The sequence below is a fragment of the Pholis gunnellus genome (genome assembly GCF_910591455.1).
Source record: "Pholis gunnellus genome assembly, chromosome: 1".
Classification (NCBI taxonomy): Eukaryota; Metazoa; Chordata; class Actinopteri; order Perciformes; family Pholidae; genus Pholis; species Pholis gunnellus.
The window spans coordinates 26,040,672-26,112,760 of record NC_136528.1 but is presented as its reverse complement, the minus strand read 5'-3'; the positions used below and the strand labels follow the sequence as shown (position 1 = coordinate 26,112,760).

The 72,089-nt window shown below is 41.2% G+C and overlaps 2 protein-coding genes across 2 annotated transcripts; both read left to right on the top strand.

Annotated features, from left to right (window-relative positions):
* Positions 1-17,805: 17,805 nt before the first annotated feature.
* obi1 (ORC ubiquitin ligase 1) lies at positions 17,806-24,298 on the top strand. Its single transcript, XM_079158269.1, has 6 exons — positions 17,806-17,931; positions 18,154-18,289; positions 19,690-19,781; positions 20,081-20,302; positions 21,191-21,279; positions 22,396-24,298. The coding sequence occupies exons 1-6, from the start codon at positions 17,860-17,862 to the stop codon at positions 23,777-23,779; spliced, it is 1,995 nt and encodes a 664-aa protein (XP_079014395.1). The 5' UTR covers positions 17,806-17,859; the 3' UTR covers positions 23,780-24,298.
* A 1,414-nt stretch (positions 24,299-25,712) lies between these two features.
* Positions 25,713-27,215, top strand: pou4f1 (POU class 4 homeobox 1; the record flags this gene model as incomplete). The annotated part of the gene is made up of 2 exons (XM_079158299.1): positions 25,713-25,835; positions 26,241-27,215. 2 exons carry the CDS (start codon positions 25,713-25,715, stop codon positions 27,213-27,215), a joined length of 1,098 nt encoding a protein of 365 aa, XP_079014425.1.
* Positions 27,216-72,089: the final 44,874 nt, after the last annotated feature.

The following is a 72,089-nucleotide window of genomic DNA, read 5'->3' as shown; positions in this document are numbered from 1 at the left end:
ACACACACACACACACACACACACACACACATACACACACAGAGAGAGAGAGAGAAAGCCTGGAATGTCGTGAGCATGAATTATACATCTCTCGAGGATTTGCTCTTTTGGCTTTCTGCCTCTTACACTCTTTTTTATTTTTCAATTTTATATTTCCTCTTGTAAATATCAACATCATCATATAATTGTTCAACTAATACAAGACAATCAGTGTTTCTACCAACAAAAACAGTCGGCAGAAAAGGTTTTAAATGATCTGCATCAAAGACATATGAGCAGGAGTAACAGCGGATGTTTGACGAATGCAGGTTTATGCTGTCATGGATACCTCTATGCCCCAAACGACAGTATCTTCTTTTCAGTGTCTGCATGTTTAAACGAAAGCAAAGCCTGTTTTTTTGTAATTCAGGTAAAAATAAAAAGAATGAATACTGTTGAAAATGTCTTATTTTAGAGCATTACTCTGTGGTGTGGCATAAAATAACATATATATATATATATATATATATATATATATATATATATATATATCTGTAAAAGATGGTAAAATGCTCTAAGTCCCTCATGATGAATAAATGATTTCACCATCACTGTGGGGAACCTAATTTCTACTGACATTCAACGAACATGTTTTCAGAAGATGAGGAGGTATGGGTCAGCAAATTAAACTGTGGCACTACAGATTCTGTGTGTGTGTGTGTGTGCGTGCGTGTGTGTGTGTGTGTGTGTGTGTGTGTGTGTGTGTGTGTGTGTGTGTGTGTGTGTGTGTGTGTGTGTGTGTGTGTGTGTGTGTGTGTGTCTGTGTGTGTGAGCGCGACTGCATCAGATAAAACAAACCCTTCATACAACAGCCCAGGGACACTCCAAACATAATTGCGCAGGTGGCATTTTAGAAATACTCACACAACAGGGGTCAATTTCTCTTCAGGTCACTGAGAATGACATCATCAAACTACTATTAACTCTGCAAACAATCCCTAGCACTGCTGCGTCTGTATTGACAGCGGATTCCTTCAAAACAAACGGCAGGCTTCGGGCTTTGCCCTCAATCTAAAACCATAACCTCGGAGTGAATTACAGAGAAATGTCCGTCTAGGCAGGAAGGAGCGACACCGAGGAGAGGAGAACTTAAAATGACACGGCAAACAAATCTGAGCAACCACTTCCCCCTCACCTCCAGCCCTCAATGTTCTGTTCTTTCTAGTAGGCTTTTGCTCTTGAACTATATCTGTCTGCAAGTATGTCCCTCTCTCTCTCTCTCTCTTACACACACAAACATCATTTCCAGCATAATGCACATAACTACAATAGTGGGACAAACTGCGCAGACAAGCCATAAAGTGCTTTGTGTCTTTTTTTCTCATTAATACAAACTGTATCTCATCTGATTAACCTGTTAACTGGACGTTTCGACACAGAGAACGAGTTTGGCACCATGCCTTGTGAATATGACCTATTCGGCGTGGCCTTGTTTTCAGATGTGAGCTCCACAGAGGCGCAGTGAGCCCACGAGGGCAAGGTGTGTATTGACATACAAACATGAGGAAAGCGTCCAGATGCAGTCCCCTGTTTTTCTGTAATAATAGCTAGCAGCCCTGCCGTTAAATAATTAATGCGGCCTATCCAATACAAAGTGGACGGCATGCAGACTGCACTCCCCTCTCCATCTCATTCTCTGTCTCCCCCGATGGACACAATGCGCATGACTGGGCTCACTTTTGTTTGTAATAATCGGCCTTTACAACATGTTGATAGCGATGTAGTAATAATGATCATAATAATACAACCCTCCAAAGCGGAGGTAACAAAGTGCTACACAAGACGATAAAGATTTGATGAAAACAGGCTCTAACAAGGCTAATATTACTTCTACCCCCAACAGAGGCGAGATGCTCACATCCACTCAGACTATTGTGCTTCTTTTTGCAAATCAACTTAGCAGAACTACTTTAGGAGCAGTGTAAATTCATAAAATGATTCTTTATTTAATGTGGTAAAAGTCCCGTTGAGATTAAAATATGAATTTCAAGAGAGACCATGGCCAAGAAAGCAGAATTAAAAAATTGTTACAACAATAAATACCAACAATATAAATGGGCTAAGACAACTGTCACATGCTACAAGAGTATAGACAATATCCACAAGGTTGAGTGATTCAATCTAAGAGAAAACATCACAATAATCTGCCATCTCTTCTCAATTTTGCATCTAAAACCATTTCTTCCGATAAATACCCATTTTTTGGTTCAAAACTATTGTTGAATAGATATCATTGACAGGCCCACTTAGTACAGAAGAATATATTCAGTGACATAACCTTTGTCGAGGCTAAAGTGTTAATGAAAAAGGTAAAAATTGATCTTGAGTGAACCAAATCATATCGATTCCTTGCCTCGTCTTGCCCTCTCATTGAGCATATGTTGTTTTTCCTCCGCTGTTGTTACAAGAAACAATCTTTTTTTGGCATTACGGTGCAATAAAAGCACAGAAGCACATCGAAGGTTATGGCAGGAGCAGTCACATGATCAATGCCCTCTCGACCCTCCTCTCCTTGCCCCTTCCACCACTGTAAATCCTTTCTCCCCTCACCACCTTTCCTCCCAATCAATTAACTTCCCCAAGTAAACAGATCCGTCCCCACGCTCGCTGCTCCCTGCTGTAACCGGATATTCCTCCTCCTCCTCCTCCTGCTGCTTCTCCTCTTTGTCCCAGCCAAGTCAGAGAGAGAAACCAGATACCTGACCGAACACTACCGCCAACTCTCTTCCAGTGCCTATTGAGGTAAGAAGGCTAAATAAAGACCAATGACATCATCTGCATATTCTTCATCATCATCCTCATCACAGACATCATGACCTCTGAAGGGATCACGGATCAAACATACGACTCCGTGTAAAAATGACTCTGCTGTCTCCTCACAACATGACATATTGTAGCACTATTATGAAAACAATATTTCTAATTTGGTTTTTAGATTGATGACCATTCATTTGTCACTACATTCACTGGATTTTTAAATGTTTTAACAAACTGTTCTCGACGCGAATGAGCATTTAGATGAACTTAGTTAAACATGGAAATCCCCAAAACTAGAGTTAAAGTGTTAATCTAGAGCCACTTTCTATGTTTTTGACCATTTCCACTAATCAAAACTGCTGCTAAGCAATTTAACTGAAACAGGTGATCATTTGTGTATTGTGAGTAGATTTGCATATCTTTTTCATAATAATACACACAAAATATACACTTTAGGCTTAAGTCAATTTACTCAAGCACTGTACTTCAGCACAATTTCGAAGGAAGTGGATTTCTACTTCACTAAATTTATCAGCTGTAGTTACTGGTTATTTTGCGGTATTGTTACACTGTGGTATTGCCCCTTTTTCTTCAGTAAAGGATCTGAATACTCCTTCCACCACACAGTTCACACTGTAGCAGGTATTTATGAAAGTACAGACATATCCATCACCACAGCAGACCGGACTTCTTCTATTTTATTTAGACCTCCATCTGGAGAGCCAGTCTGCCCAGCCAGGCTGCACAAACAATGCTGCAAATGTGTCCTGTTTGTTTATTAATGAAACATGTCCTTACTCTACTCAAAAATAACAAGTGTTGAGACCTGAGCAGATGCCAGCTATATTTGCACAAGATTTATGACATTTATTGTTTTTTCCCCCCCTACATTAAAATGTTCAGAGTGAAGAGGCTCAGCTAAAATTTTACAGAAAATGCACTGCAGTGTTTTGCAAATGAAAAAAAAAAAAAAAAAACTCCAAATGAACCCACCTTCCCATTATCTTGCCCGCTCAATAAACTAGGTGACTACAACAGAAAATTCCCATGAGTCCTTGAACATAAAATTGTTCATTCTTGCAACACCCCAGCCACCGAGAGGGGAGATGCAGGCAGGACCAATCTATATCTCCTGTGACCCTCAGCAACATGTCGTTATGCTTGCTAATCAGATTTAGAGATAACAAGTGAAAGGATGGCCTCTCTGGGCCGTTTGCGTTCACAAATGGATCTGCTTAATATGGGAGATTAATAGACTACTATCTAATCTTCCTCGTGATTGAAGCTATGATCTGGTTACAGTGAAACATGATGGATGTTGAGGCGGTGGAACAGGAGAGTCATGTTAACCCTTTTAGATAGAATGCAAGGTTGCTTTGCAAGGTATTGACTGTTAAAAGACAATGCAGAGCAGCAATCACAATAATGAAGGTGTCTGCAGGGCGATTGGATTATTTGCAGCGGTATGCAAAACGGCTTCTTTCAGCTCCCAGCTGTGTCAAATTAGAATCCAAACTAATTCTCAGAGGTTGTAAAAAAATGATGCTCGTCTTGAGGATTTTTTGTGTTGTATTTCACATTGTTGTATTCGAAAAGTAATCTTTTTATAAATATATTTTTTTGCAGAGGCAGACAAGATCTAGTCATCAGAAAAAGAAATGATGTATTCTCATTATTTTTGTCTTCATGAGGCTTTTAAATATTTACAGTACTTTAGCTTAATCATATCTGCAACAGTTATCACAAAATGCACATTGGTTCAGAACAACACAAAATAAAAAAAGTCTTCTAGATTAGATCCATCTGCAGGTTGTTCTTTTGCACCAAAGCTCCTATAAAATGCAATTTACTGCTACCTGCAAAAAACGGATCTTGTCCACATCAACACAGACATTTGTTGCAGTGTCAGTGGTGAGATGAGACTTTATAATTACATTTAATTGATCTAAAGACCAATATTTTCTCTTGTTATAATGGAATTCTCCACTTCAACAGTCTCAGTTGTTTGATGTTGAACAGGTTTAAAACATAAAAAAAACACCTTGATAAAGACATAAGATAACAATTATGCTTGATATAAGACTCAAGGCCAGTACTTAACAGTGTCTGAACAAACTGTGACTGAAGATGTCCTTGAGAGACAGACGTCATCGAATGTGTCATAACTAGGGATCCCTCCTCTGTTGCTCTCCCACAGGTCTCTTCCTATTTTCTCCCCGTTAAAGGTTTTTTTTGGGGGAGCTTTTCCTGTTCCGATGTGAGGGTTCCGGAACAAGAGGATGTCGCATGTGTGCCGATTGTAAAGCCCTCTGAGGCAAATTTGTAATTTGTGATTTTGGACTATACAAAAATAAATTGAATTGAATTGAATTGAATCCATGAGTGCCTGGACTGATCAATATAAGGACAGAGTGAATATATTTATATGACCTGTTAAAACCAGAACAATTCGAGTTGTTGACTGGAAATCATAGTACATCCAGGTTTTCAAAACATAGATGGTGGAGGTTTGCAAAAAAAAATATCCTAGCCCAAGGCCTGCTCACTAGAAATGCTTCTGTGCTTTCAGCCACATTTCATGACCCGGTTAAACTACTCTGATAAAGTCAATTCTGATAGACCTCAAGCTCAACCACATGGATCACTAAAAAAGGAAAGAAAGGGGCTACCAGTGCCTCTCAATCACATTATTTCTGCAGTATATGCTGCTGTTTAGAAAATAAATAAATAAATATCTGGGTGGGTGTAGCACCGTCATTGTAAGACCCTGTGAATATCACAGAGGAAAGCTGTTGTCCCCAATAGGGGCTTGTTAGTCGCTACAGAACCATAATGACTGATGCCTCACAGGCAAACTAATTATCAGGTACTTAACAGTCCGGACCTACAATACATCTGCCATAGGCTGAGGAGGCATGCGAGGCACATGGCCCCCTCCTTCATCTCCTCTTCCCTTTTCTCTTTTTTTTTTACCTCCAAGTCTCTTGTTCTCTCTCTTTCTCTTTCTCTCTCTCTCTCTCTCTCTCTCTCTCTGCATCTCCTTTTATTTTCTCTCTCCCTGTATTCTTTCTGCTCCTCAGTTTCTCTCCCCCTTCTCTCTGTTCTCTCAGGGAACCAGCTGGGGAAACTGGCCTTGGGATACAAGCTAGAAGCATATAACCATATGCTAGATATTTTCATGGAAGGTGTGCACGTCTGCCTGTGTATGCGTGCAAAGAGCAAGCAGGGGGATGGGTCTGACTTCTTGTAGAAATGTACTACAGTGTAATAGCTAAGTAGGACATTTATCTGGCAGTGGTTTGTCTTCCCCTGTTGTGCTTGTGTGTGAGTTGCTGAGTTTCCACTCTATCCCACAGCTAAATGCCTTCAACATAGAGAATTTCTGTTGCTTTCAAACACACACACACACACACACACACACACACACACACACACACACACACACATCGCAAACTGTACAGGCAGACTGCTGAGAGGGAGCTGCTAAAGACACTGACACAGCGTGCTCATTAGACGGTTTCTTTTTGGATTGAGGCCAAATATCTTCAGGTCATAAACTCGCTGATGTAACAGGCGATGTAACTCACTGATCTAGGGAAGTGTTCAAAGGTGACACATTTCGTTTTAGGACTGCCTTGTATTATCATTTACTCTTAGCATGTCGCATTTTGTCCCTGAATGAGAACAAACACAGCATACAGTAAAGGCATAGGCTGCTAATCTCCAACTCCCCTGTACTGTGCCGCTGCAAGGACATGATCCCTCACTGGCTTCCCACCAGCAAAAATTGGCAATTGTGTTGATTCCATTACACAAAAGTTTGCAGCTCTGTCTATGCTGTGGTGTACATTTCTACGTTACTTCAGTGAAGCTGCAATGTTTTACAGGAACAGTTTGACATTTGCGAATGAACTGTAGAATTGTCAGTTTGTGCAAAAATAAATGCTGCAGCTCCTCAAGACCACCAGAAGTTTCCCGTGTCTTGTTTGCCGGCTGCTGAGTGGAGGGACGGAGGAGGACGCATAGAGGCATTGCTGGACAGACGCTTGCGTGCAATGTCTCCTGGTACATGTAGGCACTGCCGCCATTGGCTCTGTGAAAAAGAAAAATCTGCTTTTCTGAGTCATTATAGCACACACTGAGGAATTTATTGCTTCAATTGACTGGATTTACCATCAACACTGATCGGACATCCACATAAAAGGTGCTGAATATTCCCTTTAATTATGAAGCTACAGCCAGCAGACATTTAGCTTAGCACAGCTCCCAGCATATAGTCCGGCACTATCCACCCACCCGTAAACCAACAGCCTGACGTTTTTACAATTCAATTTTTTATGTCGTAAACAAACAAGATACAACATGTCAATTTGTGAGTTTTAGAGGCGGTGGTGGGTGGACTCGTTACCTTTGTACAGATCCAGGCTAGCCGTTTCCTCATTTCGGTCTTTTGCTAAGATAAACTAACCATCTCCTGGCATTAGCTTCAAATGAATCTGAAAGATATGAGGCATTGATCTGGAAAGAAACTGAATATGTGTATTTTTCAAAATGTCAAACTATTCCTTTAGATAATGAACCTCAAGCCTGTACTCAAACAAGCTTTTAAGCATCTGCAATAAGACTACATATATAATAGTTCAACATACAGATAATTATAGTTTCTTCATCATCTATATTTACTGATAACTCTCAAAAACTGGAGTCCTTTTAGTGGCATTTTGGGGCAGATCTTTCTCGCTCCCCTCGCTCCTTTGCATGCACGCGTGTTCACCCCCTCAGGCTAAGAGTAAAGGGGCAGGCTCCATCTCTCATTAACCTACTGGTTGGATAAATCAAAGTGCAGGGCAGAGAGGAGAACCTCAGCCTCGGCCATTCAGATAAGAAGAACACCCAGCTCATGGCCTACAGCTCAGTGATATATAGATCTGCAGAGGCTAATAGCAAAGTATTGACAGGGAAATGGTGTGCTTATCCTGCTCCTGCATGCCGGAGAGAGGTCCCCAAAGCAGATGGGATACACTTTAGGGAGAGGGGAAGAAGAGGAGGAGGGTGAGAGGATGGGGTAGAACTGCACTGGGACAAATTAGAGTCTTTATTGCTTTATTTCAGCTAATTTGTCTTGGAGCTTGAGTCTTCAAACACACAACAATAGGTTTCAGCTTACTCTGCGTGTAAACGGCTGTGTTTATGTCTAGACTAGTGCTTACGTTTGACTTGTTCTGACTTTTCAAACAGTCAGCAGTGAATGTCAATCTCACATTAGTTTTAAAAGTAAAAATCTTTGGTGCATTTATATATAGTTTTCATTAATATGTTGTTCGTAATTAATTAATTGCTCATTGTTGTTCGGTTGTAAGGTTATTTAAGAGTGAACATTCATTAAAAAAATGTTAAAGAAAGCAATATTGAGTGGATTTAAGGAGGAAAATCTTTCTGGGAAAGGGGTCCAGAGCGTTTTAACATTGCTCCTAATTTTCCATTAATTTTCCATGTCAATCCATGGAGGTATATTCTTCATGCCTGCACACAGAGCTACAAAAATACGAAACATACAGGCTAGATCCAGCAATACTTTTCCCTGACAAGAAGCAATAGATCAAGATGTAGGCCGCACTCCCATTGGTGGAGTCTTTAATGCTGGAGTCAGTAGGTTATCGCTGTGGGACCTGCACCTTGTTCTAAGTGCCAGCTTTATCACGCACAACCAATTCTTCCTCTGATGTGGCTGTGGATGCAGTAGATGGGCCCTAATGGCAACACTTCATCAACCTCAGAGAAGATGTACAGAGAAACTGCAGCCTCTGATGTCAGATAAAGATGTTGATGCTGTTCGGTTAGTGGACCACCAGGAATAATTTGGTTAAAGCCTGCAGCGCACCATTGTTGTAGTAGTTAAGAGCTTGCAACTGTCAGCTGACATTCTTAGAGACTCATTCAACAATACTGAGCCTGTCTGACGTGCACATATGATATTTAGTGTATGAGCTCAGAGTGCTGGTGTATTTCACACCGTGTCCTCAATTGAATCCTACAGCAGTGTTATGGAGGAGGCAAGCCAATGATCCTGGTTTGGTGTGTCATCTGGAGAGATCACAATACCGGTGTACGGCCACCAGGGGACAGTCAGGCTGACCATGATTGATTGAATGAATGAAGGAATGAGTTAGATGCTGACTGAGCCCCATTTCACAAAAGCAGTCAAATACCTTACACCAACAGTCAATCAGAGTCTAATAACACACATGAGAAGGAGAACGCCTGCCTGTTCATCAGAATGCTACATCATAGTTTGTTCTAGTGGTGTAGGAAAACACAGCTATGAAATCTTGTCCTCACTCTGAATCAGCAATTCTGTGGTGGTTATGTTCATTTGAGGATCCGAAACAATGCATGAAAAACTTATGTTATTGGCAACTCTGGAATATAATGAGCATGCATCTGCATCAATGAGCACCGAGGGCAAAGACAATGCACCATCCTCCTCTGCCAAATGCCTCTGTTCCTCTAAAGGAGACTACCTTTACATCTGGACACCAAGCACTGTACCGGGGCCTGTCTATGACCATGATTACCCACTTGACATCTTTATAGCAGCATGGCAGACATCCTCTTCGGCAGAGCTAGAGAGAGGAATGGAGAATGCCAAAGTGGCCCCCCAGTGCTGGTGTGGGACATCAGAGTTTTGTGTTGAAATAATTAGCCTGTTTAGCTGCCATCTGGGCTCTGGTTGCTGGCGTGTGGCACGAGCCAGGTGCTTCATGGGTGATACCATAGAGAGACATACAGCAGATGCTCATGGGTAGAGCTGCCCTGCCTTGGCACAGATCTGGAATCAGCTAAACCCTATACAAATCTGAAGTAAAACCACAAGAGGGAATGTAGGCAGGACTGGTTTGAGGACGGCTTCTTGAAGCAATTACAATAATTAGTCAAGACCAGTACAGTGAAGTCTGCCTGAAGCAAAAACTAACTGAACTTTACGATTCTGCTACGAACAACTCAGCAACTTCAAACTCAGCAAAAATCTATCAAATTGCATTCTGCTCAGAATTGAATCTGCGATAACCCCACTCCATCCGACATAAAACACAAGCCAAATAAACCAAATAATCAACACTCTTATCTTTGAAAAGCAGGTGCTATTTAATTACTGCCCTGCCCCTACGCAGCTCAAAATCTGAGGTGGTTTAAACATTTTTTAAGCAGTTCAGTAGGCCAGTAATTTGATAAGGCCCCTGGATTTACTCGATGAGGTAGAAAGTTCCTGACCAAGCAGCATGCATGTGGTTGTTGTTCCCAGAGGGCTGGGAAACCGTATCTGCCCTGAAGGAGCATCCTCTTTGGTAAGCACTTCTTATCCAGGCCATCACTGCAGGCCGATAGCGGCAGGGTAATATCCAGTAACTGCAGCTTTATGTGCGATCCAATACTTGGATCAATCCCTAGGACAGGAGGATTGCCATTAACCCCTGAGATCTCTCTCTTTCTCTCTCTCTCTCTCTCTCTCTCTCTCTCTCTCTCTCTCTCTCTCTCTCTCTCTCTTGTTTTCTCTCTTGTTTTCTCTCTTCTAGTGAATCTCTCCCGCTTTTGATATTGCAGCAGAAATCATGAAAATAATTTTCAAGAAGGAAAGATTGCTGTATATATTGCTCTGTAAGGGGGCAGAGGGCAGAGCACCACACCGCTTTATATTTCTCAAATTTTCAAATAATGGTAATAAGTCAGAATTTGAATCCCACCATAAATTGTTAATTATTTAGACGTTTACTTCAGAGTGTCTTAAAAATAACATGAAGCTTGGCGAGGTGAACATAAAACTGTATACGTTCGTGTGAATATACTACAGTATGTCCATGTGCAGGTGCATATACGTTTGTTTTGGGATGTGAAACAATGCATAGGTTTATATTTTATGTATCTACAGTATGATTAAGAGTGTGTGTGTTTGTGTGTGTGTGTGTGTGTGTGTGTGTGTGTGTGTGTGTGTGTGTGTGCAGGCTGGCTTGTGTTTGAGTGTGTGTACGTGTGGAGAAAGCTAGAAAGACTGCTATAATGATAGATAGTGGGAATAGGAAGGAGACAGTGGGTTTGAGACTTTGTTTGAAACTCCCAATACTTTAGGGAGTATTGCCCCATATATTGTCCCATGTGACTGAGCAGAAGAAAGGTAGACTGAAGCAAAGACATGTAGCTCTTGCAGAGCATTTCTCAGGCTCTCACTGAATATAAATGGATAAATAGTCACTGAAATTAATTTAATGTGCACTGCTGCTCTCATATAGAAATGGTGTTACATGCAACAAAATGGGCGTTATACATATTGTTCAGAGGGAACAGTTTCAGCAGACATTCTTAAAATAGGAATATGATAACTGCAAATGAATGTTATATAATATATATAATTTAAAATGTATGTATTATATATTTATGCCAAAATACAATAAAAAATTGGGTGAATGGCTGTGAATTTTTTCTTCTCATCCCATCACATAATTGCTCAAACTAATCTTAAAGAAAGAAGAGACTCAAACTTGCGTGAAACAGGTGAGATAAATCCACTCAATATCTGCCATAAATTCCACAACATAAATAGTCAGTTAATAAATGATTTAACTAGAGAACCAGTTTGTCAAAACATTTAATTTAATCTCATGTTCTTCAGTTTGTATAACTACAACCTAAATTGATTTTTTTTTTCAATTGATACAAATTTTACAAAGAGATAACTATGACTAAAAATAACATTTTTATGTAGTGAATTAAACGTGGAGAAAATCTTTCTTGCAGGTAACAGAGGAAAAACATTTTCATTTTTCAAGACAAATGACAAATTTCGAATCAGAAGTCTGAGAAGTTTCACTTACCTTGAGTTTTTCATTTTCAGGAGGGTCAAGACCCTAGAACTTGGACGCAGGTGTAGAACAGGAAAGTTGAGCACATCCTTCTCTTTTCCACGCAAACGTCAGAGGCCACGCGGCAGCTAGCAGTGCATGGCTACCTCACAGTAACAAGCACGGGTGCAAGGGAGCCATCGGGGCAAGCTGGCAGCCGGTCAGCCCAGCAGCAGAGACGAGGGGACAGGCACACAGGGAGAAAGACTGAGCCGGAGTGGGCTCTGCTTGGAGGCTTTTTCGCTTCTCCTTCCCTGAATGAAAGCAATCCCTAAGAGTGAATGGGTAATGAGAGACCGGCTCCTGAGATTTTAGCTTTCTTAATCATGTTCATAATTAATTCAAGAACATTGATAATTTCATTACATTCTTTTTGTCTTATCAATAAATGATGTGCCTGCACTTTTGGTCTTGTGTATACGGGAGAGAGGGAGGAGGAGAGGGAGGAGAGAGGGACAAGAGAAGTAATACTGCACTAAAAGCACAGGAGATGGAAAATGATACAAACAGGGAAGTGGTAATTATAATCTTTGACCAAGCCACTGGCAGCACAATATGAAGTCAAGTGGCTACAGTGGGGGGGGGTGGGGGTGGGGGTGGCTGACAAATGTCTTTGTTGAACATAATTTCACCAGCCCTCTTTTAGTAATGGTCCCCCCCCCCCCCAAAAAAAAAAAGCAGGATGCCACTATTAAGCATCAGTGTGTTTTCACAGACATGATGTTAAACACACTGCTGCTGTTATACGTGTACGCTCACCTTTAATCCTCACCTTTAAACAGAGGGTGTGGAGGATGCCTGTCTTGTAATGCCCTTCGGATCCAATAAGGGCTCGGGTTGCAGGGACATTAGTGCACTGAAGCACTTTCTAAAAGACCACTCTCCTCCGTCCCCTCCCTCCTCTTCACGGGCCCTCTGTCAGGTGAAGAAAAGAAAAAGACGACAACCATGTCTTGTGGCGTATATAGTTTCCAGTTATTTGGCAGCAGGAATAATGAGATAATATGCATTTTTAATAGTTCATCTTCGGAATATTCAATAACCCTTCACCTCTGTGCATGCGGTTATAGATTCTGTGCTTCATCAATCGAACTTTCTGTTCACAACTAGAGCTGAAAATAGAATGACAACAAGAACACGGGGAGGAAAAAAAGGATGTAATGGATATCTCTGTTTCCTAAAAATACTATGAGGATGATGGTGTCTGAGGAAGGCTCTGAATCACTGCCTTCTTTTTTGCCCCAAAACAAGACAAGTAGATGGAGGGCTTTGAGCAGCCTAATCTGACAGTGAGTGATTGCCCGCCCTGTCAAAGGCCTAATCTGCTACCAGAATAGCGGAGCAGGCCGTTTATATATCAGACTTTCTTGATATATAATCATTAATCTATTGCAAAACAGGTGTTTAAAGTAGCATTGAGACATGTGTTGTGGGAGTTTCTCACTGAACATCACAGCTTTTTTATCAATTACCATAAAGCCTTCACAGATATATCTCCCAGATTTCATTTGTGTCTAAAAATAATTGGTGAGAGAATGTTTGCATGAAATCAGGGTAATTTGACCATATGAGAAGTGTGGCTGCAATATTGCAAGGCTATTTGATTTTGGCCACTTTACAATGGATTTCCAGCTTGTGACACACTATAATATAGATTGGTAAAGCTATACGAGGCATTAGAGATTCAAGTACTTTATGTCCTATTTATTCCTTATGTGCCACATGCCCCATGTCTTGAGATATGACCAGCTCAACACAAGAAACCTTTAATAAAATAAAAAAGTAAAGAGGGGAAAATAGAGATTTACAGCTGGCCATTTTGACAGTAGACTTGATATAAGGTGTTCATAACAAGTTTTGCATTTTATTTCTGGTCCCCTCACACACATTTTAATCATATTTTATGTGATCTATGTATGCAGCACTCATCCTCTCTCTGTCACCCAAGCTCTCCAATATGTCCCTCTTAAACAGATTGCTACAATACTTGTAATGATGGTCCTTCCCAGCTGTGCTGCAGGAGAGGGGACGGGAGCAGCAGGCTATAGTATTACCATAATACCCGCTCCCTCCTTCCACCGTCCCAAGGGCCCATGTGGGGCTGCATGGGGATGTGGGGTAACTCTGCTGTGGAGGGGACTCAACTGGCTGCCGGTCCTGCAGGCTGTGTGTGTGTGTGTGTGTGTGTGTGTGTGTGTGTGTGTGTGTGTGTGTGTGTGACAGGGCTGAACCTGCCTGTGGGCAATGTAATAAAAGCGCCACACACTGCTGGTAGGGATGGTGGCACTGCTGCTGTAGCTGCAGAGGAGGGGATAAATATAAACCAGGCCCGCATCAAGGAGACGGCCCTCCAGTCACAGCCTGACTTACATCCTAATAATTAGGCCCCTCTCCAATAAAACAAGGATTTGTAGCCATGCATCTATTTTACTTGTGGTTGCTGCTGCAGTGGGAGGGATGCACGCTCTGCTGCAGTCTCTGGATGAAGCTGGGGCTTTGAGAGGATTTAATTTCAGCAGTGTAAGAAAGTGATCAGAAACATTTGCCCAATGTACTACTTGACTCTCAAACTTCAGGAGAGTTCTTGTTTTTTCTTATCAGCATGACTTTACATTTACATATTTTATTATTTATTTTCATGTATTACATAATCGCTCCATTAAAGTTTATGATAAAATCAAAATTAGTCATGAGTACTTTCCAGTTCATGCACTTGTTTGAAGCATAAACTGTACATTCTGTCATTCTCACACAAACACACACACACACACACACACACACACACACACACACACACACACACACACACACACACACACACACACACACACACACACACACACACACACACACTGTATCGTCTCTGATAGTGGCTAATCAATAGATGAGGTCTGCAGGTTGTAGTTGCATGTTATCTTAAACCTCCTAATGTGCGCTGACTAATCTTTTTACTCATATACTCTCTCCCCAACATTACCTCTTTCTTTGTGTTCTGTTCTCTTTTGTTACATTTCAAATACACCATTGGATATTCATTATCTATTCATTATCATGGAAAATATCTGATTATGTCTAAATATTGTGTCTTTCAAATATCACTTTCTCTAAATTAGACTGCTGTCGCCTTTATGAGTAATATACTACAATTCCAATAATATGGAAACTTGTTAGGCATGATAATACAAAGTGTTACATTTTCTTGTCTCATATTTAAATATACTGTACATGTTGACACCGTATTTTTCTTTCATTGCCTTAAACGAAATGCTTCAAACTGATTTCCCACATTTTGTCCCACCTCTGGCTACCTGACGTCTCATTCCTATAAATCACGTTGATGTGTGTTTGAGAATTTCTAAAAAGCACACTGGGGAAGACAGAAAAGTAGAGATAGAGAGATGGTGACGGAGAGAGAGAGTGTGAGTGAGTGAGTGGGTGAGAGAGAGAGAGAGAGATGGGTGGGGTGGAAGTCTAGGCAGGGGGTATCAGGCTAATTAAAGCAAGCATTTGTCAGAGATTAAGCCTTAAACAGAAAAGGTCATCTGAGCACCAGAGCGCACTGTTTCGCTGCTGTGCTCTTAGGGCAGTCTAAACCTTTCCAAGCTAAATGGTAAAGATGCTATTTGACAGAGGTGGGGGGAGGGGATCCAGATCCCGACCGGTGGTAAGACTGACACTCGGGTCATTGGTTCTTCACTGTCCATTACACATGTTGGTCAAATCTGGCAATCGGTGTCATTTAGGGATGAAAAATAAGTGCTTGGACAAGATCAATAGATGCAGCCGTCTGTACCAGCTGTGATTAATTGACTGTCACCAATTAATGACTGGCCTGTTGCAAAGCAATGCAATCTTAGAGGGACAACGGGACATGTCGAACATGTTTTTTCTCCCTTCCATTTCAGTCTGTTATTGGTAATTCTACAGTGAGTTTCCCAGTAACAAATTCATAAGCAACTTCAATGTACAATTTGTAGGTTTACTATGGCACACTAGAAAGTGCATCTTGCATGGTGGGTGCTCTTTGAAGTTTTTTTGTGATATTGAGACGAATATGAGCTTGAATGAGAGCTCGTGCTGCAAACACATTCCCGCAGTTTTTTTTAGTTCAATCAGAATCGGTGACTAAAAATATTTGATTATTTCCTTGTTTGTATAGTTGTTTCAGAGGTCTGTATAATACATTCTCAGTATACAATGATAATAAAAAGTAACATCAAATAATGTTATTCAAATTGCTACAACACTTAAAAAAACAGCTCAAAATATTTAACTAATCCTTTTAATCATGTATATTGACTCCTAACGTTCTCATAAACAATGGTGCTATGAAAAATGAGTGAGAACAAGTGGTGGCCTGTGATGCATTTAATACTCTGTTGAAAACAACCAAACAAGTACCAGGGATGTTTTTAAACGGGGATCAGTGTACAAGCATTTTTTCTGCAAGTCAATACTAATCACATTAGATCCTGAGAAGATGTCCTGGTTTGAGATACAATAAAGCACATGTTAGTTTAGATATGAGTAATGGCTCTGGAGGGCTAAACTGTGGTGGAGATGTAATTTGAAATATTTGTAGTGGAAATTATGCTAATAATAGATCGCTCTGTATCATTATTTATAGCCCAAATTAGATAGTTTACCTGAGATGAAGGCTTGCTAAATATTAAATTGCAATCTTCATTATGGGTATGTTTTAAATGAATGATACTCATCCAAGTAAGGAATTGTCATTTTGCAGTAATGTCAATATTTTGAAGAAGACGTTTTGCCATTTGCTATTTACAACATGGTCCTTAGGTTTTTGCTGTGATTCATCATTTTAAGAAGAAGCTAGAAACTACTTGTCAGTTGTTATTTGGAGCACATTGACCTATAGCAAACTAGTTATTTGATAAGTGAGACCAACTCAGTAAAACCATGTTTTGCCAGAACGTCACTGTGTAAATAATACACATACACATAATTCAAGTTTACTCGAAGAAGAGCTATATTTGTTTACAAGCTAATGTGAACCAAAATAGAAAGTATCTGTATGCTGCTGTATATCTGCAAGTATAATATTTATTTATTTTTCAATACAGTAAACCTTTAGAAACCTTTTTAGGAATATCTTTCCTATCCCAGTTTAATTTTAACATTTCTTTTCCAGTATAATCTGTAGCATGCAAATCACACCTCGATTCCAGCATCCCCTTGGATGATTGACTGCTTTATAGATATTTATGGGGAATATAGCTGTCTTGCCATCAAACCCATGAGTTGACTTTTGCTCTGGATGCATGTAATATGATGTACAGCTTTCAGTTCACACCTCTATCATAGAGGTAGATGCAAAATTCAATTCAACGGCTGAACTCAGAGCTGGTCAAAATAATCTATAAAATCTTATAATGAATCCAAAGTGGCACAAACAAGAAAATGTCCTCTCGACCACCCAGCAGACTAACATTGTTTTCTTAATAGTGTCTTTACTTCTCAGACCAACACAAATGCACAGCACATAAAATTAAAATAACTAGGCCTAATGGTTTCCCTTCATATTGGCAGCTCCACTTTTCAATACTTATATATATGTATATAGTAGGCTTCAAATGACTTCTTATAACTATTATAGCTATTAATTCATATATTTTTAGCTTATTGTGTTGGTTATATGGCCTATAAATATACAGTATGGTTCAGTTTAACCACTCGTGTCTCTTTTACACACTAAAGACAAAGGTATTTTTCTAGGAATTGGTTTAGACCAAAACCATACTAGAAGGAAGAGTGAACATTGGACTTAAGTTACATCAGGTGGTCACACAAACAACTCTAAATGAATGATAATGTTGCTCCATGTCAATGTTTAAATAGGCGATATTTTGCTTAACATGAGCCATAACAGCTTTACAAGGTCAATATTTAGCATAACGTTTTTTTTTTGCCAACACAATTACTGATAGTATTTATTTTTCCTCGACCTTTGTTTCACAGGTGGCACAAGCCTACTGTTGATGTTAACTACGGTTTAAATTGTGGGCGAATGAAATGTAACAGCCTTTTAGGCCTGTTTGGCTTTCCGTAGTTTTGAGACTCGGCGCGCGTTGCAGCGGGGACTGGTGGGAAATTTCTGTGTTGAAGTTTGTTGTGTGCGCGCGCGCTGTGTATTTCCTCAAAAAGCATGGCTCTAAACTTCCAGACGTCCACCCTTTCTCTGACTTTACCGATTTCGTGCCAGATATGTCTCGGAAAGGTAACTGCCGTTCCGTTTTTCAATCGTTAAACACAGATGTGTATACACGGTGTAAACTGCTGCCTTAGTAACCTGAACGTTGTTACCAGTTTAACGTTGATAGCCGTGTATGCAGCTGACATTAGCTAAGTTACCGTAACTTACTCAAACTGTGTTTCCTGGCGTGAATGTACCTTATAGCCGCAGCTAAGTAGTCGTCTGTTCGTGCTTCTCTCCGTGCAGGTCAGGCAGCCGGTCATCTGTGCCAACTACCACGTGTTCTGTTCATCCTGCATGGAAATGTGGTTGAAAAAAGCTAACCAGTGCCCCACCTGCAGAGTCACCATCACAGCAGAGAACCCCTGCAGGGAAATCATCGGTGAGTAGCTCCATACAAACAAGGAAAACAGACACAAGGCAGGAGAGGAGAGGAGAGGAGAGGAGAGGAGAGGAGAGGCAATGCGAGGCTTCATGTGCCTCCAGCATCTACGTTGAGCCATCGTGGTATCATGTTAAATGGGGCATGTTGGTAGAGTTGTGGACTGTCATTTCAGTTTAGTAAACTTTAGATTCATTTATGTTAGGCCAGTAAAACTGGTTTACGTGTTCCACCAAACCAAACAGTCTATAGACCAGACACTGTTTCTGTGAGGAGTGCCAGCCAGGTTGAACCAAGGTTTCAATTGCCACATTGTTGTTTGGAAATGCTTTTGACGTTGAGAGAGAACTTTTGGCAAATATTTCTATTTGTTACAATCCAAGTTTTGGGAGGTGAAGAAATATGTCGTTAAAAATGGCAGAGACCAAAAGAGGTTAGCTATATATTCATAATATTAGGGTGTGTGTTTACTTACACACTTTTTGCTCCTGCATGCAGTGTCTTATGATCATTTAGATTTTTGAAATTCGTGAGAACACAAATCCATGGTCTCATTTCTTCCTTCTTTTGCTGGTCGATATCATTTGGAATCACATTGCAAAGACATGCAAGTCTACACTGATATGCAAACATACTCAGCGATGGCCAATAGGCTTCAGCTTTGGACCATGTGAGTCATTCACTAGGATATTTCTTGCAAAAGTTATTTGACAGTTTTGAAAACAATAAATGGTTTCAGAGCTTTAATTGCTGCTGTTCTGACTTCTGTGCAGCCTGAACCTGTAATGTATCGGTTAATGTAATCATATATAAATACTTCAATCTAAAAGCCAATGTAAAACACCTGTTTGATCCCAACTTTTCAGATTAGCTGGGCCTAGTGACTGCACCCAGCACCTCAAAAGTCCTGCTCTCTTTGCACACTTTACAATCTGAACAAACCCGAGTGAAATATTGGTATCTTGCTGACAAACCAGTTGCAACATGTAACTCCTTCAAGGCACTTTTTTCACTTTGGACTCAGGCTAGCGGTTATGTGCTAAAGCAGAAGAAAGTATTTCTGTGCTGAACAGAGATTAAGTTGATATTAATACTCTCAACATACTCTGGGTTTGACAGACAACTAGCATATTTCCCACTGTGAAATAATGTGAATTAATACGTGAAGGCTACTAGGACGGGGCATAAATATTTAATAATTACTACCACAATTCTTTGCATGTGTGTTTGGGATAATTTCCCCCTTAGTTCACAAAGCAGCACCTCCAGCCTTTTCATAGTTATGGTTTTGGGTAGCAGCTCTTGTTGCACCTTCATCAAAGCTGCGTGACATTACTTTAATATCTGTTTTGTTGTCAAGTCTGTTGATCTGCCGCTGTACTCATGTTATTCTGTTATAGGAGGCACAAATGAGAGCGATCAACACGATAGTCTTTCCATGAGGAAATGTCTAAGAAAAACCAGAGGAGAGCTGCTTTTGCGGGAGTATGAGGTATGGGTTTGTCTTGCCATGTGTTTTCACAGCAATAACAAGCAGGTTGATGCTCTCAAATAGACCCATCACAGGGTTTATCGACACAAAAATGTGGCGTAGGCTGTTCAATTGCAGCCACCAACCACTGATGCAGTTTTTCTAATCTATTATTGTCTCAACAGAATATGTCCGATTCTATGAAAGCAATTCATTATTATTTCAGATTACAGTGTCCAGCTTTCAAGTTTCCAGAAATGGACCCAAACGTGTTTATTGTTAAACCCTGTTTTAGGTTTCACACTGTTTCTCTCCAACAGGAGGAAATTGAAGGGTTCATCAGAGAAAACGAGGAGCTGAAAATAAAAAATCAAAGTCTGGAGTCCCAGCTGAAGACTGCTTTGGATCCCTGCAGCATTAATACAGTGCAAACAGAAGACAAAAAAGTTGACCCCCATGTCCTGGACGAATGGACAAACAAGCTGCGAGCTGCCACCGATGTTTGTGATAAAGTAAAGCAGGACATGGATAAGCTGAAGGAGGTATGTAACCTGTCATAATCAATACATACTATATACTAATAATATAACGTGGTTGATCATATTATATGATGGAATAAGGCAAACATTGTTGACGCTGCTCATTTTTTTACCCACCTACTTGATACCTTCACTGATAAAGATGAGCTTATTTGATTGAAGGATACAAGGACAATGTGTTGTCATTATGCAACACAGGGTTGCACAGTAACATGCCGTTGTAGCCCATTCGCTACACATGAAAAACATGACAAACAAGACTATTGTATTCTTGTGTATTTTTTGAATTTGCATCAGGAGGAATGTAAACAAAACAATACTCTGTGCAATAGGGCCGACATCTTAACAAAAAAAAATCGACATCTGAGAAACGTTGTTCATCGTCTTTGACTATGTTTGAGTACAAAGCATCATTGATGTAAGCAGAGTCCGCCTCCTCTCTTCCCACCGGAGTCCTACAGTCCACCCGTCAAGTGCAGCTTGATTTGGGGTGCAACAAAGGAGCCAGGTCTCTGTAAAGATGTGGACACAACGGTCACCGACCTGCCGTTGCTGGGTTAGCTTGAATTTTCCTGCGACAGGACATCAGCCAGGAGCCAACTGGGTGGTGGAATGGCCTTAGGTCCTGGGTTAGCTTAGCCTCCATCGCGGCTCTCCTCTCGGCTGGCCATGGTTGATGAGTGTATTCTGTCTTATGTTATAAGTGCTCCAGTAATAAACACGAGAAGAAAACAAATTAAGTAAAATTTATGGGAACTACCGGCTGCAGCATATACAAGCATATTGATGCTTCTGTCATTACCATAAAAACTATGCATGACTAATTTTTGTTGCTACCTTTTGTGGAATCTTTTGTAACATACTGCAAATGTGCATCTTTACCATCCTCAGGCAAATAAGGCATTACGATCTCAAAATGTCGACCTTGTAACGGAGAATATGAGGTTGAAAGCAGAGGTGACAAGCAGATCTCCTCAGAAGTAAGTATCTTTCATTCTTAAGACAAATGTTTTTATTTCAATTACATGTTTTACTTCCATTCAGTTAGAAAGGGACACATACATTTAAATCACTGTCATGGGTAACAGTACAGACACATTGAACTGTTACAGATAGTTTTCACATTTTAGGCATTGGGAGCAATGAGGTTATTCAGTTTCAATTGACCCTTTGCTGATCCCGCCCCCGCAGTGCTCCTCCGTCAAGCTGCCATGAGTTACTATGGAGCCCACACTGTCACTAACTCCACTCCCTGCATAAATATAATCTAATTTTTAGAAAAATGAAAAAGAGATTTCAAAAAGAAGCGGACAGAAAGGTCTAAAATATGCATTTAGAGGATATATTTAGGATGTCAAACTGATTCAGCAGTGTAAATGGGTTATAAAGATGGAAGCCAAAGCCTACAGATCAGTGTAAAACTGAACCACCACCTGGTGATAGAGACAGAAGACAAAGCAGCATGTGTATACCGTGAGTAGCTAGCTTAGCATAGGAGTGCTAACTCTAGTTAATTATGGGCGAGCATACTCTTCTAATGTTAGCCCTACAATGTAACGTTTACGAAACGTATGTCTCCTTCCAACATCTCTGCGTAACGAGTATCACTATTACACGTTTAACCATGACTAGCTCCAGATCCACAAAGCCAGCCTGAAAATCCCAAAACATCTGAAACGATTGTTTGAGAGACTATGGTGGAGAGACAGAAAGTTGTCAGAGCGGGCAGATTCTACACTATGATTGCCCGCTCTGCGTTTGGGGGCGGGACTTGGCAAAGGGTCAATTCACTGTTTCAAGTTGGAGGCAGTGACTTGCTGCCAAAATTAGTAATTCCTGTATGATTTTCTTTTTTTTTTTTCTTCTTCTTTCTCTGTCAAATCAAATATGCTCACAGACCACTTTTTTTAAATAGATATTCCAAAAGACAAAACATTTTTATTTACATCTTAGGTTTGACTTTCTTTTTCAAATGTGCTATCTTGCATACGGTGCATATGCTCTGTCAAGAGCATGACGAATAAATAAAAGTTGCTAGGCTTTTCTGTCATGATGATCCTAGAACAATTTAAAGACCCAAATTGATCTGTCCCCAGGTTCGGTCGTTACACAGTGGCGGCACTGGAAGCTAAAATCCAGCTGCATGAGCGTGATGTGGACCACTTGAAGAGGGCTCTGGAGCGCAGCGACCAGTACATCGAAGACCTGGAGTCTCAGGTCAGAAAGCCTGAGAAGAGAGGTCTTGAAGTGCAGGAAGCATGCAGAAACGGCATGGCTGAGTCCGAAGCACTCACACAGCAACACAAAATCAGCATGATGATGAGAAGCTTGAGTGACAATGAGAGGGAGTCAATCTGCAGCAATCCAGTGGTGGAAGGTCGAGCCTTTTTTCGAAATCACAGTTTGATGTTCATACCATCTGCAGATCACAAAGAGTCTGATAAGACTCTGACTGGAGACCAGAAAAACGAGGACTTGGTAAGCACCTCGTCCGACCTTTTGCCCACCACTCCGTCCTCTGCCTTCCGATCGCTGACTCTGAGAAGCCCTGGCGTCCGTGAAAAGAGGGTTGCATTTAAACCAGCGTCCTATCTGAGGAAGCTTGAGTTTGAAGAAATTCCTAGCCCTGAGAAGAGCAGCAGCAGCAGCAGCAGCAGCGGCAGCAGCACCACCACCATGGAGAACCAATTCAGCAGCCTCGACGAGTTCCCCAAAGGCTTGCCTGCAAATACTGACGTGGAACCCTCAAAGTCTGTCTTCTGGGTTGATTGGCAGAGTTCAAAATCTAATGACGAGTCATGTCCAGGTCCAAGTGAAGACAGCCCAGTTAAAGGAGCCGCATCCGCAACTCTTGAAGGTGATGAGTCCGGTGGTTTTCCGATGTCCAGCGAGGCCTCCATGGATGCAGCGTACCTGGACAAAATCTCAGAGTTGGACTCTATGATGTTGGATGGAGAGAGTTCCAGTAGCCGGGGATCGCAGCTGTCCCTGGCTTCCTCCCCTCACGCAAACACTCTTGTCCCAGAACCACAAACGTGCCCCGATGTCTCGTCAAGTCGTGGTGGCGAACCCGCAGTACCATGTGACCAGAAGAAGCACTCGCCGCTAAACAACACGGGGGACACCTTGAGTGACAAAGAGGCTCCAAAAGGCTCGGCGGAGGAAAGTGCGCCGGTGTCGGGCAGGGAGAGCGGAAGCCATGTACCAGACTGTGGTCCCCCTCAGACTGACGAACTGTCTTTTGATTTGCTGTTTGATTCACTGGAGGAGAATAAGGCCGGTCCCTCTGGCTCTCTCAGTCCAGCGAGCCAAGACCACGATCACGTTGACTCCTCCACCACCTTGTCCCCCAGCTGCACCGGTAAACCTGTGAACACAACAAGAGACAGACAGGCACTGAACATCAGCCAGCCGACAAAGAGAAAGTCTCACAGTCCCTTTAACACAAACAGCCCCACGAAACTTTCAAAGCTCATGTGAAGGTTTTAAAATAAGAACCTGTGTGTTGTCACTGTGCCATCCACTCTGGTGTGTTTTGGTCGGGCTTCACAACCCCACGCGGCTCAAAACATTAACTCCACGTTTCTCCAGAATAAATTTGTGAGTGTGACGCTCCCGTGTAAGTTATTGTCATTTTGTCTGTTGTTATATTGTATGAATTAAGACAAAATATGACAGGTTTGTCATAGGTTTTTTTCCTGTAGTATACTTATAGGTCTCAGTGGCAGTTACATGATCTTAAGGCCAGCCTTCTGAAATTCTGTAATCTGACAAACACTGCTGTGCTGTTCTGTGTTCTACTGTATAGTGCACCAGTTTTGGTGCTGAGACATTTTTCAAACGGTCAGTCTACTTGTATGTGTTTGTCCTTTTCAAGTTATTCAGTAAACACAGTCCACGTGGTAATCTTTTTTATGATGGCAAGCAATACTGAAGACAGATGAACACAATGATCATGAAAAACTGACATTTTGAAATAAAAATTCCAGTGTAAGAGTTTGTGAGGAAATAAAGTAGTAATGCAAGGAGAAACAATGTATGACACTTATTTTTCTTTTGTGTTTTTCTGCATTGCCTTTATTTTTGCAGTTCCTCGATCACATGATTCAGCTCACCTATTAACTCCCTCATGGGGACGTTCATGGGCTTCAATAGGCTGTGTCGGTCTGGTATTTTGTGGTGAATTTTTCATATTGTCATTTCTAGTGGAATTCGGGACTAACATTTAGTACATTTTTCGTTTTTCTGTTTTCGTGCTACTTATCCTGATTTGCATCACATTAAAATGGTAATTATTAATTCCCTGCGTTTAAACGACGAAAACGCATAGCCTGTTAATGCGGATAAAAGCATGTTGTAGCTTGTAACGGCGGACATTAGAGACCTCACACGCAAAGTAATTCCATTATAGCGCTAAGCGCCTTATTTATCATGCAAATTTAACGATATCATGTATATTTCACATACCTCTAATCGCCGCATGAAATTTTAATTGGCTAGCCGTTGTGGTTTGAATAAATGAAGTGTTAATTCATTGGGATTAATTAATTTAGGTAAAGACTGTGTACAAGGTTACGCTGGTGTATTAAATCAATTTGTTTAGTGCTCATCTGGTGATGATGGGCTTTAATGATAAGACGGCGGTCTCATTACTTCCCAGGGTTAAGATGAGAGACCGACGGGACGAAGTATGTAACCTACACTTTTAAACATGTGCCATTGCTGTAAACAACTCATAAAGTCTATAAAAGAAACGTATAGATGTATTTTAGACTTATAATGTTGCTTGTCTTGCATTGTTGTAGACATGAAAAGCTTATCACAGATTATATGATTTATAGCGATTTCAAACCAATAATTCTATATCATAACAACGTCCTGAAATCGGATAAACACCAGTCTAAAGCGTGTGGCGGCTAAAAATAAAAAGTGTTAAATCAATTGTTTCCAAGTAAAGAACGGGGCCTAAAGGCATTGGGACCGGCGCAGCTCGGTGGCTGGATGGAGTGGAGTGAGCCCTCACAAACGCGGGCGTCTAGTCTCCAGATGTTACAGCCTGGCCTGTGAGCTTTTTTTTTTTTTTTTTATCCGTCAGCCTGCTCACTGTTCTGGCAGCGTTTATGTCTCGCGAGAGCAGCCGAGCACGGGCTTGACGAGATCTGAGGCGCTCAGGTGTAAGAGCCTCTCTCATCCCCAGCAGTGGGAAACAGTAGACAGATAAGTGCGTCTGAGAGACTGCAGGCATCTCTGTGATCTCCGGGCTCAAGGCTGCACTCGGCTCACTACACCGCATCATTGCTGGATAGGCAAAGGACCGCTGTGTATCTATGACTATTTTCCTGCTCTTGTAGCAGTTTCTCCCCCCCCCCCCCCCATTTCTTCCCGTGCACTTTAATTGGAGAAGCTCGCCAAGATGATGTCCATGAACAGCAAACAGCCGCACTTCGCCATGCATCCCTCTTTACCCGAGCACAAGTACACCAATTTGCATTCCAGCTCGGAAGCTATAAGGAGAGCCTGTCTACAAACACCACAGGTAAATTAGACCCGCAAAAACTTCGACTTTGTATTCTTTTTGCTGCATGTATCGCTGAACGCTGTCGGTGCGTAATAACAAGGGGTGCTCCAAGGCACGTTCAGCCAAGACGCGCACCTACTGTTTTTTTTCTTCTTCCATGTGTTCCACGGCAATCACTCGAAGAGTCTTCTTTTTAAAAGCATGTTCACGCGACGCCTGTCTTTACTGTTTTTGTATTAATTGTGACGACTTGTCGCTTCGTAAGGAACACTCCGGCTGCCTGTCGCCAAAAGTCCCGACTGACAGATACATTATTTATGTTTTTCTTTTCCTTTCTCCGTGTCTTTTTCTCCCTTTCATGCCCATTTCGCACCCCTTCACCCCCCCCCTAATTATCTCCCTTGTTATTTTCGCCCCTTACAGCTCCAAAATAACATATTTGCGAGCCTGGATGAGACCCTGCTGGCCCGCGCGGAGGCTTTGGCGGCCGTGGACATCGCCGTGTCCCAGGGCAAGACGCACCCGTTCAAGCCCGACGCTACCTACCACACGATGAGCACGGTGCCATGCTCGTCGGGGTCCACTGTGCCACTGGCCCACCACCACCACCACCATCACCACCACCACCACCCGAACGAGCACCAGGACATCATGGACCACCTCACCTCGCCGTCCCTCGCCCTGATGTCCGGCGCGCACGACGGGTCCGGCGGAGGAGGCGGCGGAGGTGGCGGAGGAGGGCTCCTCTCCACCTCCTCTGGCCATCCGCACTCGCACATGCACGGGTTGAGTCACCTCTCCCACCAGGCTATGAGCATGAACTCGCCTCTCACCCACCACGGGCTCTTACCGGGCCATCACGGAGGGGGTCAAGGCGGCCCGGGACTCACTAACGCCGGACTCCCCTCCATCAATGACTCGGACACAGACCCAAGGGAGCTGGAAGCTTTCGCAGAGCGCTTCAAGCAGCGGAGGATCAAGCTGGGGGTGACCCAGGCGGACGTGGGAGGCGCTCTGGCTAATCTCAAAATCCCCGGCGTGGGATCGCTGAGCCAAAGTACAATTTGTCGATTCGAGTCGTTAACTCTCTCCCACAACAACATGATTGCGCTCAAACCTATCCTCCAGGCCTGGCTGGAGGAGGCCGAGGGGGCCCAGAGGGAGAAAATGGGCAAACCGGACATTTTCAATGGAGGGGAAAAGAAACGTAAGAGGACCTCGATAGCGGCCCCAGAAAAGAGGTCTTTGGAGGCATACTTCGCCGTACAGCCTCGGCCGTCCTCCGAGAAAATAGCAGCCATAGCTGAAAAGTTGGACCTGAAAAAAAATGTGGTGCGAGTGTGGTTTTGCAACCAAAGACAGAAGCAGAAGCGGTTGAAATTTTCCGCTGCTCACTGATGGGCAAAGAAAATTAAAAGAAAAAAACGAAAATAAAGTTGTGTGACTGAATATGGGGACCAAGGGACACTAAGACACCGTTTTCAGTCTTTTGTCTCCAGCGATTTTACACGTTGGTGCACAATGGGCGTTAAATACCCATTTTACGAGGCTTCATATATCTTGTTTATTTTCACGTTATCGGTGAATGTGAAGTATGCAAATAACAGATTACACAAGTTTCGCTCCGTTGTCACGAGGGGGAAAGTTTCGCGACGTCGACATTGCCTTTTGACACACGTGGAAAGAGGTAATTTGCTTGATAATATAGCGAGTTATTTTCTCCTAATAGGCCTATAATTTGAAGTATAGCCATTTACGAATTACCTCATTGATTGTTGAATTGTGTTTTTTGGTTTGATTTTTTTTTTTGTCGTTGTTGTTATAGAATAATTCATGAATCTGTTCATTTATTCATGTATTCATTTCTTCTCATTTAGAGGCTGCTATGAACTCAAATTTAGTTGCAAACTTTTATGGCGAACGAAAAAAAGAATAATGTTTAGGCCTGCATGACAACCCTAATTCACGGGCAGTAAGTTGGCCTCAATGGGCTGTCACATGTAGAGATATATTTATTTTGAATTTGCACAAAGAAAAAGACCCTTTAGGTTTATAGATCGGTTGTGTCGAAATGGTTTTGTATTTACAGAGACTTTGTCACTTATCAGAGGTGAACTCCTGTGTTTTGGAAATAAATTAAATAGGGTCTATCGACACCATTGGCATCACAGGGAGAAGTTTCAAACAGATTCAGAGAGCACGAACGCCCTGTCCGCTTCATCAAGGAGAAGTCAGGATGAAAGAAAAAAGAAGAAGAAGTTTTCCTTCATGTGTTTCAGTTTGCAGCGCAAACACTCTACACTATGCATTGGGAAAAGAATCACTGCGTACAGTAGAGCTGTCTACTGGTAGACCTTATTTTGTGGATGGTGTAAGTCACTGTTAAAATGCCTGTTTTCACGTTGAGATCACCACGTTGTTTGTCGTGTTAATTGTTACGGAAACGTTGTGTAAGTAATATTTTACTTTGTGCACAAGTATGTTTACAAAACTGCGGCGACATGTGCATCATGGAAAATGTCCCACTGTCTCCTTCCCCCTCTCACAACTTCTCCACTCTCCTCTGTTGTCCTCTTACTTTCATTGGTACTATTCATCCTGTAAGCCAAATTCAACAGGGAGGTGTGTTCCAGCAATCTTCTAATAAATTGAAGAAAGAAAAACGACGCGTTTTTGTTTGTGATTGGGTCCACAATGAACACAATTATGAAGGTTTTAATGTACATATTGGTATTATTGTGGCCACACACAAATTCAGACTTTTACGTGTCGGTTTTGTTATGATTTTAAATCACTGAATTAAAAAAAAATTAATCTTGCATTTTTACAATCGAGATGAAGCGTCCAATAATTCAAATAATGCCTGGGTGTCTTTAAACATTGTCTCATAGATGGTTTAGGGGATTTGCCTCATTTTGGAGGTAAATGAAAATGAAGCATTGTCACATTTTAAAACTGAAATAGATTTGTTCTTCTTGTACCTTTAATACATTTTTTGTGCCAGATTTCAAATGAACATAGATAATGTATAGTATGTACATCAATAATAATAATGATAATAATACCAACCTAATAATAATCATATTAATAATAAAAAATAAAGTCTTTGAGCTAATTTAAGGAATGTTACATTTTAAAATGGCACAACAGAGCAAGTTACTTGTTCTTAATCCAAGGTTAAAATGGGACATTGTTACGTGGTTGTTTTAGTTGCCCATCTAGTTGAATGTTTGCACCTATGGTCTTCATTACAGCAGAATAGGCTGTTAAATGAAACATTGATTCGTTTGTCCGGAATTCTTAACTAAGACAAAGTTACCGCCTTTTGCTGTGTTGAAACAGGCCTGACAATCAACATTTAATGAAGTTTCACAGCAGAGTCAGAATAACTTAACAGCAGCACTAAAGCGGCTCGTCTTGACAGAGAGAGAGAGGGGGAGAGAGAGAGAGAGACAGAGAGAGAGAGAGAGGGAGAGAGAGAGAGATGGGGCAAAGAAGAAGAATAAAGTGTAGATTTATTAATCTAAATGGAACACTGTATGACCTCTACCCCCTTACAAATATTTACATTAATTATATTCACTCTATACTTCCAGTATGGGCTTCACTTTGCGCTGGATTTATAAAAACGAATTTCTAAATGCAGGTAATGCAATATTAATCGCGATTTGCTGATATAAAATGCAATATTTCAGACAGCTATCGGGGGTTTTGGGGGAGGCAGGCGGACGAAGGAAGCCGCTGTTTAAAAGCAGAGAAAGCTGCTCCTTATTGCCTTTCTTTAGCTTTTGGCTACATGGACAGACGAGTGAGCGGTTCATTAACGTGAGTAAAACTATTTTAGTCGGGTTTCCTTTGTTAATCCTTGTTCAGCAAATATTTAAATGAATAGCATATTTACCTCCTAATATCAGTTTGTCAAAGTATATTTTCGTATTCTTTAAAAGGTTGTAAGAAATAAGGTCAACCGTTCATACTTGTAACGATTATTCGAAGTAAAGTGTGAAAAAACAGAACATTTTGCACAGATATTTAATCTAATTGTATTCTTTTTTTATCGCAGAACAGACTGATCATGGAGAAAATATTTTGGAAGAGAAACGTCTTACTTAAAATCGCTGGTTTCTTGATTTATGTTATTAACATCACATTCTAAATCTATTCGGATGTTTTGGGCTAATTCACACAGCTAAGGGAGCACCTGATCAGAATAGTGTACGTTCATGTATGTGCGCGCGTGTGTAGCCTTGATATCTATCTTTTTTGTTTGGTATCTCGTGAGTTCAAAGTTTCCCTATATCGAACACAACACCGCTGGCACTGAACACACTCCGCGCGCGGCACTGCACGCGCCACATGGCAATAATTTCAGCACCACGAACAGCTCCGTTGGCTGGCTTGAAGAGTAATGCATTATTGAAAGCCTATATCAAACAGCTCTGGGGTGCTGTCTCTCTGCACAAGGGCTCTGGATGAAGTCGGACTCTCTGCCTGCACAATAGCCTCTAATATGTTAATGGCCGTAGGGGATGCTTGAGGTACCGTCCCCAGCTGCCTCGCCTACCATATGTCAGCCCGTTGCGACAGAGTCCTCTATTAATCAGCGGGACATTTCATCGGTGACTTTACCGATATTATAACCCTTAAAAAGCTCATATCAATAGTGGGCTGCAGCATCGCCTGATCGTATAGGTATTATTATTGCCCGGGCCTGAAAGGGCCTTCCCCCCACATTCATGTGTGGATCATAGGTGACCCCCTCACCCCCTCCCCGCCTCCTCTCGCTCCATCCCATGATGCTTTGGGTGCTCCATCTGAGCCTTTTGAAAACAACCGTACATTCCAAATTGATCACAGAAACACGTTTTCTCTAAAAAAAATATATATTTTAATGGGTCTTATTAGTATTATGATCAGTATAATTATAAGTATTATTATTATTATTATTACGAGGCTATTATATAACAATGTTCGCGATCCTATCTCGACCGCATTAATCACCTCCTCTCTTTCCTCCCTCGTATCCTTGCATAAAGGCCGCGATGGATTCATCATGGAGCCTACCAGAGGATCTCATAACTTAATTCCTCCAGGCTACTAGTCGGGGGAGTAATTAATCTATACCGTGGATGTAAATAAAGGGAAATTGGATTCCTGACAGACGAGATGAGAGAGTCTCTGACACCACGTCGCCAAATAATGATTTCACCGCACGTTATGGTTACGCAGGCGCTTAGATTTACGAGCGCGCGACTTTTTACTATAGCTCTGAGCGGAAGGGAGTGGGCCTACCCTAATCGCAGCTGTTAGGCTCGCAGGTCAAGATGGATTAGATCATTATAATTACAAGACTACAAGCTAAAGGAAAACATAAATGGGAGAACGTGTATTGCGATTGTTCTTGTCCTTGTTTTTGACATTGTTCTATACTTCTGCTGTATCTCAGAACAAAAAAAAGAAAAGAAAAAAGAGCTCCCATCGAGAGGCTCCGTTGATCTAACAATGCGCAGGAAGGGTGGCCTTTGGACGGAAATGTCAAACCGTGGATGTGGATGGGTAGATCCCCCAGATCTGCACTCATTTCCCACTTATATTTGCTCGGTAATCCGCAGTGGCAGCCCTCCATCGCCCGGGACCCGGTTTGTGAGGCGATGGTGTTGACACAGGGGTATATTTCAATCACAGAGGGTTCAGAGTCACACGAACAACTTATTTGTCTAATAAATCCGTCATTTAGTAAGAAAAATATTTGATCTTGAGGGGCTGACCTCTTGTCATGTAGCTACCGATGGATAAAAAAATGGGTATGTACGCTTCACGGATATGCAGGTAGCCTGCAAAATCCCAATTTAGATTCATATTTGTATGGAGCACACACAACAAACAGATTGAAGCCTGCCGGCACACATCCTCTTATTGTAGTATTTGTTAACCAAAAGCTTGAGCCGGAAGACACCAAAAAGTTTTCTGTAGTCTAGAGGAGAAATGAAGGATGAAATGATTCAGATAATGAAAATGTGACTTTTAAAGAATTTTTATTTCGATTTTTGGAGATAGTGAAGGCATCCAGGCAAACATACTCAGGTGCAAGGCAAAAAATACTAGGTCTGCACACCCTTTTATGCTCCAAATAAATAGATTATTTCTCTGTTTCTCTTTACAAGGCAACGTTTCGATCTACAAGATCTTGCTCAAGCAAGTATGAGAAAAGTGTGCAGACCTTTGTGACCAGATTCTCCTCTGTATCATTCTTTTACTTGAATGCTGTGATTTTAGTTTTAAAATGAAGATAATTAAAGAGACTAGCCCATCATGAATCATCAAATATCTTCCTTTGATTGAATATATGGATGGATGGAAGAATTGGAAATCTAATGGCCAAGCAGCTTGGACAGTGTCACATACTTTGAAATTAGAAACAAACAAAACGAGATAGCCTATGATAGCAGCTGTAATGAGAGTACAATATCATTCACATTTTGAACAGCTGAAGCCTGTAGAATGCCAAAGTGACATTTTTGGTTACAGAATTTGATCAGGCCTGCATGGTCAATCAAGTAGTAACTGTTGTGTGCCACCTAAAGTTGTGAAATCAAAACCCTCCATGAAGCGGTTCATTTGCAATATACTTCAACTCTCAAAGTTCACCATCTGTTGCAGTTTCTCTTTAACTTCTTTTGGCGTGGCACGGAACTTTAAAATCTCTTTTTGTCAGGTTACATGCAATCTTTTTTTTTACTGCTCCATGTTTCCCATTGAGTCCACTCTAAATTCTACTGAGACTTTATGAACTGAAAGCCATCACACTGCCACTCTGCAGTTGTATTTTGACCACCCGTGCATGACTTAAACACTTAGGTGATCTTTATGAGGCCTCAGTCAGCACCCGGGTGCCAACTAATGGATTATTTAACCAATTAAGCATTGCTTCAACCAGTGAGAACGTCTAAGGAGAGAACAGACCTGCTGTTGAGTTTGACTGGAGCATACAGCCCTGACATTACTTACAGGATGTGCTGTGATTGCCAGCTGCTTGAGTTGATGCCTCAACATTTTTGTAATTTACTGTATAGGTAATTTGCAACATCTGCATTTGTCCACTGCTAAACAAATCAAACAAGCATCAGAGATACATTTAACAGTTTTAATGCCTCAACCATCAAATGATCTCAGAGAGAATAGGCCACTTCATTTTCTGTATCATGTCTTTCAGTTGGTGTGGGAACTGGACGGGGACATCCTCAAAACAAAGTGGACATGTTTGAACCCCCTGCTTGTGTGGATCAAACGTTTTCCATCCATGCTGATGAAGTGCTGCACTAAAACATCAAAACACTCGTCATTGTCTGGACTGGTTCGTTTCAGGGGTGTTTCACCTCATTCAAAAAAAAAGAAAAATGTGCCACCTAAATGTCACTTCATGCTAAATCTGCCATACTAGCTAAATGTCATTTATTTCCCAAGTCCTGGCTCTTAAGAGCCGTCATATCCCCGGGCTAAGTGCTCTTTGAACCCTCCTATTGAACCCATTTCCCTGTCGTCATTACCCACACGTGCTGCAGACAGAAGGCGCGCAGTACAAGGGGTACAGTACAACACCATGTGAGGAGATTCTGCATCAACGTGGGTGTACGTTCAGGCAAACGTGAGTTAGACTCGAGTTATGGGTCAAGGTTTTTCTGTGGCTAAATATATAGGAAGCAATTTCAAGTGACGTCGAAAAATATAATAATCTATTGCTATTGCGATTTTATAATCACTTAATTTGACTAGCCTGGTCACTTTTATAAAACAAATAAACCAACAAAAAAAACGCTAGACACCCAAGTTATAAGAATAGCTCGCCTATTCAGCTGTTTCCTTTGTAAAGCATAAACTTGTTGTTCATTAGTCTTATTTTCATGCTCCAGATTAAAAAAACAACAACAATAAGCCGCACAGCTAGAGTTGATGTTGTCTTCTTCAATATGTGCTTTTGATACAACAAATGAATAACGGCATTGATAGATCGTTGGCAACTTCAACGAGCCTCACAGTTGGCGGATGGCAGACTGAACTCTCCTAGTAAACTGGCTAGTGTCGCTGGCCATGGTGCTGAACATCACTCCCTCACTGCCCAGTCCTCCCGATGCAAACCTGGTCGTTGGTCTTACTGACTTGTATCCTCCACGTCAAGTTTGAAAAGCTTGTTAGAGCTACTACGTGTTCAAGTACTTCTCTATCTTTTGAGGAACTAAACGTTGTCACAGAGTTTGTTAGGATTCATAACAGAAGTTATATGGAGACAGTTTTCCCATGGAGCAGGTCGAGAGGCTACTGTATAATTTACAGAGACCCAGCATTCCCCCAGGAGCAAGCACTGGGGCGACAGTGGAAAGAAAAAACCTTGGACAGAACCGTGCGGGAAAGAAATGTCTAAAGACACTATTAACTGATTTACTGCTACGTTTTGATTTTTATTTAAATTTGGAATGCTAAACGTTTAGTTATTTTAAATCACAGTACTTCTCGGTTTTTCCTGCCCAATCTAGTTTTGTTTCTTTTTCTGATGAGGAACTGTGGGGGCGTTTCATGTGGCTGAGAGAGGCCAGTTCCCCATCGGTAGATATTGAATATCTTCCTCTGTACACATGGACTTCGATAATGAGGAGAATGTCGGCCACCGTTTGCCCGCCGCCACGCCATCAAATATTCATCACTGTTGATTAAACAGCCGGCAGCTGCCGATCGGCCGGGTGTCAGATTTGTATCCAGCTACCTCTGTACACACCCTGGCTGCATACAATGAAACGGGACTTAAATCATCCGCGAAACGATATAGAGGCGGAGGAGCGGAAGTTCACCAAATGCGCGCGCGCGTGCATCTGTGTGTGTGAGAGTGTAGGCCTATGTATGTGGGGTGGGGGTGGTGGGAGATCACTTGGTCTCTAAAAACATTTCCATCTCGTGGCCATCAGAAAGAAAGAAAGAAGTATTGGAGAGAGAGAGAGAGAGAGAGAGAGAGAGAGAGAGAGAGAGAGAGAGAGAGAGAGAGAGAGGGGTTACTGTGAGGCACGTTAAATATTTCATGAGTTGTTGGAGTGGAGAGGAAAGAGTGCCCAGGAAGGTTGGTTCAACTCATTTGCTGAACTCAGGCGGAGAAGCATGCAGTGGGAACAAATGTTCATGCAGTCCTGCACACACAAATACACACACACAGACACACACAAATACACACACACAGACACACACACAGACACACACACACACACACACACACACACACACACACACACACACACACACACACACACAGACACACACACACACACACACACACACACACACACACACACACACACACACAGACACACACACACACACACACACACACACACACACACACCTTATTGGCTGAATAGTTCTGAATCTCCTTAAATGTCAGTGACAATGCAAATAGTACAGTAGTTGTAGTGTATTTGTCATTTTCCAGAGAATCTCTGTCTCTCATCTCCCCATCCCTCTAAAGATGCAAACTCCGCTGTGCAACTTCAAAGTCCCACGGCTCATTTAGCAAGACAACAGAAGTTTAATTGGATGATTGATGGCAATTTGATTTTTTGCTCCCATGATGGGGGCGGGGCATTGACAATTTTCTTGCCCCCCCTCCTGCGTTTGACAACACAAATGCCCACAAATGCACATCAACTCATGATTTTCATGAGACAAAGTTGCAGAGAATTGAAGTTATGTTCAAATTTCATATACAGTAACCCTGAACTCTAATGAAAAATGAACCAAGCGTCACCCTTTCGAACATCTTTTAACTCTAACACCTGGTATGAGTTTAATGCAAAGCTTTAGTCCGTAAAAAGTAAATATAATATTAATGTTATCTTCATTGTCAATTCACCAATTATTTTGTTAAAAAAATTGGTTAGTTGTTTGGTCTTTAAAATGTCGTAAAAAATCACAATGCAAATGGGACAGGCCCCAGAGTCAAGATGACTGATGCCAATGTCTTGTTTTGTCCGATTAACAGTCCAAAATACCCCAAATAATAGTATTGCTATGATATAGAAGAGAAAATCTTCACATTAAAGACGCAAACAAGTTTGGTGCAATTCGCTTGAAAAATTACTCAAACAGCAAATCAATTATAAAGCAGATTAATCAATTAATTGATTAATTGTTTCAGCTCTGATTCGTAAAACCTCACTCATAAGCCTGGGCTTGATTTCAAAGCCTACCAAAGAACATCACCCTAAAACTAGTGAACTTAGTCAAATTGATGATCCAACTAAAATTGAATGTTGGTAAAACATTGTGTCCTCATTTAAGTGCAAAAGCATGTGCTCACACACATTCACACGAGTTCTTTTTATTGTTTGTTTTTCTACCAGAATTAAAAACTGGAGCATCTGCGTTCTTTCCTCAGAGCATCTATGCCGTGTCCAGTGAGTCGTTGGGGGAGTTTATGAGATCCGTGTTAAAATCAGACAGCAGTCAACAGCGAGAGGAAACAAGTGTCTGAGCGAGAGGGAGACAAAAAGAGAGCTCAGCTTACTGGCCATTGATCGTCTCTCTGTGATCTTATTAGCCTCTTGTTACTCAGACTGGAATATCATCCTCTGGATCCCCTTACTGGAATATCCGCCTCATGACACGGTTGTTAGATCAGCGTCTCAACCTGAGTGTCACCCATCGACCAGCCACCACACAACAACGATGACGAGCGCCGCACCATTGGTACGTAAAAAAAGAAGCCCTCTGTCCTCTCCTACAGCAGTGATGTAGTGAGAAGTGGGGTCGTCTTTAGTGTGACAGAGTAAAAGTGAGCAGGTAAAAGTCAGATGATGTCCTTCAGCAAGATCCTGTGACTTCTCAGTTCACCAGGACGGTCTCTGCTACAGCTGACTGACCCTTCCTGCTGCCTTTCATCACTGTTACACCACACAAAACATTGTGTATTAGTCATGATCACTCCCGAGAGACACCCGCCCAGTGCCTGCAGGATCCCGTGTAAGTTCCAGCCATTTCCGACACCTCTCATCAATACCACATGTACTGACATTGATTGTAGTGTCCTCAGCGTCCTGACTTTACACCTCGCAGGTCTCACGGTGTGAAATCGGCCCTCTGCTTTATTACTCGGGGGACCTCATCGGCTCAACAGAAGACCGGCGGCTTTGACAGGTGGAGCTGGAGTCGACTTTGACAAAACACTGATTAGCCTGTCACTCCGAACGCAGGAGAGCCGCGAACTATGTCAAATTCATTGATCGACTCTCCGTGAGCCGGAGAGGTGCGCCACCTCATCGAGCTAGATGAATTGAGATGACTAATTACGTATGAGTTATACGCACTGGTCACATTGATGCATCTGTGCAGGTGTTGCAGAGCACGGTTTTGGTGTAATTTCAGTAATGACTTGCCAGTTTCTTAATTAATAGGTTGTAATTATCTGGAATGTGTATAATCAGTTTGTCTTCCAAAACTCCACCTAGGGATGTGATAAAAACTCACTTGTACATTGTGTCCATGTAGTTTTTTTTGTTTTTTTGTGGGGAATCATGTCTGAACATCTGTTTTTTTGTTATTCAAGCAAAAACCTAAAGTTATTGAGCCACATGTATCCATGGAGACAAATGAACTCTTTTAAGATGACTTTTTTTTCTGCTGATCAATGACCATTGTCGCAGACAACCAGTGCTTCAAAACGGTTTTTACCTGTATACATGTCCAGCTTTGAGAAACAATTATTCCTTTGAGTCATTTTTCAAGCAGAAAAGCCCAAAATTGCTCATTCCCTGCCCTCCAATGTGAGGATTTTCGCAATTTTATATGATTGCAAACTAAATATTTTGGGGTTTTAGACTGTTGATCGAACAGAACAAGACCTTTGAAGACGTCAGCTTGGGCTCTGGGAAAATGTGACTAGCATTTATTTGCCATTTTCTGCCATTTTAAAGACCCAACAACTAATTGAAAAATTAAGAAAATAATTGGCAGATTAACTGCTAATTCAAATATTTGTTAGTGAGTGCATTTGTCTATTGACACCAGTAGTTCCCAACTGGAAGATTGGACGAAATAAATGACAAACTGAACTTTTACAAAAGGCCAGTCAGTATACAAATACATTAAATTGACCTTCTCAAAGATTTGTTTTTGCAATTCTAATTAGACATAGAAGAATCAACATGCTTAAGAGACAAGAATAGCTCCGTCATTCAAGAGAATAAATGAACGGATCCTAAGAATAGCATGAACTTCAACGCAGCCTCAGCCTCAAACCTCAGCAGACCAGACTACTGTTGATACCTCCTCTAATTACCGTGATTGACTGTTGTGCCATATTATCTGCCTAACCCCCCCCCCCCCCCCCCTCCACACACACACACACATCCCCCACCCTCACATCTACACACTACAAGTCACCCTGTCCCACACTGTCAGGATCCAAATTTCCCCCACTTATTGACCAGTGTGAAAAATGGCATGGTGGGGGCGGCAGAGGGAAAGGTGAGGAGATAAAGTGTACCACTGAATAATTCAGAATGAAAACACAGAGGAAATCGATCACGAGGCCAAAATCTGATATTGACAGCAAATCACACCATGGTGTTCGATGGGAGTTGGATCAAACTGTGGATCAAACTTACTCTGTAAACTCACTTGGCTTTTATTTTATGACTTTTTAAACCAACCATCTGCACTTTAGTGTGAATGTTCTCAGCGTCAGTCAGACACTTAAGAGTTTCCACTAATTAGAGTTACATTGGATTTATAATTGGCTATCATGGGCCTTTATTGGTCAATTACCCGCTCAAATCAAGTGACTCAGCCAAATGTAACAGTCTTATTATTACTCAATTAAAACAAATGCTCTCTGTGGTAGGGGGTTTGAGAGGGAGAGAGATGGGGGGGAGCAGAGTCCCAGTATATCATCAGGTAATTAATATTTTCATTAACTCGCTCTGTGTTGAGCTGCGACCTGCCTCTGATCATTTCATTCCCCCTCCATGGGTTCGATACTGTAGCGGCTCCATAATTAGTTTGATTTATATCTGGCCACTGTAATGAAGGAGAGCGCTCAGTCCTTCCGCTCCTCCTTTTGCCGATCCCCGGCGCTCCACTTGCACTCCACTAATGTCCGATAAATATGCTGGGCTGTGCTCCACGGAAGGAACAGAGCCTCTGTGTATTGAGACAGCTCACGGACAAGAAACAGAGACATGGCTTGTGAAAAATTCACACTGGGATCTTTGAGGGATGGAGTAAGGGGCCTGTGCATAACACGGCTGGGAAACATGGCTTATTAAAGATTGAAGCATACATACATGGTTCTTTTCCATCACAAGACAGGAATTCTTGATACTGGTGCCCAAAAACCTTAGGGAGTAAGAGAAATGTAGAGAAAGAAGATACTGAAGGGGAGTTAAAGCTATCAAAGGCCTCAGGAGGATCTGGTCTACCGTAATAGCTCATGATCAGTATGAACAATAAGGTCTCTGGGTCATTAAAAAACTACATCTCAAGATTTTAGTTGACGGCAGCACAATTCCTGCCATGATTTTTTGGGATGCATATACGTATAACTCATGTCAGTGTATATGCAGCTATAATAGGCGTACTTCTCTACCATGTAATACATATCATGCAATCCACAGTATTGGCTACATGCCTTCAGTGGCTTTACACTCAGCAGGGTTACACCGGAGTGCACATGAATGATTTCAGCATTAATAATGCTCCATTGATTATTGTTCTGCTGTTTAAAGGTGAATGGCAAAGCTTTCTGAGCAGCAGGGGAGGGAGAGGCCCGCGTGTGTCTCAGGGAAGACCTGATTTACATTTTGGAAAGTGCACCTTACTCCCGGTGGGTTTGCCTATCGTTTTCAGTCAATACTGACTCTGAACTTTCTTTGTTGTGGAAGACTCTCCAGTCCTTTACACACATGGCTGCATTATGGCTGCTTCTTTTTTCCTTTTTTTCCTTTTACAGCTTGTGCATTGTTGAAAAGCCATGTCCGAATCCATACAGATATGTTGTGCCTGATATAGACTCTATACAAATGTATATATGGCCTAGCAATGTAATCACAATACCCAGATTGTTCCAAATGTCTTCACATAGTGGATCAAAACATGTTTGTTGGGTTGCTTCAGTTTGATAAAAGAGTAAGTTTCATTGTTAGTTTCCCTTCAATAGAAGCCGATTTTCTTTTTGCTGATCATATTATACATGGACATGACTGGACAGCAACAGATCTCTGGCCTAATTCAGACGCAAACTCCCTCTTCCAAAGGCTTGAGCAACAGCTCTTGCCAACAACTGCCCTGCAGCTAGCTCTGCGTTAAGGTTATCTCAGTCTCGAGATATCCAGAAAGCTAATCGTCAGCATAATATACACAGAACAACACAGAGGCAAAAAAGAAGCAACTTTCCCTTGATCCTGCAATGTTTGCTTCCAGAGGCAGGGCCTACTACAAATGTGGAAGAGTAAATGGGCTTTTTTTATATTTGTAGTGTATACGCCATTCCGTGAGACAAGGCGTCTTTGTAACTTGCTTTTCATTTCTGTAACTTTCAGGTAACGCTTTGTAACAGTGTTATTTATGGAGGCGAGTCAAGGGTTCTTATTCATCAATGAATGAGTATGCCTTACAGGATGAGACATGCATTTCAAGCCTTTTACTTTATGTTGTTTTGATGCTCTTTGGGATCGATACGCACCACCAAACAATTGATAAACGGCAATGACAGGAAATACTACGTGCTCTCCTCCCAGGTTTTGTAAGAGCCAAAGCTAAGCGGGTGGAAACATAAAGATAATCTTCAGTGCCACATAAAAAGGAGCCAAATTAGCAAGCTAGCCAGACTGTCCATCTCAGCATCTCTCAGGCACATTTAGCAAGCGTTGAATGCAGCTCTTTCTACCATTTCCCCTTACTCAATTATTGATGGTAATTATCATGGCGTGCTTAGCCTGCACCATAACAATATATTCCTAACAAGAAGCAAGTCAGTGGGCATTCTCTCAAATTATCTTTCATTTCTTATGGGACACTCTTGTTTTTTTTTTTTCCCTCTTGGCTAAAAACTCTGATGGTGGTGATTCTCTACATGTGATAATGTATGTTTCTACAAAGGTACTTGCACAAGAATGAAAGGAAATACTTATAACAGGTATATAACACCAGAACAGACATACATGCTATATGGCACATTGTCCATAGTTTTTTATAAGGGTGCTCGCAGAAGACTGCACTAGTTAACTGGTCATGATTGTGGAAATAAAGAATCAGCTTTACTTCTGAAAGAATAGTAGTAAATACATTGTCAAAGTATAACCATTATTTTCCATTTAATTCAAATGTATAGCATTTATTAAAAGAGAGGTAATTGCATGTTCCATGTTTGAAATCCTTAGTAAATCTATGATACTAAATCTGAACATTTAAAAGGAGACTAATGTAATTCTTTTTTATGGGTTGGCAAGGTGACCTGCCGAATTGATTCTCTGAAAATAAAACAGAAAGAATAAAAATAAAATCCCACCACAGGTTTCGCATCTGCATACCAAAAGGCCATTGTTATGTTGAAAATTGTTGCCCTACAGAATAAGAAACGAAAGAAAGTCGTCCCCCAAAAAAATGCCAAAGTGCAAAATATGTCCCCCGACAAGCAGCATGTCACATGCATGTAAAATCACACTGTGCCATACATGTAAACAGACAAAAGTGACAAAAATTAAACAGCTTTCTCCCTCCTGATTATGATCTCGGCCTTTTTCTGTCCTCTATTTCCCCTTCTATTCCGGTGGAAGGCCCGAGCTTTCCGTCTTCCAGCGCCGCAGGGCATGGAGCTAGCCGGCGGTGAGTTTCCATCAATTAGTGCACCCCCGCGGCCTCATGGCAGAACCCACCTTTGACTGCGGAGAGATATTGATTAGTTCAGCTGCACTGTCAGGTCTGGAGTGAGCAGGGCTGGGTGATCCAAGGCCTTCACCGGAGACAAGATCATGTCGACTTTCTGACACATGTAAGCACACGTATACACACAGGCACATGCATGCGGACAGGCAAGCATGTATACACACACACACACACACACGCAAAAGTGCATGTTCACGCATGTACACACATACAAATGCAGTGAAATGTGCACTCTCAGGTGACTGCAAGGTGAGAGAGAGGGAAGATAAGAGGAGAAGTCCACAAGAGTGGCTTGTCATGATAGTGATGGCTGAGAACTGACAAGTGCTTGTTAGTATTTTTTTCTCATCCTGGTAGCGTTGGTATGAAAACAATGAGCCGAAGAGCCTCTAAACTCACAGAGAGATGCAGTATCACACCTAGAAGCTATATACTGTATATTGGAAAAAAAAGCAGGTGGATTATGAGGCCATCATCCCAACAAAAACACCGGAAAACAACACTGCTTATATTTCATTTAAGCGTTGTTTCATTTTTGCAGCAATATACAGATGATATGCTGTGCATATTTCCAGAAGATACAACTTATTATCATTCAAAGAAAACTACCTGTTAGACAACTGGATGCACATTGAAAATAAAACCTGTATCAGTGTCATTATGTGTCATCCAGGATGATTGTTGTGTACTTGCTATCCGGATACTGAAAAAACTTTGTATGCTTAGGAGTTTTCGCAATGATGCAATCGATGGCAACTCCACAGGTGCTCACCTGTGGAAAAAAACACTCTTGCCTTTTGGGTAAAAATCCCTCAGAACACCTCTCCTGAAAAGAACCAAGTACTGTCCAGTTATGTTTTCAAAATGGACACTAAATTGATTTGACAGACACATGATTCTCAGTCAAAAGCTAAGGCAGACTGAGGTACACAATAATGTGAAACGCTGCAATTACGCCAAAATTCCAAAGTCGCACAAAAAGAACTGACTACAAAACAAGATGTAGCAACTCAAATAGTTAGGAATAAATAAGAAATATAATAAGAAAAACATGCAAAATATGCACCTACAGCAAACTGTATAGTGTATTGTTTCATGTTCTTATTTTTGGTCGCTTTAAATTGAAACATCTTAATATGCAGGAGGTTTTGCCTATGACCTATTATGGTCAATTTACAATTTTACAATACAAATCAAGATTAAGAGAGGAAACAATCTTGCACCATGTATGGCGTACTGTCCATGAGAAAAAAAAATCGAGGCATGCTGCTTTGTTAAAGTCCAAAAGTTTTTGTGGCAACATGATTAAAAGTAAGAACAACATGTTCTGACCACATGAACAACACCATCTTCAATCCTTTTTGAGATAACTCAAGTAAAAAGTGCATTACATGTAAAGATTGTTATTGCTGAGAAGAACAGGCAGGTTATTTCTATGAACTTATAGACAATGAAGACATTGTGGAATTCAGCAAAGTGAAAAAAGTACATAATCCTCTACTTTACTCTGAAAGGCTATCGCTACCAACATAATATCACGGTCCCGAATGCTTTTCTGATGTCTCTTATGCCAAAGCTCAGGGTATAGACCTTTACTAAGAAACTATACCAGTTGTTAAAGAATCCTCTGTCTATGAAATATCAGTGTTGATTAATGAATGTCCAGTAAATATTCATTAGATTAGAAATACAACTTTTCAAATTGTGGGAGAAAAGCAAAACGTGTCACTAAATACAAGAGCCAACGCTTGTGACATACTATGAGACTCATAAAGGCCCAGGACTAACTGATATGCCGCCTCTGCAGTTTGTGTGTCTCAGAAGTTAATCAGTGAGAAAACTAAGGGGGGGGTGTATGTGTCCTGTACCTCGCTGCTCTGTTTGGAGCAAAGAGGTGAGCACATGACTTCCCGTCTCCTTTACTTTATCCAAGCAGAACAAAGTTACTGATGGAGAACTGAACCCCCCTGCAGTTCCTCGCTCTCTGTTGGTTAAATAATCCATTTCACCTTCTTTTCATCCCCCTCGCTCTGCTCACACGAGCTGTCATCCTATTATGCTGAGGTGTTGAGAGCTTTGCGTACAGAGGTTACAGGGTTTATCAGAGGAGAGCTCTTGTGCTTTGTGTTGTTCAAGTACTGCACAACAGATAAAGAAAAAAAACAACTACTGAGCTTCTTCTGAACTGTCAGATGGAAATTTCCCACTTCCACTCAACATTAAGAATGATTTAATATGCAGTGATATAATTCGCTATCATGATAAGACAAATGAAAGCAGCAAATCCTAACAACCGAGACACTATGAAGGACTTAAAATGACTTTTTAACAGTGAATTGATTGGCAAAAAGTTGCTGATTCTTTGTCTGTCAATCAACAAAGTGATTGATTTAATTACTTACTGTTTCATGTGGTGTTGTGTGTATGCTATAGCTGAGTTATGTGTATTTGAAAGGCCCAATGAAGGATGGCTATGAATGGTGTTGAACATTATTCTAAATAAACAAGTAAGCATTTAATCTCGAGCCAACACACAGCAAATAAAGTCGAATACTGAACATTTGAAGTAAGCCATCATATGTCGCAGGGCAGTTTGCTCAGATTGACATTTTAAAAGTTGTTCCTGTTTTTCTTGTCACTCACTGCAGTAATAGTGTTAACAATTTATACATATATAAGTTATATATACATTTATAATAATGATATAATATATATAATAAAATGTATATATTAACATACATACATATCAATATTTGACTATGTCTATGTCACTTTCGGTGAGTTTTCATATTTTTCCCTTCCTCTGTCAGACAATGACATTATCATGTATGCAAGTCAACACTGGGGGATCATCTGAGCCGCCCGCCTGTGATTGGCAGCATCCGGACGGTGTCATCTCCCTGCCAAAAATGTATACCCCTGGCCAAATTGATTGTGTCGCCTCGTTGCTTCCGAGGCCAGCAGGTCAAAGGAATGGTCATAATTGAGAGGAGAATTAGCAAAACCTTAAATATATGGCAGGTGATATATCATTACCCATAGACTTGACCCTGCCCGACCCCTCCCTACTCCCATGTGGGTCCCTGCTCAGGCTGGCGCGCGGTAGACGGGGGGGCCTGCTGCCGCTCAAACAGCTAAATCAACAGCGTCTCGCCACAGCTCATGTTGGAGCGTTTTGCTTGAATGGTTTCATGAAAAACTAATCATCTGTTCATCATGGAGATCAAACATACTCAGGGTGCAATGATTAGGAAAAGCAATCTGATAAAGCTTGAAGAGTCACTAGTCCAGATATAATAATTTCCAGATTAAAAATGCCCCCACCCCTCCTCCGGCTCCTTATCGTTCTCATCCCCAGCCCTCCTGTCAGCTCTTACACCCTCCTCCAAGTTCAAGCAAGGAAGCAAAATTGTTATCTTGTTTGTAATTGCTGCTCAATTGGCTTCTGTGCAGCCACAGTCTATCTCTATTTCCTGAGAATTTGTCAAAGAGAGATAACCCAACCTTATCACGACTAATGTCTATTCTTCATTCTGCTGAAGAGACACCACTCAAACGACTGGATTTTCCATTTATTCTTATTCAATTTCACATCATATCATATCTGTTCATACGCGGACTTCATAAGTTGTACCTGACGCCTTTATAAAGCTGTCATAAATTATATACAACAAAGCAAACAACATTTCTCAAGGACGCCTTTATTTAAATTTCTAATATCTATAGGCGGTCTTTAATCTTGCATAGTAACATTTTCCTGTTTCACATGAAGAATGCATCCAGTAATTAGAACAGACCTCGTCGACAGGCAGGACACTCAGTTATCTGTTTCCACTTTTGAAGCAAATGTGTGAAGTAAGACAGAGGTCAAAGCAATCTCCCTGCTTCTCTAATAGTGTGCTCCAACACACACACAAAAAAATAATTGGCATGAGAAAGTTTTACAAAGTGACTGGAGAAAGTTGTTCCAGAGAAAGCATTTAAAGTTGGCCAGTGTCAAGGTTCCCGGGAGATCAGATGAGAAAAATATGATTTTTTTTATGTACAGAGACTCTCTCAGGCTTAAACCAATTACCTGCAGATGCCCCTGTGTTACTTAAGCAAATACAGTGAAAATAAATAGTGGCTATGCAATGTTGGATACACCCGCTGAACGTAATAACATTTTGTCGTTTCCACAAAGTGGACTGGAATGAAATTAGAGGTCCCTGTAGTCTGTAATGAAATGTGGTGCCTCCCGACTCTAATGCATTTTGTCATCATGAGGACATATTAATGCTCTTCTCCAACTTTCTTTTGATTGATGCAGGCTTCGGAAATAAAGACAAGAAAAAACATTAACATCAAGGGACTCCGGCTGGATGCTGCGGCACAATTCAGTTTCGGATTTATAAGAGATGAAATATGATATGAACAGCTACAATTACATTTCTCGATGTTTTCTTATTGGATGTTGGATTGAATTTCACTATTTTGAACTTTATACCAGTTAACTTGTTTACATTTTTTAATGGAAGGATTCATGATTTTCACTTGTCATCAGGTTGTCAGAAAGTGAAGTGTAATATTCAGAGACTTAGGAACAGTTTATTTAACTTTAATAAATGTGAAAGGGACAAAGAGCATTTAGACTTCCAATAGAAAGAACTGTTTTTAAAATGCAATGAAAGATGTTATTTGATGACAACCCTGTAGAATAAAGGAGCAAAAGCAGTATCGTGTAACTTTCTCCTCAGTACAGATGTGCAAATTAATTTATATTTATCTTAATGTATATGTTTTAATTGTTTTGTTTCATGTTAATGTGTTGTGCATTTGTGGCTCTTTGTTAGGTCCTCATGTGTAAATCATTACATTTGAACTGTTCTGTAAGTGTGAACATCTGTTGATCATATTGTATATTTTACCGTAATATCGACACATGAAGAATAGGTGTTGCCAAGGTAATCAGCGCCTATATGACATATACTATCTATGTCTGATTACAAGTTTGGTGTTTTTAGCTATGAGTGACTTATCCTGCACAATACAAAATGAACATTCATTATGTCTTGAATCCAGACAATGAAAACAACATACATGCTAATAAATGTAACCATTCTTTTGTCATTTGTCACAGTTACAATTTACCACGGAGCAATTTGGCCCTTATCTCCTGTGGACGCAGCTGACGGAGACCCACTCTTCACTGGAGATGGTGTTCAATTGGACCACTGGACATCCCACTGGGACCAGCAAAGATGAAATACAGTGAGGCCACAATGGAGTCCACAACTACAAATCCCCAAGGCTGCAGTATCACTCGCACCTCTCTTGCATTACCACTCATTACAAAACCCCACCTCAGGGCAAAACTAGCCAATACACATCATAAACTTTTGTCTGCTGCTACATTATCTTATATAATGTTTCGATTTATTTGGTCCTCTGGTGGTAATAGGTTCATTATTGTTACGGTGAAGCTAAAGAAAATGCACAAATGAAGCTCAGTGTGTCCAATTTTACTGTCACCATCTGAAGCTAGATTAGGAGGAGAAAGGGAGGTCATTATCGGGTGACAGGGAGGCGTTGGTTAATCTGTGAATAATGGCAGGGGTGAGGCTGGAGTAAAGTGTGAGGGAGGTTCTTTTTTTCGTTGGGGGGGGGGGGGGGGGGGGGGGCATAGATTGTGTCGTCTGGCAGCTCATCTATATTTTATGCTGCCACTCAGACAAATGAAACAGGAGCCACCCGGAACAAGGGGGGACCCTCTGACACTTCAAAGGGTAGTCCTATGTGTGGTTTCTTCTTGAAGCTAGGCCTGTACCGACCCCAACCCACATACATAACCCCCCACAACCCATGCTGAGAAGCTGCTGGGGCCTCATTAACCCTTAAACAGGCTTGGGAGGGGTGCTGCGTACGGGAGACTAATTACCCCACCAACACACTGGAAGACACACACACACACACACACACACAAACACACACACACACACATGTACACACACACAGTGCCGGTGGTGGGGATGACAACCGTGATAGTGGTCCGGTAGCTCCACAGTGTACGCCCTAATTGAAAACCGAGATCTGCTGTTTTTTTTGTTATGATTAGCAGTTTCAGGGCCTCACCCCCTCCCCTCCCCCTTCCCTGCCCCGTCTTTGCTGTCACACAATAGCAGTATTTCATGATTAGCGGAATCTGACAGTGATAATGAGGAGAAAGGAAAGATGAAAGGGGAGGGAAGAGAAGGGACACAGAATGAGAGAAAAAGAGGCAGATATCAAAGAAGGGTCTAATTGAGGTAACACAGCCAGCCAAATCCACAGCACCATTTGCATAAAGCGGTGCAGCTTCATTTGGCCATCTCTAACCACGCTAATGTCTTAACAAATTAATTTTGCTAATTAGGCACGCCCAGTGGAGCTCACCAGCAGATTAAGCAGATTAAACAAACAGATGCTGATTACCCCTGGGCGGGCTGAGAGGTGCACTTCTCTGGGTGTCATCGCCATGTTGACTTCTGCGGTGTCACGCTCAGTATTACGGGTCTGGTAGGACATGTATGATCTATTTAGGTACACACCAAATATGTTGTGTGGACTGTCAGGTACTACACACCTATCGAAATGGGATGCCGCCTAACTCTGAGTCATAGAACATATTTTTCACAACTGCAAGCGACTAAAATGTATACAATAACTAGAATTATCGCCATTATCAGGGTGTTCCTGAGATATTGCGTTCACAAGAATGGAACGGCTCATGAGGTCACAGTGACCTCGACCTTTGACCACCAAAAGTCCAAGTGGACATTTGTGCCAAACTTGAAGAAATTCCCTGCAGGCATTCTTCAGATATCGCGCTCACATGAATTATATGGACGTGTGTACGGATGGTCGGACAACCCGAAAATATAATTTTGCCGACCACGGCTGTCGCCGGCGCGGAGACATAATAACTGAATCCACAAAGATTCCTCCTGAAGGGAAATTCATTTAAAATTTTTAGAGTGAAAGAAAAAGAGAGCAAGAAATGAAAACCACCCACAAACTTTAGGCAACTCCTTGTTCTCCCTTCTTCACTTCATCAATTTATTTCTGCTGACTCAGACTTAAATGTTTATGTTCAATGCATTTTTTTGTGATGAACTGTGACATTAGTTGACCTAATCTCCTCTGCAAACAATAACATGTTTCAACTCCATTGTAGCTGTGCTGGAAATAAACTGTATGTAAGAATAATATCTCCTTATATTTACATTAAATCGATAGATTAGATATATAGAGAGATAAACAGACAGACAGACAGATAAAAAGATAGATGTTTTGTATGTTCATGCAAAAAGTATGAAACTGTGCATGTAGTGCAGTTCTAGGGGCTAGAACTAAAACTCAAAGGCCAAATGGTGTCGAGAGCCCATCGCAGGGTCTGACTGCGATCCACTGTGTTATTAATTCTCAACACTCTCACTGTGATAAACACATTCAACAAGAGAAAACTCAGAGTGGTTTTGCCCTTTTGCCTCTGCCTGCCAAAACAGCACACTTCCAGCAGCATAATTCTGCTCAGTGGCAGCCTGAGAGAGCAGGGAAGAATTGAAGAGCAACCCGAGTGACAAAAAAACACAAACACATCTCTATCACACATAAAAACTTTTAATATTTATATATATATATTTTTTTTTATTTGAGCAAAACTTGTTCAGCGTGAACCCCTCTGAGGAGTGATTGTTATCATTGCTGCCATTCAAGCTGTCAGTCTTTCCTTCAAGTTTTAATCCTCATCACAGTTTCCAGCCCCAGTGTCCCTCCTCCAGTCCCCTGGTGGTGTGTTGTGTGACAGCTGCTGCCCTCTTTGGCGGTGGTGAAATGAATAGATTATGAGCAGTAATTAGGTATACAGCAGAATCAATGTGCTCTGGGGCAAGGCCTGGGGGTGGGGGTAGGAGGTAGGGGGTATAGGGGAGTGTGTGTGTGTGTGTGTGTGTGAGAGAGAGAGAGAGAGAGAGAGAGAGAGAGAGAGCGAGAGAGAGAGAGAGAGAGAGAGGGGAAGGAGCAGCAGGGGAGTGAGGAAGAAGCCACAGGGGGGCAGGGAAAGGTGGGGTGGGTTTTACAAACTAAAAGGGGAGAATCTTGGCGTTGGCGTGACTCAGGATTACTACTTGCTGGACGCGTGTTTAAAGTGTAACTCTGGTTTATTGCAACTTGGGTCTTACTTTCATAGTTTTGGCCATTATTCCTACGAGTAATAAAAACATTGTACTCACGAGGTTATAAGAAATGTGGCGAACAAACTAAAAACAAGTCCAACGGAGCAAGAAACATGAGCCGTCATAGGATCATACAGGTTTCAAACCATCCCACAGGTCAGTCAATATATATGGAAGAGGAAACGAAGGTGAAGGGTAAAATTATTACCAAACCATACATGTGAGATTCTTGACGGCCAGCTACAACACGCAAGGCAAGGGTCACGTGACTGAAGGTGTTTGGTAGCCTTGTCAGCTGACCAGTAGAGTAAGAAAGAGGCCTTCACAGTCTGTGTAAAAGTATTTGTGACAAAACAGTTGGAAAGAATATATTGACGTGCGATTAATCGCATGTGAACCCCCCCCTCCCCCACTTTCTTTAGTGTTTCACCTCTGTTTAGTTTACACAAATTGTGATTAGAACAACGCAAAAATGTTCAAATGTAAAAACAACATGAAAGAAACAAGCAAGTAAGCGACCTCCCTCCAAAGTATGACATATATCCATTATGAAAAGTCATGCTAGGTGAAGGATCCCTTCAATATAAATGACTTTGGGATCGATCAGCTGTTGTGTCCGCTCTGTTGATAGAGAGCAAAGATCACTGCCACTGGGGAAGACAAAACTTTGTCAAACCAACAATCAGTGTGGTCTACTATTGTTAAATAGCTCACAACCAAAAGCGGTCAGCTGGCAGTAAACATGTCAGCAGATTAGCTCGCCAGCTAGCTGGGCTTCCCCTGTCGGTCCTGCATGTTGTAGCAGTCTTCTACACATCCATCACGGACTGACTCCCCCAATACAATCTTAACTGCAGTTCTCCTAGTACTCAGTACTACATGTGTACTCCAAAACAGAAGAGTAGGCTCAGTTGTTATCTCCAAAATACAGTAAAGTGCTTTAATAATCAGATTAAATTGTTTGTGTGTCCATTGATTATCGGATAGGTCATGATTTTTTACCTTTCTGGACTTTATTGTGGCCATGTTGTGTTTTAAAATTACAACAACGACTTTGCCAGGTATAGTTTACGACTAATATAAATTATGGATATTAAACTATTGAAATAAAAATCAGAATAAGATGGAAAAATATTTTCATGCTAAATGTGATAAGGTTTCCTAATATTGAGTGTAGCAGTCAGGGTGTAGTATAAAGATCCCTCCTGTGCTGTCATTTGATGCTTGCTTTATATTAGAGGAGGGCAGTGGACGTCATTAATGAATTAATAACTTTTGAGGCAGGGGAAGATGTTTCTAAAGGAACAACAAATGAGAAAGAAGCATGATGAGGGGGGTCGTTGCGTAAAGGAGGGGCCTGGGAGGAGAGAGAGGTGGTGGTGCAGGCTGGTGTTATACCCGTCCCCAGCCCCGGATATGCCCTCCGGTAATGCATCTTACTCCCTTTTTTTTAGTGGCAGAGTGCTGGATGACCTGCCTGTGATCTCCTCCATAATTAACATATGCTTGTTAGTCAAGGTTGGTTGGAGGCTCTGCGACACACATACACACACACACACACACACACACACACACACACACACACACACACACACACACACACACACACACACACACACACACAAATCTGCTTCTCACACTGGTACTTGGAGAGAATTGAGGCAGACACTCTGAGCCATGCAACACTAAGCAAAACGGGCACATCCATACCGACTACGTTTTACATGAAAATCACTGTGTGTCTGTCACTTTTGAGCACGTTAGTGCACGTGTTAATCTCTGGGATCCCTCTCATTTTGTCCGAGCTCAAATAACACTTATCCGCCTCAATGCCTTGGGAAGATCTGATCAAATTTGCTCCGAAAATGACTCCAGACCACTTTAATAGGGTCATGAATATGAAGTGCTGAATGCGCACGTGTCGTATTTGTCCAATCTCTCCCAACCTCATTTGGACATAATGAAGACGTGGCCCTACTTCTGATTATTCCCTCCATTTCCCAGGGCTCTTGACCTCTCAGTGAAAAGATAAATAGACGCTCCTTAACCAATCAGGATAACAGATGAGAATCAGTGGGTATCTGAGCGATAGTTACGCCGATTCACTCCGCTCCAGACCGTCCAAAATTGTGACAAAGTGTTTTATCGCGATAACGACGATATCAGGAGCCGCTGGGGAACAGAGGCTTTTCTTTGAAACCTTAGCTTACTTCAAATGCGACACCTTCTTCATGGAAAAAAGAAAAAAAAGCACAGATAAAGGAAGAAATGTTGTCATGGGTCAGAAAGAGGAAAAACAAGGAGACAGAAGCAGAGAAAAGGAAGGAAAAGTGTGAGCATCCATGTGTGGTGCTGCAGCCACAAGCGCATCTGTATATGCATGTTTATATGTGTGTGTGTGTGTGTGTGTTAGTGGGGGTGTGCTTGCTGTCTGGTTATGTAGAGGTGTCTGAGTGTGTGTGTGTGTGTGTGTGTGTGTTTGCTCTCACAGCATCTCAGTGACATCAAAGCGCTGTGCAAACTGAGCCCCTGGCAGCTCTTTAGAATCCCATCTCCCCTCTCTGTTTAAAGCGGGCAAGAGAGAAAAGACCCGAACTAATAAAAGAGGTGTTATTCAAAAGAGGAATCAAATGTGTGTCATGTTTATGTGTCTGTGTGTGTGTGAGTGTGAGACAGAGAGAGGTGGAGGAAATATAAGGAAGAAAGAGAGGAAGTGGGTGAAAGAAGACAGAAGGATAATAGAGAAAGATAACAAGAGTGAAGGTGATAGAGAGCAAAAAAAGAGGGCACAGGGAGCAAATAGGGGTACGAAGCAAGGAAAAAAGAAAAAGGAAGGAAGTGGATATTTCCCCATAGATCGTTTCACACAGCTCTTCAGTGCTCATTTCTCTGTGTGATGCTGACACAAAAGGTGAAGCGATTGTTTGTATAATCAAACCAAGCACAGGCTAGAAATCTCACATTGTATCTGCTTTGTTCTGCGCCAAAGGTTGTTCTGCGCGCTGTCAGAGAGGGTTTTATGCTTAAACGTAGCAGGAATGAAGAGAGGAAAAGAAACAAAAAGGGCCTGCTGTCGTGAATAATTTGGATTTGGGCCGGTCAATTTTTTAAAATTGTTTTCAGGATTAAAACACAGCATCTCAAATGCATTCATCCACCGAGTGCAGTTGCCATTATCAGCAGTATAATGCATTGTTTGCGTCTTCATCATGTGATATTTTCTCTTCTTTTCCTTTTAATGGCTGCCAATCTTTTGCATAACCTGACAAGAGTTTCCTGAAGAATGCGCTGAGCATGTTTTTTTTTTCCGTTCTCTTCTTTTAACGTCTCTCTGTCTTGAGAGGCGGTGAGGGAGAAATCGAAAGCACGAGACAAGAGGAAGGAGTGCACAGGGAGAAAAGCCCAGTTCAATTGACGTTGTAAAATAAAATACTTTTGTAAAGGGGAAATAAATGCTGCAGTGAGTGGAAGATTCATGCGCTCAAATAAACTGGGGCTTTTGAATTTTTAATTGGAGCGGCCCTAATTATGGCCATCAGACAGCACTTCTAAACACACTCGCTGCACTTTCTCCCCATTGCTCTTTCCCCCAGCCTCTCCAGTTTGGCGGTGGACGAGGCCTCAGTCCGGGTGTATTTTTCCATGCCATTAATATTTGATGAAAATGGGCCAAGCTGCATCAGCTGCTCATCGCCACTAAGAACACGGCCTCCATTATGAGCCCCGCGCTTCCTCTCAGCCGCGTACATTAGCAAGACGACAGAACGCAACCAAACACGCGGATGGATGGGAACGTGTGAATGCCCGCGTTGGCTGTACGCGTGAATGCGCATGTGTGTGCGTGGGAGCGCTGGCTCGTCAACCATCCCTGTCGATTGATGCTATTAGATGTTGAGAAACAGTTGGGTGTGAGCTATAATTGAGCTGACACTAATAATGAAAGCAGATACTGTCTGGAAGCCCTTGGCAATATGCTAAAGATATTGATGCCCCTAATAATTCAGGGGCTCGACAGAGTGGAGGAGAAATCTTTTTTTTTTCTCTCTCTTTCTCTTTCAGATCTTGCCCAGGAAGCAGGGAAATAAGATTTAAAATGGCTCTAAAATGCAGTGAAGCTCCATCTTTTAAAGCTTTTTTTTTCATGTCCGGTATTCAGTCATAATGTATCACTGACAAACGCACAAGGAAGTTCAGACAGTATAGATTACAGCGTGATGGAGTGTATGGGAAATTGCTGCTCGTTTTAATGAAGTTATATTGTATTGTAGTTAGCTGTAAGAACAACATGCTGGTCGTATCCGATTTGACAGGGCAGGTGGTTGGCCCTGTCACACACACACACACACACACACACACACACACACACACACACACACACACACACACACACACACACACACACACACACACACACACACACACACACACACACACACACACACACACACTTTGTCTCCATGTATCATTCACTGGGGGATGTCAGAGGCCAACGTTAGGGATTGTAAGTTTGTGTTGAGCCTTAGTCAAGGACCTCCATAATGACCAACTCAACCTTGTGACTCCTGTCTGAGAGCCAGGTCCCTGGGGGTGACACGTGTGTGTGTGTGTGTGTGTTCGTGAGGACAAGAGGGGATTACGACCCCCGTAATCTACAGATAAGGTAAAAGATCCAGTGTATCAGAAGAATAGTTGATAGATTGAGGATAGATTTATAGGTGGGACATATCTTTGATATGGCTGTCATACGTATGCATTAATATATGTGCATTAATCATCAAACAGGAAATTGTACACACAGTTTAAATCATCCATACACTACGTATGCTCGGCTGAAACTAATTTAACATGTTCCATGTCAGTCACAAAATCCACAGTTTGCATTTTTCTTCTACCAGCTTTTCTCATTAATCACTTAAATTATTCACAGGGGCCCGAATCAGTCACAGTCGTGCACTTTGGTCAAAGCCATAAATGCTGCTAAAACACGAGATGACTGATTGGCAAGTTCCATTTGATGGGGCTAAAAAGGGCAACTTTGAGTCGAAGCTCAGCGGTGATGCCAAATGGAAAGAGACTGGGGTAAGTAGAGTAGAAAGCACCTGTCATCTCCAGCTCTCAGTCAGCTTGATTAACATGAAATTTTAATTCTTCTCTCAGAGTCATGCACTGAAAGGTTGTTATGCTCCTGCTGCACAAGCTCTTGTCTCCCAGAGTTTGTAGGTAATAAGGCTAATGCAAACCAGGGAGAGCAATGCGATATGATGTGTGTGTGTGTGTGAGAGAGACAGCGAGAGAAGGAGAGGATGCACAAAAACAAATGCTCGCTCAAACTTTACACTACGTACGTGCGTGCTATTTAAATTAATTGTGCATTTGTGAATACAATATCCAACTGTTACATTCTAATAGAACCAACTTCATTAAAATAAATTCCAATCCTTCCCTGATTTATTGTCTGTTGAGTTAAACTGCATCTCACCATGTAAAAATATAAAACCCATCTGGGGAAATATAGAACACAATTACTTCAAAGGCTTCCCCAAAAGAACAACACAAAGCTACATGAATGCAGGACCCCGAACAACTCTAAACGGTTGCAGTCCCAACATGGCGGCTGTAATATTTCTTAATTGGATGATGGAAATCACACGGGCCTTTTGTTTAGCTCCGCGCGCCAGCAACATGCCATGCTCTTGCCTCTCTGCCCCTCACTCGCTCTCTCCCCCTCATTTGCATATTCATTGAGATATCAATTATTTATCCTCACCACAATGTCTCGCTGCATTACTTTGTGCCTCCATACAATATAACATACCAGTATATGCATTTTACTGAATAATACATGCAATAAGTGGAATACATCAATATGTAATAATACCAAATAACAACACCAGGATACTCAAAAACGTATAGAAATATGAAAAATATAGAAAGTAAAAAAGACGCATTGATTTGCATTTATTATTTAGTTTTTCTTCTTCTTTTTGTTATACTGTAATTCACTTGACATTTATGTGAATCATCTAGAAAATTTATAGCATAAAATATAATATTTTACCATGTTCATGATTATACGGAATTATATTTACTTTAATTGTTCATTAAATATTTGAACCTGCATACACCAATTTGTTTTCAGTAAGTTCAGCAGAGAGGGAATGATAGGAAATATAACGATTAATATCAAATTTCACAGATAATCTTTTCCGTTCAAATTTCATGTGTGTCTGCACATCTATGTACGCACACACATGCAGACGTATGTACGCACGCACGCGCGAGCGCACGCACGCACGCACGCGTGCACACACACACACACACACACACACACCTTTACAGCTGAATTGCTCTCCCCAGCATGTAATATATGTATGTTTATATTAAGAGGCATTAGAGCGAATGCAATGGTATAGGACACAATATGAAAACCTCTGGTACAATAACCCTGTTACCCCTCGAGACACATTCCCTTTTACACACTGTTGCCCCTGTGAGCCGTTTTCTCCTCGTATTATTATTATTGTAGGAAAACAATGAGATGACTAATCAAAATATAATTTCAGCAGTGCGGAGCAACTCTCCCTACTACAGCTGCACCTCAACCAACTATGACCCCAAGGAGAAAAAAAAAAAAAATCATGGCCTCACCAGCCAATACTCTTTCTCCTTCAAACCAGCTCCAACACAGACACACACAAGCACGTACACAAACTCTCTCACAAATACACACAGACACACACACAGGAACACACCATCGGCCGTTGCCGTAGCACAGAATAGATGACCGCACTTACTTTAAATGTCCCGTGAAGGAAAGTTTTCAGATTTTTTTTCCTTCTCTCCTCCGCCTCCCTCAGACCAACTCCGCTCTTAGTGCTTCGGCGAAGCGGAGAGAGGAGCTCAGAGAAAGCGTATGCGCCATAGGCATAGAGCAGTTTGCCTCTCTTATCAGATATCTATAGCTAAAAGAGCAGGTGGCTCCCTATCATTTTATACATTTTCCCTTGTATGGTCTTCTACCTTGCACGGATGCAGACTGTGCTCTCTGCATCTGGTTGCACAAGCACAATCAATATGGAAGGGGAGAGCTATTTTATGATTGGAGAAGTTGTTGTGTTTTTGGTGGTGAAATTCATTATTTAGTATCTGAACCTTCAGCAATTCAGTATCATTTATTCATAAAGTCCCTTTTTGCCAGGAGGAAATGGATACAGCTGCAGCAACTGAGAGAGAGAAAGAGGGAGAGGGAGAGAGAGGGGGAGAGAGAGAGAGAGAGATAGAGAGAGAGAAGTAAAGACAGAGAACGAGGGGGAGAGATGAAGAGAAAGGAACACGTGGGGAGTGCGAGCAGGGGAGGTTGGATGGATTGATGATATTGATCAGGCACCTCTTGAAATAAAGGCATCGGGGCTTTATTTTTTTCAAGCTCCGGTGATTGACAGATGAAGAGAGGAGATGGCTGGGAGGAGGAGCGGGCCTTGAACATCGCATGCCGGCACTGAGCGATTAAAGGAGCTCTTCTGACAAGCACAGCGAGGCAGGCTCAAGCACACTACAGAGACAGAGGGATGGATTGTGAGGAATCACTCGAAATGATGTTTGTTTACTTTGCAAAAACACAGGAGAAAGAAAGCAGAGAGGGGGAGAGTTGTTAAGTGGAGGAGTTGTGCGTGCATGTGTGTGTGTCAAACAGCTTGCTTTGTAAATTTGTTCCTCAGAAGCTGCAGCTATGGACCGTACAAATGCTGACTAATGTCGAAGCTGCTGCACCGTTCTTTGAAATAGAAAAAGAAATACAACAGCTGCAATAAAGGCGCAGTTTTTTATAACAAGGAATGGCACTGCATTCTGTGAAAGTCTGAATCTACAGCGTGTAGTATATTACAGACATGAGAAGAGATGTATGAATGCATTTACCACGCAGTGCTTTTCCATGCTTTTCCCTGACAGGGAAATCTTTGTGCGCTCACAGAAACGTTTTTTTTTTTTTTTTTCATTGTCTGTTTGGTATTCTGTTCAAAATAAAAGCAATTTGAAAATCGTTCCAGGTCTTGAATTATTTAGATTCAACTTAGTGCAACGCTAGCACCTGAAATTGCTGAGATCCATCTCAGTCAGGCAGTAAAGAATGAGGCGCACCTGTAGCTGCCGTGGCCTTTGGCTTCGGAGCTGCCACTGGCTGCCATGACTTCCTGTTTTGTAGGAGTGCTTGTTGTTCGCGTTTATGCTTCGGTGTCTGTGTTGATGATCGTTTAATTCCTCCGAAACAAAATGTAAGTATTGACATTGAATTATTAAATCATGTTCCTCCGCTACTTCAAATGTGAAGAAAAATACAAATGCATGAATTGCTTGAATGTAGCTTAAACCAGTGATTCTCAACTCGTGGGTCGCGACCCAAAAGTGGGCCTGAAAAAAAGCGTTAATGCCTTATAATGCTAATATCAGCAGGGGATAAACTGAAAACTATACCTCTGTCAAATGACACTATAAGTAGATGAATTGAAGACATGTCGGATGACATCAAACAACAGCTCACAGCTCGAATTTAGGCAAGTGGTCCTTTTGCATTAGAAATGGACGAATCTACAGACACTACAAACAAAGCAGTTTTACTCGTTTACGTGGAACATGTGTGGGACGGGGACTGACGGGAACAATTTCTCTGCACAAGAGAGCTCCCTACACTATGACTGCAGAGGACATTTTCAGCTCAGGTTCAAACTGCACCATCCTTTCATTAAATGAATTTGAGAAGTTGAACATTTTCCTCGATTTGGGTCGCGGCTTGCCATTAATAAGGGGTGATGGTGGGTCCCGCAGCCAGACCAGATGAGAACCACTGGCTTAAACTACACTGACACAGCAAATAGACGCACCTTTAGGAATTGAAGCAGACTTTTTTCAAAAGTCAAGAATGGGTCCAGGCAGGTGTTTTGCTTTGGCAGGTGACATGTTTGTCACAGCATTAATAATTCTGGGATCTACTTTTTGTTGTTGTCAGTCAGAAGTTAAAACGTAATGTAATCTGGCACAAAATATAAATATTCACCGTTAGCTTTGGTAAACTGTGTCAACTGAATACTTCTTTTAATTGAAGGCCAAACTTAGCATCTCATAGCTTAACTGTGGATTATCCTTTATGGTTACTTACATATGTTAATGAATATGAGAATAATAATGAAATTAAAGGAGCAACATAAGATATTCAGAACATTATTATTGCAGCAAACTATTATCTATGTAAATATATTGTAGAGTAATGGCTATCTGAGCAGAGAATGAAGTCACTTTCCTTCTGTGCTTGTTGTTATCCGAGCTTCTCCTGGCTTTGTTCACATAGCCGAAAACACCACTCATGCTTTTAGTGCATGTTAGTGCGTGTGCCCCACTGGTTAACTCATGGCCGCACTGCTCTCATACAGTGGTTACAGTTGAAAAAAGCCGCCCGACTGACGGCGTCGCCACTGAAGCGTAGCACCCATCCTCCTGTTCCCCCTCAGGAAAACACTGTTAGCTCTGTCAGCACATTCACCGTAGTTTGATCCATTTGCACTGTTAGCACCGTTAACTGCAAGCCGCCGGCTTAACGGTCGCCATGTTGGGAGCCGTTGAGAGGCAATCGAAATGTTCCCAATCTCGTATCTTGCACCTTTAAATAAAGAAACCTGTTTAATACGGGTCTTTGTTGCAATCATGCTATATAGCTAACGCTACAGTGGAAAGGGCTTGAATGTGTTTGAATTTGAAATATATATATATATAAAAAAAAACATTTATCTATTAATTCATTCAGTCATTGATCCTTTTATCCAAGGTGCTGTACAAGAACTGTTGAAACCTTTAGCAGGACACATTTGATGTTCTGTATTAACACCAAATGGCAATCATTCAAAACGAAAGTTAATTAATGTTCACTTTTGTTTGATTTTTATTGAAACTGGCAGTGATAAAAGGAACAAAGAGGAATACAAAGAAACAGGAAATCTTCAATCACTAATCTTCATACTGCCTGTACTACCCTCAACAAAACTTAAAATCCTAACACCCAAAAGAGGTGGCATGTTTTTATAACGTGGAAAACAATAATTTTAATGTCAAAAATTGTATACTTCATAACTATTGTATGCTGTATCTAAAAAATATTTAATAGCTTCTGCTCGGTCTGTAAATGAGTGAAATGCTGCTAGAAAAGGACTTTGTGAGTACCTACAGGGTGCTGTAAAAGACTAAAGAGAGTGTTTTGAATTTATATACTGTAAGCCATAACGTAAATGCTAAGAAGTCTGTTAGAATGGGAGACTTACTTTATGGATTTTACTTTCCTATGAAATGATTGGCAATTTAGAGCTCTGTGAATTACCCAAGCTCTCGGTACTGCTCATATTCAAGACAAATATGGGCAAGATGTGCGATGGAAACAGAGCCACATTCACATTTATAGCCATGAGAAAAACGTTGTAAAACAATGTAGTGAATTAAAGAATAATGTAGAATGGCAGATAGAAAGAGGAGAAGGTTTTACACAAAACACACACATACGTTAAGACAACAATAACCCACTAACTTACATGAGCATTATCGCACGAATGTTTTCTGGTGCTCTGAAAACGTGTTTTTGGAAGGTTTGCTTGTATCTCATTCAGTCCATCCGTCAATACTTCTATTTCACATAAAACATGTTTAGTGATTAGTCATTTAGATTCCTCAAAGAGGAATAACACAAAATGTATAAAAGTTTACTTTTCACTTTCAACAGACAAGCCTCAGGGTTTCATTGTGTCCTTGTCTAAAGGCATTGCAGTGTGCACCTGGCAGGTTAACAGATTGTTCAGCTAATGGACACGAACTCAAGAACTTAAGACTTAATCAAAAGTCAAGAATGGGTCCGGGCAGCTGTTTTGCTCCTGACGCAGTGTTAATAATTCTGGGATCGACTTTTTCAAAATGTGATATTAGTGGATAATTAAAAAATATATATATTCACCTTCAGCTTTGTTACATGGGGACCCAAGAACAAAATGTGCCATAATAGCATAAGATTTTCATTGCATCCAATTTGTTTGACTCTTCATAGGAAGGGCGGTCATGTAGAATAACTGTATAGGTAATGCCTCACTGTTTTAAAGCCGCATATTAAACAGAAGTACTTTTTTCTTCTTGACATCTTAAAAGGTTATCCTTTGCAGAGCGAGGTTGACTTGATAAATGGTTATTGTTGAACAGGAGCAAAACATATATCGATCAAGGGCCATAATGCAGTAGATTAATAGAGCAGTCATGTGATTATTTTTTCAGTCCGTCTGCGTTTTGATGCCCGGGGGAGTCTGCTGCCTTCTCTCCGACGTCATGGATGCAGCGCAGGACTAAGTTCAGACAACGCTGACAAAAGAGGACGCCTGTTACCTCACGAGGCACAGATGATTTATTGCATCTCACCTGATGTACTCCGAGTGTCACACAATAAAATTAATAATTCAAGCGGCCTGATAACCTAGCAGCACTGTATAGCAAAGGAGAAACCTGGCCATTTCTCTTGCTGTAAACTTTGCAAAGAATAGTTCCACATTGCAAACTTCACAGTGTGCAGAGGATACCTATGCAACATGGAGCTGATCACTCTGAGAGAGAGAAGACAACACATATATACAGGAAGAAACAAAAAAATAAATAAATAAAAGCCATTCAAGTTTTTCCTGACACTTACACTGGGGCTACTTTCAGTTGTGGATTGACTGGCAACTCCGGAGCCAGTCATGTCGGCTGTCCATCAATCTGTCAGTGCACAAAAGTCTGGTTCCCAAGCCTCCGTGACTGAGCGCGGCTCACAGCACAGGACTACCAGGGGCCAGGCACATTAAAGCGCGCGCTCCTCGTTCATTACCAGAGGGACACAATAGCTCTGCCTGCCAAAACCCCTGTGAATTCACATTCAACGCTAAATTACAGGTACCTGCAGCCCGATGTGATACAATTAGGAGTTGATTATGTGTAAATCAAATGATGACAGCCTGACAGTGTGGCTGTCTGGCATGTTGTCATTCCCTGGTAGCCAATCCACTGCCCCGGGAGAGTGGTAATTGATTCCCAGCCCCCCCTGTGGGAATGCTGCTCCCCCCTCATCTTGCATGGCACACCTGCACAAGTATCTGAAACATCAGAAATTGTTATTTCTCTATGAATCACTTTGGCGCTTGAAATGGAAAAAAGACTTAATCTCCTGTTGCACAGAGGAATATGGGAGAAGCTATATATAATAATTGTACTTTTTTTATGTGTTATGTTAGTGTGTGTTTTCTGACTCTGTGTGTATTTGTGGCTTCTGCCAAACCACCGACTTCTTTCTGAAGCCTCTTTGCAACATTTATGAGATGTTGAACCATTGTGTTTGTGTGTGCACATCTTGACGTGTGTATGTGTGTGCTTGCACACTTCAAAGCGTAAGTGTGCATGTTAACCTTTACTTTTCTTTCGCTTTCCTGGAGCCCCAACACTCACTGTGATGTGACTTGTAGCTTATTATTTGCTCATGATATCTGCTATCAAACTGCCTGTTTTTTAGGCCTGATACATCAGACATTCTCTTATGAAGTGACTGACATGAAAAAAATATAGATCATGTAGTTAGGACGGGAAATGTCATGAGCAATAATTTGGGTTATCTGAACATTGATATCTGTTAACTTTTGTTTTCCATTAACAGGAGAGCTAATTGACTTGGATGACTACCTACTTAGACACAGCTGCATGCCACAGCTGGACACAAAAGTTAGTTTTGGAAAGTTTTGATTAAAAAAAATGCTCAACTGTCCATTATTATCCGACATAACAAAAAAAAATCTAAATTTTATAAAGATAAAGATTTTATTTTAATTTGGAAAATCCGGACTCCAAAATTGAGAATTGTAAAACATGGGACAACTTTGTATCCTGTTGCTATAATACATTTCTACATAACTTACGCCAATGAAAAACAACAATACAATTCATTCAAACATCTGTGAGAGACTAGTAAGACTAAAAAAATACAATAGAAACGGAAACAGAGAATGAATGAGAGAGAGAGTGTAACCTGTGAGTGTGTCAAACAGGCGTCTTGTGAGAGCACTCCAGTTGCAGTGTGAGAGCTATGAGTGCGCTTCATTGAGGATTAGGCCTTTCAGAATCATTTGTCCACAGATCTCTACCAGTATTCCCAGTGAGACTGATTATCTCGGCCTGTCACAGACACAGAGGATAATTGCAGGGTCTCCCTTAGGTCACTGCTCTCTCCATGCCCCACGAATGGAAATGCAGTGCTGAGCAAGACGCCCAGGACGACTGGGAGGGAACGCAGGTTACTCTCTCGCACCCGCATACACTAAAAAACCCACAGACACACAAACAATTTTTCACCCATGTCTGTCACTTGTACCGTCTTTGTTTTTCCACATTTTCCACAAGAATTCTCACATTTCTCTCCTTCTCTCCTTCACTCCTTATCTGCCACATCAGGTCTTCATCTCCGCCTCCTTCTCAGACATGCTCTCAGTTAAGCTGTCTCCCCCTCTCCTCCAGGTGCTCACGTTCCCCTTCTTTTCACCCTCCACTTCATTTCATATCTCTTGTGTCAGCTCTGCCTCTCCCCCTAGTGGCCTTTTCACAAATGACATGGTGGACATTCAGGACACTAACAGAGCACAAACTCATCTTCCATTCAGCCCACAGAAGTAAAGGCCATTCCTGTTGGTGGGCGACCGAGACGAACAAAAGATAGGCGAGAGAAGAAAAAAAAGAAAAAGAGAGCTAGGGATAGAAACTGCACAAGGACAAAGTGACAGTGGAAGAAATCCTAGACCTCCACTTGTCCCAGAGCCCCTACAGGAACATAACACCAAAGCCCCTTTTCCTTCCAAAATAAAACTGCATGCAGACTGAATCCTCTTGGAGGACAACAATACCACATGTGTGTGTGTGTGTGTGTGTGTGTGTGTGTGCGTGTGTGTTGAAAAGAAGGACTAAACAAATATACTTTCCCATCCTTCCTAACCCGATTGTGTTGATTGTGCGTAGAGCCAGCTCCATTTTTGTTTATTATTGTGTTCTTGAGACAGGTTTTACAACTTTTTTTAGGTCATTTTAGTTTCAACTTCCCTAATGCCAATGTTGCTGGTGGCCAAAAGGATTGTATCATTCAGTCAACACACTAAACGAAAGGAAAGCAATGACATCACTGTTGTTTTGTTCAGCACCGCGCTGATAGTGGCTCTCATAAATAACTGATAAGGCGCAGGCTGGGCCAGGTACGGTCATAGGGTGTACTCGTTCACAGGACAGGTTTGACCCGATACGTCTCGTCGTCTGAGAGGAATCTGTGAAAGCTATAGCAAACGGAAACAAGACACACAGAGACAAGCGAGGGAAAGAGCGATTGGTGGACGGGAGACAAGAAGACAATTTAAAATACAAGACAAAAGGAAAGATAATGCAGTTCATTACAGCGGCGTCATTTAGTTAAAATGCTTCATGTCGTCCTCTGTGACAAGCTTCGGAGACATTAGCAGCATTTAGGATCACTTCAGAGCCAACCCTGTGCACGGTCCTGGACCCCACCCTCCCTTCGCCCTCTCACTCTGTGTGTGGCTGCTTAATTATTGATGCTTATGTATTGCTGATTTTGGTCTTTGTGCTGTCCCCGGTGAACGCTCTGGTGAGGCGGATGGAGGTATTTATCTAACTCAGAAAGTAGGGCTCTATTCCTCATCCTGTCCGCACACTGCCGGGCCATCCCAATGGATATGACCTCAGCGCTGCCGCAGCGAGAGGACGTTCTCACACACGCAGGAGTATATGTTTTCATTTACCACTGAAATTATATACAGAGGACAGAGGACAGAGCTGTGATTATTCATGAGCCAGCGCTGTGGCAAAATGCTCATAACGAGGGCCATAATGTTGGATAACACATACACTGATGTAAATTGTAACTTGCACTGATAATCACAACTGAAATATCACATCAAAGGCCATTTCTAAAATTTTGTTTGGGTATTTCAATTATTTCTTCTTGCTAAGTAAAATTAATTCAAACCTTATTCCGCACGTTATCCAGTCATTTTCTTAAATCCATTTTTGGAATAACATGTTCGATCGTGTGATATGTTATTGTCCACAATACAAGTACAATGTGGGTACACATTTTGCTGGATTTGCGCTCTCATGCTCTGAGGAAGTGCAATGGCGCTCTCTAGTGGTGAACATGCATCATTGCTATCTGCAGCTGTGTCACAAATCCATACATCAATCCACACAAATCTTACTGCCTACAGTATACCACTGCCAATTACACCTCACTAATACAACATGTTTTTACTCACATTTACTACTTATATTGTGTTTTACACAATTCTATTGGAGCTGTTTCACGACCACCAACATTGCATTATTATTTTGTTTTAGCTTGAGTAGCTCCTTCGTTTCCTTGGTGCATTGTGGGACAATAGTGTTTATCAACAGTACACTCAAAAATCTATGGTATTTAGAATCTTTTCTATACTTTACTTTGAGAATATTTACTCCGTCCCGTTTCCAGTGTGAACACACTACATACTTAAAACCTGCTTAGTATCAACATGTACTGTAGTACGTAATGGGGACACAATTGCTTGTATGCAGTATATACTAATTGTCATTGTATACTGTTTTTGCAGTTACTCTACTAAAAAAAATCAACATACTTGTTAATGTTTTACACAAAAATAAATTATACAAAACGGTGGATTGTCACTGCCAGTTATACTGCAGCAAAATGTAACTTTTTAGTTTTCTGGCGTGTCCACAAATCTATTTAACCACCGGCCGCAATTTCTTTAACATTTTTGCAGCTGTGAGCATTAAATAAAACCGAGATTCTGTCGTCTCCACCATTCTGAGTAGAGCTACTCTGAGGAAAAATACTCTAAGGCCATTTTATCCCACAGTCTTCCTCTTCTCAAATAGAAGCTACGACCTATAGGTCTACTACTGCCAGTCTCAGAGCTGTTCAATAGATCTTATCAAACAGATCTGGTTACACAAGCTAGCTCTAAGAAGGTGGAGGACCTCCAAAAACAATATTAGCAGTATTGACATCTTTAATGTGTGGCAAAGGTCTGATCCCAGAGGCCACCGCACTAATGGGGAAATATTGAGTGTTGCCAGAACAGAGGTTTTCTTCTAATCTGTCCATTATGTGCTTCGGACAACCACTTTCACCAGAGACGAACGTAAGGCGATGGATGGGAGATAATGTGATCAATTTTGATACAATAAAAGGGGTGATAACTCAAAGTCAGTCACACTCTCCCATGATTAGCTCAGGCCTGTATGAAAGAATACTATTAAACTAAGATCTCTGAGCCATTTTCTCTCCCGCTCTCTCTTTCTATGGTTTGTCGAGTAATTCAATCAATGCAACCATTCTCGACTTTCCTCATTTCATCCCTGACTTATTGCAACACTTGAAAATGTCTTCTGTGTCATTCATTTTCTCTTGAAACTTACCGGCAATCAGCCATTTTTCCACATTCCTCCGGTCTATTAGGTCCACCTCTTCACACCAGGACACCTGAAAGACAGCAGGACGAGTCATTAGGATGCGGGACAGCAACCGGCAGTCTCCAGCATTTAAGCCTGTACACATAGCTCTGCACGTTTGACTAAATGAGAGAGCTGGCAGCATGTGAGAGACAGTGAGGGAATTGGGGAGCTGAAATTGGGCGATTGAAGGAGACACATCCAGTTCTCTGATGCATAACTAAGACAACACTGTGGGTCTGTGGTTTAGCAACACACACATTGCTCTTCTTTAGCCCCGGGCTCTATCACGGCACCCTATCTCTCCTCCACATCCAGCCACGCTGGGTCCGCACATCAGCCCTGCCAGCCAGCGGATGGCACTGCAGCTGGTGATAACACACTGCATTGTCTGAGTTTGGAACATGTTTGGCTGCAGTCTGGTGCTGCAACTCCAACTAAAGCTGCTGCTGGGTGGGACGACAACTGTGAAGCTAAGAACCACGCTTGTAATTTAAGTGTAGTTTATTATTATTTTATTCTATCTTATGAAATGTAGGGCTGCAACTAATGATTACTTTTTATTTCCCCATAATCAAATGGGTATTGTTTCAATAATAATTGTGTTTATAAAGTGTTATAATATTGACTCATGCCCATCTGACGTTCTTCAGATTGCTTTTTCCCCCCAATTAACAGTCCAAAACCCAAAGATATTCAATACACAATGATTGAAAACACACAGAAAAGAAAACTTATTGGAGAAGTTGGAACAAGTAAATATTTATCAAATGATTTAATCAATGTTTCAGCTCTAATTAAATCACATTGCGTTGTGCTCACATGAGTGTGACATTTGCTGTCAAATATGAGTGGAATTTAGATACTTTGAAATATATATACCGGTACTATACACTGAAAATGTTTTCTGATTGACTGGAGGCAAAAGCTGTGATTGTCTTAAATTGAGTGAGTTGATGGTGTCACATTGATGAGGTTGGTTTTGTAATTAGATGTTACTGAATTATCCTTAGCATTTTCCATTTGTGTAAATATTTATTCTTTGTATTCTATCTATGTTTGTTGCTGTTTTATGTATATAATTGTTGTGTCAAATGGTCTGCCGTCTACCCACATGGTATTTTCCAGCTAATTACCTGTATCAGGAAGCTATTAATGGCAGCTAGTCACTTGCTGAACTTGTTGGTCTTCATGGAGCTCTTGGTGTCATATAACTGGTGGACTGCATGTGAACTTGAGTCGTATCCCTCTCTGTTGTGACTTTAATTGCAAACTGAAATAATCTCATATCACTTTGTGCAAAATGATCCACTTTTTACACGGTGCATGGATAAAGCTTAACTTTTTTTAACAAAAGACAGGCTTTGGTCTCTGACTCAAGCAATTCTTGGGTGCATAAGGGAGGGAAATTATTTAAATTAAAGCAACATTTTCAGTGACTTTGTTTTCTTGTCGTTCATTGTTTCCCGCTGTCATATTATTCTGCATTTTCCCCTACTGAGCTACATGCTGAGACCTTTCTACCCCTGTCTGTGACCTTTACAAATTTTGCCCTTTGCCGCTGCTTTGTGTAATCTGACCTTATTAAACTATATTTTATACCATGTGGTCACAAGAGAGAGTCAAGTCCTCATCTGAACACCATGTTGGTGGCATTCTTCAAAGGAGCACGGGCGTGGAAGACACTCATTAAAGTGAAATTCAAGTCTAATTCAAGTATAAACGCAGAGCACGACACATTACAAAGGGTGACGAGCAAGACGGATGTAAGGAAAGAGGGAGGAGGTGAGAGGGAGGCAGAGTACAAGGGACCAAAAGAGAGATGCAGGCTTTTGACAAAATTCCAGTACACAATGACTCATTACTCTACATCTGTGTGTCTGGCAGGGCGGCACATCTTTACGCCACAGCAGCTGCCCAGTGCAGTCTAGCCAACCTTCGATACGCTCTACCAGCCTGCAGGGTGGAGACACCAAGCATAATCTTTGCCTCACTCCTCTTTGTGTCTCTCTCTCTTCTCTCTCTCTCTCTCTGCAGGGTTTTCTCTTCCCTTTCCCACACATCATTAAAAAAAAAACATGAAAATTGAGGTATGTCATTAGGAGTGTGTGCCTGGAGGACCAAGTGTTACATAGTTATCACAGGGAAATGTATGCGTAGGCATGGCTGTAGTTAAGGCGTTGGTCGGTCCAATTCACTCTTGAAATAGTTTTCATAGAATGATTTTGTATAGACACGTATGGTACTTAGAGGATGAAACCTATGGACTTTGGTGATCCCCTAACTTTTTTTGAGGGGAAGATTATTTGATTATTTTGTAAAAGATTTTTTGGGGGCTTTTGTCTTTATTGGATAGTGATGGAGATAGTCCAAATAGGGGGAGAGAGAGAAAGGACGAAACGCAGAAAAGAGCCACAGGTTGGATCCGAACCTGGGTCGCTGAACCCGGGACTCAGCCTTGGACTGGATCATCCCCTGACTTTAACTCAATGACAGTTTTGGTACAAAGTGCAATATCTCAACAACCATGCAATAAATTACCATGGCATTTGGTAAAGACATTCATGTTCCCCATAGGATGGCTATAAGCATGTTTGGTGTTCCCCTGTCTTTTGGTTGAGCGCCATCATCAGGTCAAAATGGTTTATGACCAAATATTTGCAAAATTAATAACACTCCTATCAGCCTCAGCTAAACTTTCTGTTTAGTGCTTATTATGCTAAGCTAAGATGATGAACATGGTAAACATTACCTTTTAAACGTTAGCATTTTAGCATTGTTATTGTAGTTCAAATGGATCAGCAGCGCTGCTTTATAGCTAAATGCATTTTGTATTAGAAGGATAGAATACAATACAATTGCCTGCTGGCCCGAGACAAGTGAAATGGCACGTAAGGCTCGTAAATCTGGCAGTAAAGAAATAATCAAACACAATTTTTTTGCCGGAGCTGATGATGGAGTAAGGAGTGAGCAATCTCACTTCCTTCTTAAGGGTCGCATATGCACTGTACCAATCAGGCACAAGCGAGAAAATGGGTTAAGACAAAGTTTAAGAGCTGAAGCGCAATCGAGCATTTCAATCATCCTGGGGTTTAGTTGGGTGGCCAGATTCCTTTACTAAATCTAGATTAAACTTGACCATTAATGTTGGTCTTTGTTGTTATTTGATAACTGCTAATAAATCAAACAATTTGTATATGGGCAAGTAAAAATTGACTTTGACAAGGCTAGTAAAAAAAACAAAAACAAACCCTGAACCCCTTGTGTGATGAAGTACTTGTAGTAATGTGTAAAGTAATGTAGTAGAGTGAAGTATTAGTATAATTTGCTAAAACAAACAAACATTGTTCTCTTCGTCATTGTCAACATCTTCTGAACCGATTCTATAGAAAATTGACTATATGGTAAAGTGCTGCATATTTTGATTTAAAAAGAAAAAACTAAATATATACTGTGAAAGATGATTTACCAAATCCTTGTAGGAGGCACATGCATTACACCTAACATCAGCTTTCTGAAGTGGGCTGCAATAACCTTTACTCTCCAGATGATAATTAAGCAAGCACACACAAACTTAAGCACATAAAAGTAAGAGTTGAGGCTTTGAAACAAATGACAGGATGATATCCACACTTGTTCATCTGTGCATTTTCTTCTTAAAAGGACCCACTGACAAAGATATATTTAAACTACACATTAAAGAAACCATTAGACGTCCCTCTTCCTCTTTACACAGGCTGAAACCCCCACTCGGCTTTCAAGAAGGAGGATCAAGGCTGAATTAACCAACTTCCTTCCTCATTACTTGAAGTAAAAATAGATCTGCCAGTGTTGGATTGGTAATGACAACAGGGTGGGTAACATTTTTCCCCTTTTTATCCAATCATGCTTCTGATGTCTTGGAGGATCGCTGACAGAAAGATGGATGCATCTTTTGAGGGTTTGATGGCTAATTCTTGGATGTAGTCACTGTCTTCAAAATGCAATTAAAAATCCAGCTAAAATTCTTTAAAAATGTTCTGGCCCCTCAGTGATCTCATACCAGTCTGCAGCACCATGCAGACAGTCCTTTCAGACCCACCTTGATTATCACTTAGACCTTAAATCGTGTTTTGGAAATTACTTTTTTCCGAGGATATTGGCAATTTACTCCCATTTCAGGTTCTGCACGTTGTAGAATCATCCTTAAATAATCTGTTACGACAGTTTGATGCAGATTCCCAAAATGAGGCTGCTCTCAAACTCTCAGAATAATCAACTGTTGATGAACTGTTCATTAAGTACTTCAAGACAGAATCGGCCAAAATAAAAAATAAAAACTGTGAAATGAAAAGAAAGAAATGATTCATTTAAATTTGTTTTTTTAGAGCATTTAAAGTGTTTTTGTTTGTAATATGTATAATAAGGATATCATTTAGATATCGCTTCTGAGAATTTAACAACATGACGTAGACAGGTTTGCAGTTTTCAAGCTGTATATTTCAAATTGCATCTATCACACACACGAAGATACATTTGTGAACACCAGCTGAATATCTATTATCAGAATCTTTATAACTGTATTTTAACTGCTACTGTGTAAAGCGAATACTGCTGTTAAAAAGCACCTTATTTGTTTGAAACCAAATGTTAATGCACTTTTGTTCATATAGCAGTACTTTTAAAATAAAAGTGAGCAATACACTACTTTTGAATTCCTTATAGAATTTTGCACATAACAATGCGATTAATCGCGATTAAACATTTTAATCGTTGCCCAGCACTAGTTTATATATTAAGAAACATCATATCAGGTGTGTTGAACTTTGACTAAATGAATATCTCCAATCTGAAATCACTCTCCTGTAAAATGAATGGATCTGTGATGAACCTCTCAACAACTTAGAGTTGTGTGCCTGGTAGGCAATGTGGGATTCAGGCTGGGGGTTAGGCTCTGCTAGACTTCAGTCTTTATAGTTTTAGTATTGATAATATAAACTTACTCTGAATTAATGATTAGAGCCAACAGAAAAACACATTAAAGACACATTACAAAGTTGACAGACACAGGTTTGGATCCCATCTTTAGATTTAGTGCCATGGATTTGACAAAGGCATTCAGCTGTTAATCAGAGGGTTTGATCTGGGGGCAAACATGTAAAATGCAGTGCAAGTTGCTGGTAGAGGCGGCCACTTGTATACACAATAGTGTTTCAAAATGACTATTATCACAAAACTAATGTGGTAATATTAAAATGGTGTTGAAAGACTTCATATATCACCTTTCAAGCACAAACTGCTGATTAGAGGAGTTTTAATTGAGACAGACACATCTAAAATGTTCTTCTTTAATCCCTTATCCCTCAGTAATAAAAGGAGATATGATTTAAGTATTACAAGCATAAGAGAAAAAATTATCAATGGAGGGTTTTTCAAATATACTGAAAATTGGTTGAAAGGGTCTGTTCTCTTTGTTTGAGATGAAACTTTACTGATCCCCATGGGGAGTTTGGAATCTGGTTGCTGTAAAAGTGATTTATCAGGAAACAAAACGGATCTGCAAATACAATACCAACCTATGCAACCATATTATAGTTTATGCTAAGAAAACGACATGGTAGAAACT

Bases quoted from the DNA above. Each gene is read 5' to 3' on its own strand.
- obi1 (XM_079158269.1), top strand. From the start codon at position 17,860: ATGGCTCTAAACTTCCAGACGTCCACCCTTTCTCTGACTTTACCGATT. The intron at 17,932-18,153 runs GTAACTGCCGTT...CTCTCCGTGCAG, and splicing joins GCCAGATATGTCTCGGAAAG to GTCAGGCAGCCGGTCATCTG. The intron at 20,303-21,190 runs GTATGTAACCTG...TACCATCCTCAG, and splicing joins ACATGGATAAGCTGAAGGAG to GCAAATAAGGCATTACGATC.